Raw genomic sequence first — 71,481 nt, forward strand, 5'->3', positions numbered from 1 at the left:
TATTTTAGATAAATAGACAAAGAACAAAGACATATGAATGTAAATTTGCTTTTCTTATACGACATATTATCAAATTATATATATGATGAGATATGCATTAATATAATATTATAATAAATGATTTTTTTTAATATTTTAATTCTTCCAAACTAGGTGCTATGTTTTTTACTGGATTTGACACAGAATATGATATGATGTTTTATTTATATAAAATTAATTCAGGTTAAAAAAAGTTGATTTATCATAAAGATTGATTTTACTTTTTTTTTGCTTTAGAAATTTACTTACTGAAATTAGTTAATAGAGTCTTTAGAAATTTAAAAAGGATTTGTTATATGTTCTTAGTAAAAAAAAGTTAATATGATTTATTTTGTTATGTAAACATTTACTTAGTACTAAACATATCATCAAACACAATTTAAACATAAGTATCATACAATATAATAATATAATAAAATTTTATGCTAAGAAATAAATGGGAGTGAAGACCAACCTACAGGGAAGAGACTTTCCCTTGTTAACAAAGAGGTATTAGAAGTAATTCATATTTATTAGTTGTACTATTTTCTTAGTCCCTAAGTTTGTTAGAGGGTATTTTAGTATTTTATCCTATTCTAGTAACCCTAGTTTTAGCTTATAAATAGGGTGGCAATCATTGTAACTTTTATCATGTTTTGTAGTCGTCATTCTCTTAATAGAATATTTCCGTTCATCATTCATTCTACCTTTGCACCAACAATTGGTATCTAGAGCTTCGGTTCGGATTCATTGGGAAACACGGGAAACACAAGTGAACGTGAGGTCTTGTGTGTTTGATTTTGATTCTTAGATTCGTGTTGAATCTTGAACAAAATCTGATCAGAATTTTAATTATGTGGGTTGGGAAACACTGTGAGAAATCTGAGTGTACTGTGCAAGGTAGAAAGATGAACGGAAACGGCAACATGAACACCAAACTTCCAGTATTTGATGGTAAAAACTGGAATCGTTGGATGATCCAAATGCGTGTACTGTTTGGTGCTCAAGATGTTCTAGATCTTGTCACTGATGGTTATGTTCCGGTAGCAGCAGATGCGACGGATGAATAGAAAAACGCGCAGAAGGAAGTAAGGAAGAAGGATCAGAAAGCATTGTTCTTCATTCATCAATGTGTTGATGTAAATGTGTTTGAGAAGATTGCAGATTCAACGACAGCAAAGGCTGCGTGGGACACACTGGTTAGATGTTATGGTGGTGACGCATCAGTGAAGAAGGTGAAGCTTCAGTCCTTGAGAAAGCAATATGAGAATCTCAACATGAAGAATAATGAGAAAGTTTCTGAATACATCTCCAGAGTGATTCTGATCACTAATGAGATGAAAGCGTGTGGAGAAACTCTTTCTGAAGAAACAATCATGGAGGAAGGTATTGAGATCCCTTACCTCTCAATTTGATTACATTGTGGTAGCAATAGAACATTCCAAAGATCTGAGCACCATGAGAATTGAAGAGCTGCAGAGCAGTCTAGAAGCGCAAGAGTTGCGTTTGACTGAGAGAACTTCTGAAAGGGAAGTAGAGCAGCAGGCTCTGAAAGCAACTTCTGATAGGAGGTATCAGAAGCAGTCAGAAGCCAGGAGAAGATCTGATGGTGGTCAGAAGTCAGAAAGCTCAACCTCTGATAGACAAAAGAATGCTCAGAAGGGAAAAGAGAAGTATGACAACAAGAAGATCCAATGTTACTGTTGTAAGAAGTTTGGTCACTTTGCTAGAGACTGTTTGTCAAACAAGGAGAGAAAATCAGAAGAAGCAAATATAGCCAGAAGTTCTGATGACGAATCTGTGCTATTGATGGCCTCTGAATCTGATGATATAGATCTGATAGACTGGTGGTATATGGACACTGGTTGTTTAAATCATCTTACTAGAAACAAGAAATAGCTGGTTGACTTTGACTCTGAAAAGAGGACAAAGATCAAATGTGCCGATGACAAATATCTTAATGCAGAAGGTATGGGAAATGTCAGAGTGATTCTGAACAATGGGAAAACAGCATTGATTCAGAACGTGTGGTATGTACCTGGCATCAGAAGCAATCTGATGAGTGTGGGACAATTAATTGAGAAAGTTTTTTCAGTTACCATGAAGGACAATCTTCTGAAGCTGTATGACTGCAATCAGAAGTTGATTATGGAGTCAGAACAGGGAAGGAATAGAACATTCAAGGTGAATGTCAGAACTGCAGACTCAGAATGTCTTAGTGCAACAAGTGCTGAGAAGGAGATTGAGTTGTGGCACAGAAGATTTGGTCATTTGAATTTCAGAAGCTTAAAACATCTAAATTCAAAGAAGTTGGTACATGGAATTCCTGCAATTAAGAAGCCTGAAAAGTCATGCAAAGTTTGCATAGAAGGAAAACAACCACGATTGCCATTTGCGTCAGAAACTGCTCCAAGAGCAAAACATGCCTTGGGAGTTGTACATTCTGATGTGTGTGGTCCATTTCCAGTAGCATCGATTGGAGGGAATAAATACTTTGTGTTATTTGTTAATGAATTCACAAGAATGACATGGGTATCCCTTATTAAGTTTAAACACGAGGTGTTTGATGAATTCAAGAAGTTCAGAATGAAGGCTGAGAATCAGAGTGGTCAGAACTTGAAGATTCTTAGAACTGACAGTGGAGGTGAGTATAACTCCAAAGAGTTCCAGAAGTTCTGTGAGGAGAATGGAATTGAGCATGAGGTTACTGCTCCTTATACCCCTCAACACAATGGTCTTGCTGAAAGAAGAAACCGCACTTTGCTTGATATGGTGAGAAGCATGCTAAAGGAGAAGAAACTTCCTCAGAAGCTCTGGGGAGAAGCTGTTGCCACTGCAACGTATATACTCAACCGATGTCCTACGAAGAAGTTGAAGGAAATAGTTCCAATACAGAAGTGGACTGGAGATAAGCAAAGTGTTAGTCATCTGAAGGTATTTGGTTCTGTTTGCTATAAACATGTTCCAGAAGCCAGAAGACAGAAGCTGGATGATAGAAGCAAAGTGATGATTCTGATAGGGTACCACAGTACAGGTGCATACAAGCTCTATTGTCCAGAAACCAACAAAATTGAATTCAGCAGAGATGTGATTGTGAAGAAATCAGAATTTTGGAATTGGGATAAGTCTCAATCTGATTCTGATGTTAGAACTTCTGAAGAAAGGTCAGAGTTAAGAATTTCTGAAGTTGGAGTAAACTCTGACGTTGATTCTGATTCTGATAATGATTCTGACTCTGGAGAAGACTCAGAAGATGAAGGTGACTCTAATGATCCAGACTCTGATGACCCAGACTCTGATGGTAATCCAGATTCTGGTGGCAATTCAGAATCTGGAAATATGCCAGCCCCTGAAGATGGTCAAAGCTCTGGAGGAAGTCAACCATCTGAAGCTAGAAACTCTGAAGCTCAAGACTCTGAACAAGTTCAGAGACCACAAAGAATCAGAAGCATCCCCAGAAGATATGCAGAATTTGACATGCTGCAAGACACTGAAGTAGACTCTGAAGGAGAAGTTATTCAGTGTGTCATGTTAGTAGACTCTGAACCCATAAGTACAGAAGAGGCTCTTAAGCAGAAGCTCTGGCTGAAGGTCATGAAAGAAGAACTTGATGCTATAGAGAGAAACAAGACTTGGAAGCTGACAGAACTTCCAAAAGACAAGAAAGCCATCAACGTCAGATGGGTTTTCAAGCAGAAGTTAAAGTCAGATGGTTCAATTGGCAAACATAAAGCAAGGTTGGTAGCCAGAGGATTTCTACAGAAACCTGGGCTGGATTACTCTGAAGTGTTTGCACCTGTAGCAAGACATGAAACAATCAGAATGGTGATTGCAATAGCTGCTAACAGGAATTGGCCTCTGATGCATTTAGATGTAAAATCTGCATTTCTGAACGGTCCATTAGAAGAAGAAGTTTACGTGTCACAACCTCCTGGATTTGTGAAAAAGAATCAGGAAGGGATGGTGTACAGATTATACAAAGCTCTATATGGATTGAAACAAGCGCCCAGAGCTTGGAATCAGAAGATTGATTCATTTTTCAAGAAGCAAGGTTTTCAGAAATGTGAGATGGAGTACGGTGTCTATGTTCAGCATACTTCTGAAGGAAATATGACTCTGGTATGTTTATATGTTGATGATATACTGCTGACTGGAAGTTCTGAATAGGAGATAGCCAAGTTCAAGAAAGTTCTGATGAATGAATTCGAAATGACTGATATAGGAAAAATGACATACTTTCTAGGGATGGAGTTCAGATACTCTGAGAAAGGTATTATTTTGCATCAGCTCAAGTATGAATTAGAACTTCTGAAGAGATTTAATCTGAAGAATTGTAAGATTGTTGTCACACCTTCTGATACAAATCAGAAACTGGATTCTGACTCTGATGGAAAGGATGTGGACGCTACAACCTTCAAACAGTTGGTTGGTTCTCTGAGGTATTTGTGCAATACCAGACCTGATATTTGCTATTCAGTTGGGATGGTTAGTAGGTTCATGAGTAAACCTAAGTGGTCCCATTACCAAGCTGCTGTCAGGATTCTGAGGTATATCAAGGGAACTCTGAAGTATGGAGTATTATTTCCTTCTGGAAGAAAGGATGAGTCAGAACTTTTGAGTTATTCAGATTCTGATTGGTGTGGAGACAGAGTTGACAGAAGAAGTACGTCTGGGTACTTATTCAAATTTCTGGGAGGTCCAATTTCTTGATGTTCCAAGAAGCAACATGTTGTGGCGTTGTCAACTTGTGAAGCTGAATACATTGCAGGTGCTGTTACTGCATGCCAAGCTGTGTGGATTCTGAATCTATTGCAGGATCTGAAGATTAAAGTAAACAAACCTCTGAAGCTGATGATTGACAACAAGTCTGCAATCAATCTTGCCAGAAACCCAGTATTGCATGGGAGAAGCAAGCACATTGAGACCAAGTATCATTTTCTGAGACATCAAGTTCAGAGGGGAGTGTTAGAAGTTGTACACTGCAGCACTCAGAAACAGTTGGCAAATGTTCTGACGAAAGCTATCAAGACTGATCAATTTCTCAGATTAAGGGATGAAATTTGTGTTACAAGTTTTGATGGAATATGAATTAAGGGATGGTATTAGAAGTAATTCATATTTATTAGTTGTACTATTTTCTTAGCCCCTAAGTTTGTTAGAGAGTATTTTAGCATTTTATCCTATTCTAATAACCCTAGTTTTAGCTTATAAATAGGGTGGCAATCATTGTAACTTTTATCATGTTTTGTAGCTGTCATTCTCTTAATAGAATATTTTCGTTTATCATTCACTCTACCTTTGCACCAACAAGAGGCACAAATTCTCATTTTTTTTATATCTTCTTCTTCACGCTTCTCGTAATTCCTCTTCTTTGCTCATCCTTTTGAAAAGATCGATGATGATAATAAGGGGGGCTTTAGGGTTTTAGTGTTGTTGTTCTTCAATGTGAAGAGCAACAACTTTTTAGACAAAGTTTTGTAGATTGTGGGTGAGAAAAATATGAGAAAATGGGTTATATTTATAGGTAAAATTATGTTTAAAAAATTAAATGAGATTATCTAGTTTTAGAGTGATTTAATTGAACCTGATTTTCCCTATTTCTTAAAGCTCAAGCCAATGAATCTGGATGAATTAATGGCTTGGTGAATTTAGATAAAAAAATATTTTAAATAAATAAAAATAAACTAATTGTCTAATAATAAAAAAAGATTTTGATTTTTGATTTTTTTTATAAATTTTATTCATAAAATCATGATTTTAATTAATTTTTTTTAAAAAAATATGCTTTAAATTAAAATATGAAGTTAATAAGTAAATGATAAAAAAAATATTATTTTTGTGATTTTATATGATTTAAAAATAAAATAGAAAAGTTAGAAGTAAAGAAAAAAAATAAAAGGGAAAAAGCACTAAAAATAAAAAATTAGATTTGAACTCATGACATTTCCCTTTGTAACTCCTTATAGTCCTTTTGGAATCAACTAGGTCATTCCATAGATTCAAAATAAAATAGCATTAGCGACTATATAATAATAATCTTAATAATAATTCCATGATAATATTAATATTACTAATATTAATACTAATATTATGTTATAATAATCTCATTATGACCCTAATTAGATAATATATCAATTAATGATAATTTGATTAATAAAAAAAAATTTAACCCTAATTAATCTCAATATTAATCTATTCCTAAATAACAATAATATAACTTAATATTAATATCTAAAAAAAATTAAAAAAAATACTAATATTGATATATCCATATTTAACTAATAACATTATTATAATGTATTCTACCCTACCATTAAAACAAATAATCTTCATAATATTTATTACTATTTTTTACTAATGTGTTTTAATAAGACAAAATGTCCTAGTTACTAATGGTAATATTCCTCTATCCAAATTATTATGTTTCAAACAACATTTCTGAATTAAAACAAATCTTTACTAAAAAGTCAAAATGGTCTCATTTTGACTTTTTAGGTCATTGGGGTTGACCAGATGCCTTATAAAGGATCCTAAGCATGTCAATGACCTAGATTCTAAGTCAATAATAAGAAATAAATAATGGTCAAAATTGAGGTATGACAGATAGATATGTTGAAAATGTTATATATTAATAAAAAATTTAAATATTTATGTGAAATTTACAACAAAAAATCTTTATTATGAGTTCGAAAGATAACTTCCAGACGAAACGAATTAGACATTTTTGAAATTTTATTAGAGTTTTGACAAGGGTGTATTGAGCAATCCCTTTTATAAGAATGGAAAAAAATGAGTATGTAAACTTTTAGATTTTTTTTTTTAAAATAACCATGTTTTTCAAAAATAATACTAAAATAATCACTATTTCAAAATATTTATAAATATAATCACTTTTTCAAAAAAAAATTAAGCAATGCGCCATTTTTATTGGCGCATGCAATGAAACTATTGGACATAGGTTCCATTTGCATTAGCGCATGCATGTCCATGTCGCCACTAGGAGTGACACATGCAATGACGCATGTATAGTCCACTCAGCGGAGGCGCTAATGCATGTGGCTACTGATCTTGTGCACTCCTTCTACAAATACATCATCACCCTCCATAATTTGTCACACATCTTTTTACTATATCCTTCCATTTTTATTCATTCTCATTCCATTTTTCTTTAAAATATATTCATATATGTGTCCTTATATTCACAAGATAAATTCCGATTTAATTTTTTTCAGTAGTGCAACCTCCGATGAAGATCCGACTTTGAAATGTAGATATGTTTAAACATCTTAACAGGACCTTGAACCGTTGGTTAGATGGAGAAATTACAGAGGGTGAAAAGATCAAAAGAATTCAATGGCTTGATACCACATTCAACCAAAACGGAGAAGTTCGTTTATGGGTGAATGTTAAAACTGACAGAGACGTTCACATGATGATGTATACTTCTCACAAAATTGTTTTGATGGTTGTAATTGCATAGTTATATTGTTTATTTGTTGTATTTGTTTGCGATGTTATTTTATTATTGTATTTGTTTGCGTTGTTGTTTAATTATTGTTTAAATTATTGTTTAATTGTTGTTTTTAAGTTACTGTATCTGAATCTTATGATATTTATGAAATGAATGTTATTTTCAATATAAAGCAAAAAGGTTACCATTAAAATTAAGTTATTGTGTTTGGTCCAACACTGAGACAATTTGTACGATTATGATGGGGGCTGGCAACATGAACTACATAATCTCACCATTTTGTTCGTCGTAACCATTTCGATTCGAATACAAGTGTTGTTTGGGAGGCCATTTTTTTTTCTTCGTATTATTTCATTGTGCAAGAGTATGTCCCCTTGATATGTAGACCAATAATCCTCCTTTGCTACCACCAAAAAGCTAATTTTGTAAATGTTTATGACTTTGTAAACAGCGGATAGTAAGTTAGAAGGATCTTGTCAAACCTTTGAACATGCCGCTATGACATGGGAGCAGGGCATACGAAAGGCTTGGAACTTTCTGTAGTCGCACCAACCTCTATCTAGTTTCACTCGATAGTGTCCCCTCGGTATGCCTTTATTGTGATCCATTGACTCAGTAACACTATATCAACCTTTAGTATGGTCAAACACTGTGACCACATGTGTGTTAGCTTTGGCAGCTTCCTCTTTAATGAATTTCATTGAAGCATCACTGAGCAACTACCCGAATTGTAACACTAAACTCCATTTGGAACGTCTGATCTCAAACAGTGCCCCTAGCCTAAAATAGATTGCTTGCACTAAAGCGGTTATTGGTAGGTTTCAGATGCCTTTGAAGATAGAGTTCATTGATTCCACGAGATTTATTGTCATGTAGCCCCAGTGTTGACCATTGTCGTATGCCCTAGTCCATTTCTCCAATGGAATATTATTGATCCACCTTACTGCATCTACGTTTGACAATCTGATGTCTTCACGGTAGTGTTTGAAGGAATGTTTTATTAATGCATACCCTGCATTGGCAACCTTCTTCCACAACATTTCGTCTTTGATCTCCCGCATGAAATTTTGAGCGATATGTCTAATGCAGTAGACATATGTCGAAGATGGATCCTGCCAGCCATTATCAATGTTTTTATAGGCACTCATAATTGATGGGTGTCTGTCTGAGGTCAAACATAAGTTAGGCTGAGAAGCAACGTGCAATCAGAGATTTTTTAAGAAAAAACTACATCCCCTAGCAGTCTTCCCTTCAACTAGTGCATAGGCGATTGGAAAATGTTGTTATTACCATCTTGTGTCACTTCCATGAATAGCGTTCCTTTATATTTCCCTTAAAATAATGTACCATCAATTTGTATAATAGGTTTACAGAAAGAAAAACCTTTGTTGCATGGTTGATACGCTCAGAACAGTTGGTGGAATATGCCATTACCACTAACACAAGTTCCGGCTGGGGTATATGCCGACAATGTTTCCAAATTGACAATAGTCCCTGAAGCATAATGCTTAAGTGCCACCAAGTATTTTAGAAGTTCTTTGTATGACTCCTCCCAATTGCCAAACACTTTTTCAACTACCTTAGTTCTAGCTATCCATGCCTTCATGTATGATGAAGTATAATTGTATTATGTAACGATATGTGAGATTATTATATTCACCTTTAACGATGAATTGTCGCTAATGACAGACAAAATTTCACCGCATATTAACTGAGAGCTAAGTTTGTGATGGTCCTGCATTGGGTTCGTGATTAAGCAAGTGTGAACTGAACCCATAAAACCTATCTCCTAAGAATCACTCCTATTTTAGTAAGATGCTGACAACCGGAACATGCAGAGCTCATTACGATAATAGATCTTATACCTCGTTGCATTAGTTCGATCAACCCTATAATCAACTGATAATTCCATGTGATAATTTTTAATGGCTCTGACATAATCTTCTTTAATGCTAAATTTGTCTCCTTCTTTCAATGATCCTTGAATTTGCACAAAAGGATTGTGAAATATATCTGACGAAGGTTCATTTGCACCCAAATTCAAACTTATCATGTGTTGAGATGGACAATGTACATGACTAGTTGGTAATGGCTCTTGCCGGTGGTCGACAGTTTCATCATTCACCATTTCATCAACCAATAACTCGTCTTCTTCTTCTTCCTCGTCAATAACGTTGACTTCAGCTTGTTCGTCATCATCAGTTTCACAAAACACTTGTGACGGATCAACGAATTGAGACAATTGATTTTATTGTGTTAAAATATATAATTCAATATCATTGAACCCATATTGTTCATGACTGAGAAACATATTATGAACATCGTCATCATCTTGAATCTTCAACTAATAAAACTTAATTTGGTTGTTTCCAAAAAACACCGAATTTTTGTAGATGATTTGTCTCACCTGACGACACTACAGTTTCTTTTCTATTCTTTGTTTCAAATGTGAAAAAATTTATCGTCTATTTATTATAAACCGAGTAACTTCTGTGTTACAAAAACTAAAAATGGATAACTCACATTCAAACATTTCACCATCGGTATGGACATTGATCATGTATTATGGTGATGAAGCCATTTTTGTAAGATGCAATATAAGTTTAGTGTATTATGGTAATGGGTATTGATCACGTATTAGCATGCAGTTAAATAAGGATGAGGATGGATTTCCAAAAAGCAAGGTATGCATCATAGGGTATGGCACATGCTCTATTGTTTTACCATATGCGACATTTGCAGTGGCTTCTACAAAGAATCTTGCATGCATGAGTCTATGGTTCAGACTAAAACAAATCTCTTCCATGATTCCCTATATGATTCCATTTTCTCTGTCCAAAGCATGCGCCTTCACCAATGGTGCATGCTCTAAAAAAACAATGCATGCGCCATAATAAGACAACGCATGCGCCCTTACAAGATTTCTTACAGGATTCCCTGCATGTTTCTATGCCCTAAAAGTACAACACATGGGCCCTTCCTAATGGCACATGCCCTAAAAAGACAACACATGCGCCAACCCCAATGACGCGTGCTCCAGAAATCACATGCAAAAAAAGGTATCATGTGAATGCAACATACACTCAACCTACTTTCACATCTATAAATAATGATGTTTATCACCATTTCCATCAAACACAATTAGCCTATCTACATTATCTGCAACACTCAACCTATCTACTTTGTCAGTAATAGATACTCAAACGCATTCAATAAAATGTATCTACTAACCATGGGTGATGAACATCGAGGAACAATCGACAATACTGCAACATTTACACGTTATTATTTAACTTCCCTAACATTATTGTTTATTACTTATTCTTACTTATTTCTTAATTATCTTTTTTTATGACCCAAAGAGATTTCGATGTCGTGTACATGAATATGTACCACACGACCATTTGATAGAACCATATTTACGAGCATGCGGTTTTGGTAATCTACTCAACATAGTCTCATACTCAATTGATTACAAATTTATTCTTGCTTTGGTAGAAAGATGGAGACCTGAGACCTACACATTTCACCTTTTATTCGGTGAATGTACCGTCACACTTGAGGACGTCTACATATTGTTGGGTTTACATATCAATGGTAAGGCCGTAAATGGTAGAGTTAACCAAGATAACTCTATATTCGAGGAATTGTTGGGTGCCCCTTTGTGTGAAGACACAACTACGGGAAAAACTTCGGGTTAACCTAGGGGCCAAGGTATTAATTTAAAATATCTTAAACATTATTATACAAGTATAACATTAAACAAAGAATCGACTGAGTATGAAAAGATAATTAACGTTCGTTGTTATATTATAATTCTATTTGATAATTTTTTATTTCCTAAAAGTACTGGTAATACGGTAAATATTATGTATTTTCCTTTGTTACGAAACATAAATAAAGTAGGCACATATAGTTGGGGTTCATCTGTTTTGTCCCATCTATATAGTTCATTGTGTAAAAATGGAAAAAAAATACTTGTACGTTTTATTCTTGAGCCTATTTGCTACAAGTATGGGGTTGGTCAAAAATACTGTCACTCGCCCCAGTCAACGAGAAGCCATTCACATTCCCCTACGCAACAAAGTAAGTTTATCTTAAATCTTCTAATTTGTTAGACCTTATACTATAATGGATTGTAACTAATATATTTTCAATCTTTTCGATCTAGGTGGTCAGTTCAGGGGATGGACTAAACATGTGTCACAAACACGCTGTAGTAGTCTATCACAATCTTTTAGACCACATTGGATCAGATGATGTATTACTACTAAACAACTCTTCTTTTGATTTTAAAAATTATCAAACTACATATTCTCTAATCATGTCAAATTCTTATACAGTTTATCTAGAGACCGTATTTGGATCTTGACCATCAGGTAAACCACGATGATGTTGCAGTTTAGACATCAAAAACACCAATCATTCGGTTCACTACTGTGGAGATGCACCAGAGTGACTGTGTAAAACTGCAATTCAGTATGCAATAAAAAATTCTAGAACCTCCAGCGTGTTTGGGAGATTGGCATCAACAAAGAGTCGATGACCAATGAGATTATTCTGATTAGAGAGACTTCACTAAAGAGATGTGTCGTCATTAGAGGAATTGACGTCAACACATCTTAAACTAACCAATCATACATAGTGCTAGACCAACTCAATATTATATGGCTTGGTTTAGGTCAGTTACAATGCCATAGTTTGTGTGTGAGTCAAGGTATTTGATTGATCTACGCCAAGGAGCTTCGTCATCATACGTCCAACAACAAATCCCCACCCAACAACCAACCCCACACCCTTACCAAACCCAAGCTTTCTGTAAATCTATTATACAAATTGATGGTACATGGTTGTATGAGAAATATAAAGGAATGCTACTGATGGCAGTGACACAAGATGGAAACATCAACACTTTTCCAATCGCCTCTACACTAGTTGAAGGGGAGACTGTTGGGGGATGAAGTTTTTTCCTAAAAAATCTCCGATTGTACGTTGCTCCTCATCCTAACTTATGTTTGATCTTAGACAGACACCCATCAATTTTGAGTGTCTATAAAAACATTGATAATGGCTGGTAGGATCCTCCATTGACGCATGTCTACTGCATTAGACATATCGCTTAAAATTTCATGCAGAAGATCAAAGACAAAACATTATTGTCGCACCTCGAAAAAATGGGGATACGACTTCAAAGCGAAGCGCGATCGCACGCTCGCAATGATGGACTGAACAGAGTCGCCACCGAACTTTATTTATTCCTAAAAAGGAAAGGGGAAATATCGATAAAACCCAAGACAAAAGAAAAGGATAAGATATGGTCATCGCAACCAATATCAGGGTTCGGGAGTCGATTACGCAAGGGGAAGGTATTAGCACCCCTCACGTCCGTTGTACTCAACGGGAACCATTAGGTCAGTTGTGTGCATTGATGTTAGTTTGAAATGTTAGGCTTTTCAAGTTATTAAGTGGGAAAGAAAGAAATAGAAGAAAGGAAAATGTTTTTGGATTTTTGACGAAGGACTAAACCTAAGTTTTTTATTAGTGGGCCTGACAAGATTTAAAAATCCTGCTCCTACGTATCTCAAAAGAGAAATCAAGGCTTACGTAGTTCTGGGTAGAAAAATGTTTGTTTGTTGGTCGATTTTAGCGAAAGCTATCCTGTATTAATCGACGAAAACATTGTTTTACCCAAAACAGATGAGGAGTGGACGCATACCACACATCGAACGGATTTATAAATCTACATTCGGAAAAGCGTCATTATCTCTACTCAACAATCGTGGCCGAAACATTATTTTGTATCACTTAAGACAAGATACCTTTCATTTATAAAAAAGATTTTTGATTAATCGCACGGCGGCGAGAAAAGAATTTGATTGGTTGGATGTATTTTGAGTGATGGCGAGAACTTGGATGAGCGAGATATACATCTCGAATCCTAGCCTCAGGAGTGCATGGTATACACCATGTTCCATTTCCATCTTTATTAAAAAAGTTAAGATAGGAATTAAGTATTTTTGGAATTTGACTGGGAAAGGGTTTGAAGAAACCGCATTGACAAATTTAGGCGATGACGAGAGTTAAGATTGGCGAGGCATACGTCTCGAATCTTAACCTCAGGAGTGCATGGTATACACCATGTTCCATTTCCACCTTTATTGAGAAAGTGTTAAATAAGAATTAGGTATTTTGAGTTTTGTTGTGAAAATGACTTGACCTAGATCAAGTATTGATGGACGTTTAAGAGAAATTTGAATGAGTGTTTGAAAGAAAACAAAGTGGATAAACTTGGATGATGGCGAGAGCTAGGATTGGCGAGATATACATCTCGAATCCTAGTCTCAGGAGTGCGTGGTATACACCACGTTCCATTTTCATCTTTATTGAAAAGGTCTTAACTATGAATTAATATTTTTTGAGTTTTTATTATGAAAAATGGCTTGACGTTGGATCAAGCATTTGATGAAGTTTTGAAATGGGATGGAATAGGAGGGAGAAATGAGTTGGTTCGTTTATTGAGAAAGTACTCGACGTTGGATCGAGTCATATTTTTTGTATTTTTTGAAATTGTTGATTTTATTCTTATATTAGTATCTAACTAAACAACCAAGCAATAGAGAAATAAAATAGTACAAGATTATTACACATCGGGGGAGTGGGGTACATTTTGTCAAATGGGGATTAAAAAATCATGAAATAATTAAATCGGACCCAAACAACAAATAATGCAATGCATGAGTGTAAGTGCAAGAGAACCGGCTCATTGTAAGAAAGCCCAAGAGTAAGCTATGTGAGGTTGACGGCGATGCTTTAAAAAAGCAATCGACTTACAAGGGTGTGAAAAAGGGCTCGATATTAAATCGAGAAAATATGATTTTTATAAGTTAAAAAATGGTTTCGAATGCATGGTGCAATTAAAAGAAAAAAACAAATCATATTATTAAACAATAAATAAAAAAAGAAATATGAATAATAAAGCATAAATATAAGAGAAAATATTAAAAGAAAGAAAAACTACACCTAAGAGTATCAAACCCACTACACTAAAGATCTAGAAGCCACTCCCCTCCACCAGGCCACTTACTAACTAACTGATATTTTAATGCTAACCTTAATATATAAACTAACATAAACTAAAAAACGAATTAAAATAAAAAACTAAATAAAAAAAACAGTTAGTCTAACCTAATTAAAAACCAGCCGCTTGGCTGTTGGTTTTTTCAAAAAGAGAAATGGATTGGGAATACCAGTGGTAATTAAGTCCTAATTAAGTTCTAATTTAAAGCATGCTTTTTTTTTCTTTTTTTTTTTAAAATAACAATAAATGAATAAAAAGTGATAATGAAATAGTAATGAACAAAAATCTTTCAATCTCCTCTCTCGTGTCCTTCCGTCTCTCACCTTCTCATTTTTTCGTCCCCTTCTCTGAATCGCTCTCTCTCAGAAACCCAATCGTCCTCACGAACTCACCTCTCAAACTCTGTCTCGTCCTCTCAACTCACAATCTCACTTAATCGTTACCAACTAAACTCTCTCAAACTCAGACATTCGTTCGAATTCACATGCTCAACAAAAGAAAATCTCACCTTTGGCGACGACGAATCAGGTGAGCTTAAATCTTCCTCCTCAATACTGTTTTTTTGATTTGGGATTTTAGGGTTTGTGGTCTCTTGTTCGCTGTTTCCCTTTTTTGTTTATGGCCGCCTCCCTCTCAAATTTTCGTCTCCCTCTCTGAATCGCTCTGCTTCCTATTTATCTCACAGATTAGGGTTTCAAAAGTGTAATTGGTGTTCAAAGGAGCATCCTGCAAAATCCTCTTTCATGTGCTCAGCTTGGATCGGCCTATTTTGATGCTAAAACCGAAAACGGTAATGTGGACTCCTGCTTTCTCTTCGCTTTTGTCCTCATGCTAATTTGGGAATTCCTTTTGAATTTTAACAGCTTTAATTAATTACCTGTGTTACTGCAGTGAAAATGGAGCATTGGTTTCGGTTCCGTTCTATTACCGTTTTTCTGTTTCTGTTTTAGGTACCGGTAATAGATCCTCGTTTGCATCAGGTGCCTTGGTTCGAATTTCCTTGGCTTTATCAGCCCAAGGAAGGGTGTTTTTGGGTTTCACCGAATGAAAGGGTACTTGGGCTTATGTTTGCAATCATGACAGTGTTACAAGTCCCTCCTAATGAATCCTTGAGAAGCTGAGTGAGTTTTGAATTTCGGTATGGATTGTGCTTCTTGCCCTCTACAAGAGCATTGATGCAGCTGCTTAGTGCAAGAAGAGACCGGTAAATATTGGTACCCTCAAGAGACCTAAGTGTTCTTTGATCTGTGGCAAAAACTCTCTCTGACCCTGCAAGATCAATCAACGAGAGTTTGCCCACCTTGTGAATAATATTCACTGCAGTATCTCTAACTCGGTATTCAACCACGACCGAAGCAATGCCATCACTTCATCGGTGGAGTAAGCTCTGTATTGCGTAAGACTTGCTGCCTTCATTTCTTCCCTTTTTATTAAGTTGAATCTCCACAAACTTACCAAACTGACTTGAATTATTTTTCCTCACAGTCTTTGCATTGCCATTATGTTTTGCATTTGCACACTTGGAGCATGTTGTATGCAGCGTAGATTCTCCAAGACTTGCATTTTTATAGTGCTAAGATACGATTTACTGTTTAAATTTTCTATGTGCCCATTCAGAATCTTCAATGAGAAGCCTGGTCCAAAATATTTGATATAATCGTTCTCTGGAATCTCATTTGGAAGCTCTGTAGCTAGAAGAACTCCAGTTTCAACTGCACGGGTAAGATGTGATAAATCAATGTTATTCTTACGTGCCCATGCTTACATGGCTTGCAATTTTGAATACCAGAGTTGGATGCTAAGGCTGTTTCGTTTTTTTCCTTGCAGGTTTTGAAATATTGGACGGCCGGCATGCTAGCATTGAGTTGACAACATGTGTTTCAATATGGGGAATGGGATGATGCTAACCGAATTCCATGTGGTTTGATGGAAATCATGTTGTGGTTGGAACTCCTTTGGAATTGGGATTTCTTGAAATTCGACTACCTTGCTATTAATTCATGCCATAAGCAACAGACGAAATCAAAATGAAAGCACCATCATCACTGTTGAAATGAGTTTGTAATCTAGACATATGATGGACAAAGCAAAATTTGTAAACCATAAACTCGTGCAGAATGTCTATATACTCTGTACATCATAAACTTGTACATTATAATAGCACCATAAATTTCAGTCTTCAAACTAGTGCACTGCAGGTTTTGATGTGGGCTTTATTGTTGTTTTAACTTTGCAGGTGCATTGCCTGCAACCCTGGATAGGACCGGGTTTAATGCCAAGAACTGTATTGCTACAGGCTTGACGAGAAACGAGAGCAAAGGCTGGAACAGGTGGAGCTTGGCAGGAGGAAGAGGGCCGCTTCGAGGAAAAAAGCACCGGTCATTCTACATACTCTCCAATAGTTCTCGGTCAAATCCAGAAAATTCCTTTGTAGGTTCATTTGTAGATTTTTCTGCCGAGGGTCTGTTTGATCGTTTGTCTTCTAGTTGGCAGGTCAAATATATGGCGGCAGCAGAGATGGTAATTGGATTCCTGCGAGTGCAGAAGCATTCGTTGATCACAACGTCTCCAATATGAGTAGCCAGTTCCTGAGCAGATTTATTGAGCTGAAGAAGAGTGCAAAATCTTGGCATATGAACTGATATAGAATTGCTGTTAATGGGTCGACTTAGCTGTAAAGCTTCTCCCAATATCTTGATGTATCTTTAGTTTCTCCAGTTTTGTTCCTTTTGCCAAATAAGCTGGATTGTAAAGCCCCTGCTATAATGGAGCCAAACCGTCATAATTACTGCATCATCATATTGAGTTTTTTTGTTAGAAGTACAAGTAATTGACCAGTTTTCCGATGAGGAACTTCCATCATGACTGTAAGCTAGTGTCAAAACCTTTGCATTTAATGTAAGGTCATCTTTGCCAATCTCTTTGCACAATGTATCAGTCAGTGTCTGTGCTGCATCCCACCATGAAAAGAAAATGAACCACGCTGGTACTTGTTTTTTCTTTATGGATAAATAATATAGTAAATGAAAACCTCCATTAAAAGGTTTATGGATTAATTGTGGGTTTAAGGAATTTGGATATTTGATTATAAAAATGGATATGGATTTTTAGGCATAATCCAAAACTAACTTAAATATCAATTTAAATAATAATAACAAATCAGTAAAAACCAAATTAAAATCAAATTAATTTATAATTCATTTAAAATTACTTGGATATCAACTCTAACATTCATTTGGAAATAAAAAATCAATTAAAGTTTTAATCATTAGTAAAAATAAACAATTAAGATTAAATTGACAATTGGAATTAAACTTAATTCGAAATTAAAATCAAATTAAAAATAAAAAAGTCAAGATATTAAAATCCGTTTTATACTGATGAATGTATGCAAAATGCAAAAAATAAAAGAAAAAATGAAAAAATTTCAGGGTCAAAATCGGGGTATGACAATTATAAAAGAAGGTTGTCAATGCATGATATGAATTAACAGAACCTTATTTCAAACACTAGCGCGAAGACATCAGATTGTCAAACGCAAATGCGGTAAGGTGGATCGACAATATTCCATTGGAGAAGTGGACTGAGGCATACGAAAAAGATCAATGATGGGGCCACATGACAACAAATCTTGTGGAATCAATGAACTTTGTCTTCAAAGGCATCTGAAACCTACCAATAACCGCTTTAGTCCAAACAACCTATTTTAGGCTAGGGGGTTGTTTGAGATCAGACGTTCCAAATGGAGTTCAGTGTTACAATTTGGACAGTTGTTCAGTGATGCTTCAGTGAAATTCATTAAAGACGAAACTGCCAAAGTTAACACACATATTGTCACGGTGCTTGACCAGGTTGGTACAATGTTGTTGAGTCGATGGATCACAATGAAGGCATGTCGAAGGAACACTATTGAGTGGAACTAGATAGAGGTTGGTGCAACTGCGGAAAGTTCCAAGCCTTTCGTATGCCCTGCTCCTATGCCATAGCGGCATGTTCAAAGGTTCGACAATATCAATCCAACTTACTATCTGACGTTTACAAAGTCATAAACCTTTGCAATGTTTACAAAATTAGCTTTTCGGTGGTAGCAAAAGAGGATTATTGACATGCATATTAAGGAGACATTCTCTAACACAATGACATAATACGAAGAAAGAAAAATTGTCACCCAAACAGCACCCGTATTCGAACCGAAATGGACACGGCGAACAAAATGGTTAGATTATGTAGTTCATGTCGCCAGCCCGGTCATCATAATCATACAAACTGTCCCAATGTTGGACCAAACACAACAACATAATTTTAATTGTAACTCTTTTGCTTTATATTAAAAATAACATTCATTTCATAAATATCATAAGATTCAGTTACAATAACTTGGAAACAACAATTAAACAATAATTTAAACAACAATTAAACAATAATTAAACAACAACACAAACAACTACAACAATAAAATAACATCACAAACAAATACAACAAATAAACAACATAACTATGTGATTACAACCATCAAACAATTTTGTGAGAAGTATACATCATCATGTGAATGTCTCTGTCAGTTTTAACATTCACCTAGAAACGAACTTCTCCATTTTGGTTGAATGTGGTATCAAGCTATTGAATTCTTCTAATCTTTTCACCCTCTGCAATTTCTCCATCTAACCAGCGGTTCAATGTCCTGTTAAGATGTTCGAACATATCTATATTCCAACATTAGATCTTCACCGGAGGCTGCATTGTTGAAAAAATTAAATTAGCATTTCTCTTGTGAATATATGGGCACATATATGAATATGAAGATATTTTAAAGAAAAATGGGATGAGATAGTAAGAAGATGTGTGGAAAATTATGGAAGGGTGATGGTGTATTTATAAATGGAATGGTAAAGCTGTAGACACATACATTGGCGCGTATATAAAGTGGACTATGCATGCGCCATTGAATGTGGCACCTACACATGCATGTGTCACTCGTAGTGGCGTCATGGTCATGGATGCGCCAGTGCATGTAGCATCAATGAATAATATTTTCGTTGGATGCGTCAATGCACCTGATACCTTTATTATATATTTTTGAAAAAATGGTTATTTTGATAAATATTTTTAAATAATAGTTGTTTTAGAAAAAAAATTAAAAATTATTATTAAAAAAAAATTCACTTGACAAAGGATAAAAGTGTTATTAATCCAAAAATTAAAATAAATGATAAAAGTGCATTTAAATTTTATTTTATTTTTTATGAAAAAAGTTTGCTTTTATTGACGTGTCATCCGGGTATGAAAATCCCTAAATAACAAACAATAAAACTCGGCAGTTCCAATCCATCGCATAGAAAAAGAAGGAGGCGCCGCTGCTTTGCTCTCTCAACTGGCCGGAATACCTGCCGGAGCCGCCCTGCAAAAGAATTGCCTGCAGCAGATCTGTATTCTTCTATTACTATCTTTCCAGCCATTATCATGGTCAATGCAACAAAAGGCGTCTTCATTTCCTGGTTTCTTCCTATCACTCACTCTTTCCTTTCAATTTTAATCACTTTTTTCCTCTATGCCAAATACTCAATTTCAAACCTTGGGCCAGTTTGTTTTAGCTTTAAAAAAATGAATTTTTTCTTTGTATTTTTGAAAATGGATTTTGCAAAAATATTTTTCAAAATATTACAAGTTTTTCTAAATTTATTTTTTTTATATTAAAAGATTGAATTGTTCATTGTATAACATAAATATACATTATTAAAGATCAAAACATAGTTAAAATCACAATTTTTTAAAAAAATTATATCTCAAAAATGATTTTTAGAAAAAGCTATTTGAAATAGCTTCAAAATTAAGTGATTTTTTGAAATTTTGATATCCAAAAAAAAGTTTCCATAAAATGATAAAGTACCTAAAATAAAATTTTAAGAATAACTATGTAAACAAAATTTTCATTTGAAGTTTTTATGAAAAGTTTTTTTGTAAATTTTTTTTACACTAAAATATATAACACTATAAAATCATTTTTAAAAAAAAACCAAAACAAACGGCCCCTTCTTTCCTGAAAGTTGATTTTTTCTTGCAATTTTGTTGCCATTTACAATATTTTAGGGGTTTTCACCTACTTGATCTTTATTAGCATCTAATTTGTAATAATAGGTATTTTTTTTTTTGTTATTGTGCAGTGACATACCTATGGCTCAATATATCATAAATATGAATGCTTCAATGCCTGCATGTGACAAGTTCATAATACATGTCTTGGATAGTACTCACATGTTTGTTCAACCCCATGTCGAGCTAATGATTCGGAGTCAAATCGCAAAGTTTAGAGAAGACAATACATATGTCAAGCCTTCTTGATTCAATTTCAATTTCATCTTAGGAATATATATGTTATTTTAGTTCTTTATCATGTTGGAAAACACTCTTCTATTGATGTTGATGTTGAAATGCCTTTTGAAAAGTTGTATAGACACATGATACAACTATTTTGGTTAAATTCATAAGGAACTGGTGCACTATAAACATGACCAACTTGATAACATCTATGTTCAGCAGCATGAGTGTGTACACTGTGTATATTGACTTTGAAGTTGTGTTTGTTAAGACTTTCTCGAGCATTTCTCGGCAGAGAGAGCTGAAATAGTAGAGGAATGTTAAAACTATTGGAAAGAGGTTATCTAATTAAAATGTGTCTTCTAGTTTTGGCATTTCAGGTATTATGGCTTGATTGTAAACTACTCTTTTACATGATGTTGTGTTTATATAAGATGCTTACAAAAGTGAATCATGTCTGAAAATTGACAGCACCCCTTAACAGCTTGTCAACATGAGGAAGCTCTTGTCTATATAAAGTTCTTTACATGATATTATGCTTTCTCTGTCATTGCAAATTTTAAGCTATTTATTATTATGATGATAATTTTATTATTCTTTCTATGCTGGTGTAGTGCAACCAAAAGTTGGGTAGAATAAAAAAATGATATGTAATATTACCTCATAAAAGGTCTACTGGATCTGATTTCGATCTTCTATTGATATTTGATGTAACTTAGTTTGTTGATTGCATATAGAAAAATTTCACATGCTCTGTATACATTGTGTCTTTCCTGTTTTGATTTTCTACACCAAATAAAGATTATTGGCTTACAATGCCTTATATTTTATTTTTGCTCTTCTACTTATATGGCTGATTCTCCAGCAGGACTGTTTCCCCAGCAAGTTGTTCCTTACCATTTGTCTGTCTTCCTGTGGACCATCAGCATTCCCCGCAGTTTGGTCTGTCTAGTAGCGTCTCCTGTTAAGGGTCCACCATATCCCTAGCAGATAAAAAATTTTTTACAAAAAAAAGAGAATCATGCATCCATGCATCCATGCATATCCATGCATATCATGGCATATCACATCATATCACATCATGTCATGGGGATTCAGGATCAAAATCCGGGTCTTCTTAGTATTTAACCATCTCCCACTATGATCATATGAAGAGTGTCCTGCTTCATATTCTCTAGTTGAAGACGCTTAAATAGGGGCAACTGTCATACCCCGATTTTGACCCTGAAATTTTTTCATTTTTTCTTTTATTTTTTGCATTTTGCATACATTCATCAGTATAAAACGGATTTTAATATCTTGACTTTTTTATTTTTAATTTGATTTTAATTTCGAATTAAGTTTAATTCCAATTGTCAATTTAATCTTAATTGTTTATTTTTACTAATGATTAAAACTCTAATTGATTTTTTATTTCCAAATGAATGTTAGAGTTGATATCCAAGTAATTTTAAATGAATTATAAATTAATTTGATTTTAATTTGGTTTTTACTGATTTGTTATTATTATTTAAATTGATATTTAAGTTAGTTTTGGATTATGCCTAAAAATCCATATCCATTTTTATAATCAAATATCCAAATTCCTTAAACCCACAATTAATCCATAAACCTTTTAATGGAGGTTTTCATTTACTATATTATTTATCCATAAAGAAAAAACAAGTACCAGCGTGGTTCATTTTCTTTTCATGGTGGGATGCAGCACAGACACTGACTGATACATTGTGCAAAGAGATTGGCAAAGATGACCTTACATTAAATGCAAAGGTTTTGACACTAGCTTACAGTCATGATGGAAGTTCCTCATCGGAAAACTGGTCAATTACTTGTACTTCTAACAAAAAAACTCAATATGATGATGCAGTAATTATGACGGTTTGGCTCCATTATAGCAGGGGCTTTACAATCCAGCTTATTTGGCAAAAGGAACAAAACTGGAGAAACTAAAGATACATCAAGATATTGGGAGAAGCTTTACAGCTAAGTCGACCCATTAACAGCAATTCTATATCAGTTCATATGCCAAGATTTTGCACTCTTCTTCAGCTCAATAAATCTGCTCAGGAACTGGCTACTCATATTGGAGACGTTGTGATCAACGAATGCTTCTGCACTCGCAGGAATCCAATTACCATCTCTGCTGCCGCCATATATTTGACCTGCCAACTAGAAGACAAACGATCAAACAGACCCTCGGCAGAAAAATCTACAAATGAACCTACAAAGGAATTTTCTGGATTTGACCGAGAACTATTGGAGAGTATGTAGAATGACCGGTGCTTTTTTCCTCGAAGCGGCCCTCTTCCTCCTGCCAAGCTCCACCTGTTCCAGCCTTTGCTCTCGTTTCTCGTCAAGCCTGTAGCAATACAGTTCTTGGCATTAAACCCGGTCCTATCCAGGGTTGCAGGCAATGCACCTGCAAAGTTAAAACAACAATAAAGCCCACATCAAAACCTGCAGTGCACTAGTTTGAAGACTGAAATTTATGGTGCTATTATAATGTACAAGTTTATGATGTACAGAGTATATAGACATTCTGCACGAGTTTATGGTTTACAAATTTTGCTTTGTCCATCATATGTCTAGATTACAAACTCATTTCAACAGTGATGATGGTGCTTTCATTTTGATTTCGTCTGTTGCTTATGGCATGAATTAATAGCAAGGTAGTCGAATTTCAAGAAATCCCAATTCCAAAGGAGTTCCAACCACAACATGATTTCCATCAAACCACATGGAATTCGGTTAGCATCATCCCATTCCCCATATTGAAACACATGTTGTCAACTCAATGCTAGCATGCCGGCCGTCCAATATTTCAAAACCTGCAAGGAAAAAAACGAAACAGCCTTAGCATCCAACTCTGGTATTCAAAATTGCAAGCCATGTAAGCATGGGCACGTAAGAATAACATTGATTTATCACATCTTACCCGTGCAGTTGAAACTGGAGTTCTTCTAGCTACAGAGCTTCCAAATGAGATTCCAGAGAACGATTATATCAAATATTTTGGACCAGGCTTCTCATTGAAGATTCTGAATGGGCACATAGAAAATTTAAACAGTAAATCGTATCTTAGCACTATAAAAATGCAAGTCTTGGAGAATCTACGCTGCATACAACATGCTCCAAGTGTGCAAATGCAAAACATAATGGCAATGCAAAGACTGTGAGGAAAAATAATTCAAGTCAGTTTGGTAAGTTTGTGGAGATTCAACTTAATAAAAAGGGAAGAAATGAAGGCAGCAAGTCTTACGCAATACAGAGCTTACTCCACCGATGAAGTGATGGCATTGCTTCGGTCGTGGTTGAATACCGAGTTAGAGATACTGCAGTGAATATTATTCATAAGGTGGGCAAACTCTCGTTGATTGATCTTGCAGGGTCAGAGAGAGTTTTTGCCACAGATCAAAGAACACTTAGGTCTCTTGAGGGTACCAATATTTACCGGTCTCTTCTTGCACTAAGCAGCTGCATCAATGCTCTTGTAGAGGGCAAGAAGCACAATCCATACCGAAATTCAAGGTAGTCGAATTTCAAGAAATCCCAATTCCAAAGGAGTTCCAACCACAACATGATTTCCATCAAACCACATGGAATTCGGTTAGCATCATCCCATTCCCCATATTGAAACACATGTTGTCAACTCAATGCTAGCATGCCGACCGTCCAATATTTCAAAACCTGCAAGGAAAAAAACGAAACAGCCTTAGCATCCAACTTTGGTATTCAAAATTGCAAGCCATGTAAGCATGGGCACGTAAGAATAACATTGATTTATCACATCTTACCCGTGCAGTTGAAACTGGAGTTCTTCTAGCTACAGAGCTTCCAAATGAGATTCCAGAGAACGATTATATCAAATATTTTGGACCAGGCTTCTCATTGAAGATTCTGAATGGGCACATAGAAAATTTAAACAGTAAATCGTATCTTAGCACTATAAAAATGCAAGTCTTGGAGAATCTACGCTGCATACAACATGCTCCAAGTGTGCAAATGCAAAACATAATGGCAATGCAAAGACTGTGAGGAAAAATAATTCAAGTCAGTTTGGTAAGTTTGTGGAGATTCAACTTAATAAAAAGGGAAGAAATGAAGGCAGCAAGTCTTACGCAATACAGAGCTTACTCCACCGATGAAGTGATGGCATTGCTTCGGTCGTGGTTGAATACCGAGTTAGAGATACTGCAGTGAATATTATTCACAAGGTGGGCAAACTCTCGTTGATTGATCTTGCAGGGTCAGAGAGAGTTTTTGCCACAGATCAAAGAACACTTAGGTCTCTTGAGGGTACCAATATTTACCGGTCTCTTCTTGCACTAAGCAGCTGCATCAATGCTCTTGTAGAGGGCAAGAAGCACAATCCATACCGAAATTCAAAACTCACTCAGCTTCTCAAGGATTCATTAGGAGGGACTTGTAACACTGTCATGATTGCAAACATAAGCCCAAGTACCCTTTCATTCGGTGAAACCCAAAAACACCCTTCCATGCATGGTGCAATTAAAAGAAAAAAACAAATCATATTATTAAACAATAAATAAAAAAAGAAATATGAATAATAAAGCATAAATATAAGAGAAAATATTAAAAGAAAGAAAAACTACACCTAGGAGTATTGAACCCACTACACTAAAAATCTAGAAGCCACTTTCCTCCACCAGGCCACTTACTAACTAACTGATATTTTAATGCTAACCTTAATATATAAACTAACATAAATTAAAAAACGAATTAAAATAAAAAACTAAATAAAAAAAAACAGTTAGTCTAACCTAATTAAAAACCAACCGCTTGGCTGTTGGTTTTTTCAAAAAGAGAAATGGATTGGGAATACCAGTGATAATTAAGTCCTAATTAAGTTCTAATTTAAAACATGCTTTTTTTTTGTTTTCTTTTTATTTTAAAATAACAATAAATGAATAAAAAGTGATAATGAAATAGTAATGAACAAAAATCTTTCAATCTCCTCTCTCGTGTCCTTCCGTCTCTCACCTTCTCATTTTTTCGTCCCCTTCTCTGAATCGCTCTCTCTCAGAAACCCAATCGCCCTCACGAACTCACCTCTCAAACTCTGTCTCGTCCTCTCAACTCACAATCTCACTTAATCGTTACCAACTAAACTCTCTCAAACTCAGACATTCGTTCGAATTCACATGCTTAACAAAAGAAAATCTCACCTTTGGCGACGACGAATCAGGTGAGCTTAAATCTTCCTCCTCAATACTGTTTTTTTGATTTGGGATTTTAGGGTTTGTGGTCTCTTGTTCGCTGTTTCCCTTTTTTGTTTATGGCCGCCTCCCTCTCAAATTTTCGTCTCCCTCTCTGAATCGCTCTGCTTCCTATTTATCTCACAGATTAGGGTTTCAAAAGTGTAATTGGTGTTCAAAGGAGCATCCTGCAAAATCCTCTTTCATGTGCTCAGCTTGGATCGGCCTATTTTGATGCTAAAACCGAAAACGGTAATGCGGACTCCTGCTTTCTCTTCGCTTTTGTCCTCATGCTAATTTGGGAATTCCTTTTGAATTTTAACAGCTTTAATTAATTATCTGTGTTACTGCAGTGAAAATGGAGCATTGGTTTCGGTTCCGTTCTATTACCGTTTTTCTGTTTCTGTTTTAGGTACCGGTAATAGATCCTCGTTTGCCGGAGCCGCCCTGCAAAAGAATTGCCTGCAGCAGATCTGTATTCTTCTATTACTATCTTTCCAGCCATTATCATGGTCAATGCAACAAAAGGCGTCTTCATTTCCTGGTTTCTTCCTATCACTCACTCTTTCCTTTCAATTTTAATCACCTTTTTCCTCTATGCCAAATACTCAATTTCAAACCTTGGGCCAGTTTGTTTTAGCTTTAAAAAAATGAATTTTTTCTTTGTATTTTTGAAAATGGATTTTGCAAAAATATTTTTCAAAATATTACAAGTTTTTCTAAATTTATTTTTTTTATATTAAAAGATTGAATTGTTCATTGTATAACATAAATATACATTAGATCAAAACATAGTTAAAATCACAATTTTTAAAAAAAATTATATCTCAAAAATGATTTTTAGAAAAAGCTATTTGAAATAGCTTCAAAATTAAGTGATTTTTTGAAATTTTGATATCCAAAAAAAAGTTTCCATAAAATGATAAAGTACCTAAAATAAAATTTTAAGAATAACTATGTAAACAAAATTTTCATTTGAAGTTTTTATGAAAAGTTTTTTTGTAAATTTTTTTTACACTAAAATATATAACACTATAAAAATCATTTTTAAAAAAAACCAAAACAAACGGCCCCTTCTTTCCTGAAAGTTGATTTTTTCTTGCAATTTTGTTGCCATTTACAATATTTTAGGGGTTTTCACCTACTTGATCTTTATTAGCATCTAATTTGTAATAATAGGTATTTTTTTTTGTTGTTATTGTGCAGTGACATACCTATGGCTCAATATATCATAAATATGAATGCTTCAATGCCTGCATGTGACAAGTTCATAATACATGTCTTGGATAGTACTCACATGTTTGTTCAACCCCATGTCGAGCTAATGATTCGGAGTCAAATCGCAAAGTTTAGAGAAGACAATACATATGTCAAGCCTTCTTGATTCAATTTCAATTTCATCTTAGGAATATATATGTTATTTTAGTTCTTTATCATGTTGGAAAACACTCTTCTATTGATGTTGATGTTGAAATGCCTTTTGAAAAGTTGTATAGACACATGATACAACTATTTTGGTTAAATTCATAAGGAACTGGTGCACTATAAACATGACCAACTTGATAACATCTATGTTCAGCAGCATGAGTGTGTACACTGTGTATATTGACTTTGAAGTTGTGTTTGTTAAGACTTTCTCGAGCATTTCTCGGCAGAGAGAGCTGAAATAGTAGAGGAATGTTAAAACTATTGGAAAGAGGTTATCTAATTAAAATGTGTCTTCTAGTTTTGGCATTTCAGGTATTATGGCTTGATTGTAAACTACTCTTTTACATGATGTTGTGTTTATATAAGATGCTTACAAAAGTGAATCATGTCTGAAAATTGACAGCACCCCTTAACAGCTTGTCAACATGAGGAAGCTCTTGTCTATATAAAGTTCTTTACATGATATTATGCTTTCTCTGTCATTGCAAATTTTAAGCTATTTATTATTATGATGATAATTTTATTATTCTTTCTATGCTGGTGTAGTGCAACCAAAAGTTGGGTAGAATAAAAAATGATATGTAATATTACCTCATAAAAGGTCTACTGGATCTGATTTCGATCTTCTATTGATATTTGATGTAACTTAGTTTGTTGATTGCATATAGAAAAATTTCACATGCTCTGTATACATTGTGTCTTTCCTGTTTTGATTTTCTACACCAAATAAAGATTATTGGCTTACAATGCCTTATATTTTATTTTTGCTCTTCTACTTAAAATCCCAAAAGATTACGAAGCTGTCATTGGTATTGAAACTCATGTTCAGCTTTCTACACTCACCAAAGCCTTTTGTAGCTGTCCTTACAGTTATGGATCGTTTCCGAACAGTAGCATTTGTCCGGTTTGTATGGGTTTGCCTGGTGCTTTGCCTGTTTTGAACTCTAAGGTTATTGAGTTTGCTGTTAAACTGGGACTTGCTCTTAATTGCAACTTGGCTTTTAACTCCAAGTTTGATAGGAAACAGTATTTTTATCCTGATCTTCCAAAAGGGTATCAGATTTCTCAGTTTGATGTTCCGATTGCTGCTGCGGGTTTTCTTGATGTTGATATTCCTTTGGAGTTTGGTGGGGGACATAAGAGGTTTGGCATTACAAGGGTTCATATGGAAGAGGATGCAGGGAAGCTAATGCATGCTGAAAATGGAAATTTGTCTCAGGTACTGATTTATTGGTTTTGATATTTAATTAACTTCGGTTATTTCTTGCCATTTGTTTATCCTATCTATTTTACATTTAGATTGTGGTAAATGTGAGTGGGTGACCCACTGCATTTGTTCGTTGATACATTTATATTTATTTAAAGTATTTTGAAAAATCTTAAGTTTGATCAGTTTCATATACTTTTCCTGCATTGTGCATGTTTTGTAACATTAAATGCTTTGTTTCGCTCATTTTCCCGAATGATTACAACCAAAGGCTTGATAACTTTTATATCTATGATGATGATACAAGTATGTTAAGTTTGATGGTATTTTTTCACAGGTTGATCTAAATAGGGCAGGGGTACCTTTGCTAGAGATAGTTTCTGAGCCTGACATGAGAAATGGTATTGAAGCATCAGAATATGCAGCAGAATTACAGAGGTTGGTTAGGTATTTGGGAGTGAGCAATGGCAATATGCAAGAAGGTTCTCTTCGTTGTGATGTAAATGTATCAGTACGACCCATTGGGCAGTCAAAATTTGGGACAAAGGTATAAAAATGATTATAATCTTTTCATGCTGCACTCCATTTCATTATTAGGTAGCTTGTTGGTCTTGCCGTTCAAATTGCTTGGAAACTTTATTGATTCTGGCCTATGAAGCTTCGACATGCCATTCACATGGTGTGTTGCCGTGTCGGACAATGTTGTCCTTACTCTAATTATTCATTATCATTTTAGAAACTCGGAATAATCTGTTAGAGGTTATTTCACAATTGGTTCTGTTCTTTCCAAAGCCTGAGTCACATAAACAAGATAAAGTAGTTATTAGCTTTTTCGAACCGTATTGGTGTTTTGGGAGCAGTGGAAGTATTTGTAAGCAATTAGGTGAAGCGTGAGAAGTTTTGGGTGTTAATTACCTTGAAATGACATTTTCTCTATAAACCAATACATTTTACATTTGTGAAGGAAAGGAAATTTATTATCTGAGCCGATTAATTTGGTTTCGGTTTCCAAGAAAATATGTTATTGGACAAAGTTGTGAGCTTTTATCAACAATGAAAGATTAAAATGAAGAGTATTTCTTGCAAATTGATTTTTTGGAGTAAGAAAGTTGACTTGTCTATAGAAATAATGTACCACAAAAATGATTTTAATCGAGCTTTATGTTGCAATATAATATTACAAGTACATTATATTACCTATTTAGGTGCTAATATGATCAATTGTTGTTCTGGCAGGTTGAAGTAAAAAATTTAAACTCATTTGCGTCAATGAGCAGGGCTATTGATTTTGAAATTTCAAGGCAGGTATTACTTCATAGTCAAGGTCAAGAAGATCAAATAGTGCAGGAAACTCGACTCTGGGAAGAAGGTTCTCAGGTTAGTACTATATTGTGATATTGTTGTTGTTTACAATCTATTCTAGGAGTTGTAGCAGTTACAACTACAAGATAGCTTTCTTTTCCCTCATACTCTTTTTCTTAAAGAATAATAACTTTTGTTATTCTGTTTAGAGAACAATTACAATGAGAAAAAAGGAAGGCCTCGCTGATTATCGATATTTTCCAGAACCAGACCTTCCATCAGTAATCCTTTCCCAAGAATACGTGGATGCTATTCAAAATTGTTTACCGGAGCTTCCTGAAGAAAAACGTAGAAGATATGAAAAGATGGGATTAGGCATGCAAGATGTTCTTTTCCTAGCTAATGATAAAAATGTGAGTTACCTGCTGTTTTTCTGGCGTTACTAGATTCTTTACCAGTTGATGCACATTACTGAAAATATATGTTCTGATAGGACTAGAATTTAGATAAAGAAACTCAGGTATTATTTGGAATTTAGAATGAAATAGTCATTGAATCGAGCTAACATGCAAAATTGATAAACTCGTATTTATGTGTTCCTGTGTTTAATTGGTTCTCCGGTTTTGCATTTTTGGATTTTTTGTGTTTCTGCATTTCTCATATGCTGCCTTTGCTTGGTTCTGCTAGCAAGAGAAGCCTTATCCATTACAGTCATAGCATAAAATGTCCCAGTTCCTTTAAGCTCAATAATATACACACTTCCAATGTCATCATACTCAACAAGCTCTACAAACCTGAAATGACTAAGATAAGATTAGAATTATACCCCTTAGAAACCATGTGTTGATTGCATCCCACCCCACAGAACTAGAGTATGTGACTTAATTGGTGCACTTGTGCTCTCAAGACAATCACTAGTGGAACTGGTACCACTCTTTGTAGATGATTGATACTTATGCCATTAGGATGAGATTGTTAGCCGTGTTCTTATTTTCCAACTTTTTGGCTGTTGTTGCTATGGAAATGCAAAACAATGGACATTTGTAAAAAGCATGAATGATTGTTTGTTGCAATAGTAGCAGAGTATGGCTGCAATTTTTGTTGTGATATTTTAGTTTGTGTTTCTTTTATTCGTATGAAGACTCTTTATATTTTTTTGGAGCAGAATAACAGGACAAAGTGAAATAATTTCAGCTTTGTTGTTTAAAATTGCTTGAAATAAATTTTATGCAAATCAGGTTATGATTGCTTTATGGAGGCTGAATTCTACTGTTCACTATGATGATTTTGATGTTCAATTGCTGCCTTTAGAGAAGAATTAAATAATGTAACTTTGGAGTAGAAATAAAAGTAAAAAAAATATGAGTTTGGTTCTTAACTCCAAAATCAGTTCAAATGTAGCAACAGTTCGGTTCACATACAAAAAACAGGTCGGTTCACATAAAAAAAAACAGTTTGGTTCGTAAAGGATATGTTTGGTTTTGAACCAGTTTGACATGAAAATTCAGAACCCGGTGCACTGAACCTTAGAATTAGTTCAGTCCGGTTTGGGACAAATCATGAATGGTTTGTTTTGGTTTTACCGAACTGTTTTTGCCGTTTGGTTCGGCTTTCCTTTCTGAACGAACCGCGAATAGTCCTACCTGCCACTATTTATTCCTTTTCCTTTTCTATTCTATAGTCTACTCTTAAGTAGCTCACCCCTATCTATCTCTCCTAGCAATTTAGATACTGACAAGTGTTATATAGCTTTCGTTCTAAACTTGTAATCTTGCTTGAGATGGTGAATCATTTGTTGGAGTGTTTTTGTAAATGTAGGCAAAAGGTGCAAGACACTTAAACTTCGTGTATTTGCAGCACCAAAGAATTTTGATTGTTTAAATGCACAATGGTCAGAGATGCAACAAACTAACTAATGTGTTGAAAAATAAAAATGCTACACAGCTTAATGAAAGAGAATTCAATAAAGTCCAAAAGCTAATAATGACATGATTTGTGTTGTCTCAATGGATGTGTTAGATTGCAGAATTTTTTGATGCTACTCTTGCAAAGGGTGCTGATGCAAAGCTGGTTGCCAACTGGATAATGAGTGACATTGCCGCCTTCATGAAAAATGAAAAGCTGACCATAAATAACATAAAGCTTACACCTGAAGAGTTGTCCGAGTTGATAGGTTCCATTAAAGGTGGAATCATCAGTGGCAAGATTGGGAAGGAGGTATAGTTCACTTTTGCACTAATTATTACTGCATACTTATTTATATTGTTGTATGTCTAATCATATTCATATCTTTTAGCTTTTCTCATTTGTTTTTCCAGAGACTTAAATTCTGTGTGCATATTAATTGTGTGTTTATGGACCAAGGGGCTTAATTTATAAAATATGTTGACCAACAGTGATGTTTAATTATTGGGCTAATACTTTGTTCCTGTTAGAATCATGCACTGTTTTTGGAGGTTTAATGGATTGTGTAAATATAGTATTCAGGAAAATTGTTTCTTTGCATATATTACATTCATTAAACATATATTTTCCTTTCCATTCCTTTTCTGTTTCATCTAATGTATATATACCTTGTTTGTTTGTTAGTTAGACTTTACTAATGTCTTTCATGATGAGGTTTTGATTGACACGGTAATATACAATGGTTAGGCTCATGTGTTGTGCCTGCTTCATTCATTTGTCTGCATGGATTAGAAAAGAAGGAAAAACAATCAGATATCTGTTATTCTGGACTTTTTTGCATTCTGTATTTTTACAATTTGTTCATGTGTTTGCAGATACTATTTGAGCTGTTAGCCAAGGGTGGAAGTGTCAAGGAACTCATAGAAAAAAAGGATTTGGTTCAGGTTAGTCCCCACTCACGACTCACGCGTATTCCCCTGTAGTTTTGTCTGCCATGCCACGCATCAAGGCCTATAATCTGCATAAAAGCGCAAACTACTATCTTTTTTCTTAACCAAAAGTAAAGGGCTATCTCCACTCTTCTAAACACAGCTACATTGGATTATTATTTGGAAATGACAGATAGCAGATCCTGTTGAAATTGAAAAAATGGTGGACAAAGTGATTGCAGAGAATCCGAAACAGGTAGAGCAATATCGAGGAGGCAAAACTAAACTTCAAGGTTTTTTCGCAGGCCAGGTATGAACTTGTAGATCTGGAATAATTTAATGTTTTACTTTCCCCCTTTTATTATCATAGTTTGATTTACCTTTGTCCAAATGCAGGTGATGAAGGTATCTAAAGGCAAGGCAAATCCAGGTCTACTTAACAAGATTCTTTTGGTGAAATTGAATTCAAAAAGCTGATGTTAATAGATTGCTATATGCGTGTCTTCAATGAAGTGTTAGTGCTACTTAGTTAATCACTTGCATAACATGTGAGTGTTGATCAGTGATAAAATGTCACCTTGCACTAGACAAATTGGAAATGAAATATAAAATTGATTTCCATAGGGCTGCAGTAATTGCATTTCAACTGTTGATATTTCTCTGCTTTGTCCTAATTTTTTTTCTTTCTGTAGAGGATTAAAAGGTGAATTAGGCTCCCGTAGCATATGTGGCTTATTGCCCCCGATTAATTTATTGATTGAATATACGTTGATCCATCATTTTCTTGGATTATGCAATGAGAATAATTTGGTGTTCTCTATTGCCTAAACAATGATAAGAGAGCATATCTATTTGGATATAGGTATAGCCTATGTAGCACTGATATCTTTGAAAAAATGCGTGTTTATTTTTTAAAATTATTAGATGAATGTCGTCGTATTCGATGTGTCCGTGTGTAGCGGTGTATTTGTCACTTTATGATTTATTGATTAAACCAAAAGCAAAACTTACAAAGAATCGAGTTGCCACCGCACTTTTATTTATCCGAAGGAATGACTAAAAAGCGAACAAAAGCCTAAGAAGTTTTACACATAGAAAACTAATGAAAAGATCAGAGAATCTGGGTAAGGGGTAAATTACGCAATGAGAAGGTGTTAGGCACCCAAAACGTCCTAGGTACTCCTAGGGAGCCCTTTTCACACTTGTTGTACGAAATGTTATTTGTTTATGAAATATTTATTGTGCAAACATGATTGAAGGGATGGGAAAAAGAATATACAAATTTATTATTTTTGTGTTTGGATGGATAACCATTGCCTACGTACCTTTATAGGATCAAAACCTCGTAGTTCGGCTAAAAGATTTCCAAAATATGAGTGGGTTCATTTTAAACAAAAGCCCTAAGGTCTTTCGTTATCCACGGGAGAAAACTCAATCTTATACAAACAACAAGTCCACCATGTGAGAAAAGCTTCAACTTGCTAGTGAGGGGTTAACCCTATAATAAGCAAGGAAGTCTTACAATTCAATCACTAAGGACAAAAGGTGAGATTAACATCAACCAACTAGGATAAATCAAACTTATGGCTAATGTATGAAAACTTATCAAAGATGGACAAAGCCACAAAACAATTGAATGAGTTGGATTAACCAATTAGAATTTATTCATAAAAGATGGTCAAAGTATGATTAGAATTCAATTCAAAAGAAGTATTGTGAAAATGAAGTTTGAAAAATCAAAGGCCTAAGGCCTAGGTTTCTAATTTGAAAAGACATGAAAATGTTTGCACAATAGTTTTCAAATTTGGATTAACATGCAAGTGGAGGTTTAAGAAACAAAAGGATGGAGGGTGAGGGAGTGTAAAACTTCTCAGATGTTCACCTCTTGAGACCATATGTAGATGATCCAAGTGATTCCTTTGGAATAGGCAATGATGCAAATAAGCAAATGAGCAAAGCAAATGGATACCGGATGCCAATCAATGGACTTACACCAATCTCACTGAAGCACAAATAATGGATGCCGGATGCCAATCAACTGGACTTATACCAATCTCCTAAAACAAAACAATGATACCAGATGCCAATCACTGGACTTATACTAGTCTCACAAAGGAAAACAAGAAAACCGGATACCGGATGCCAATCACTGGACTTACACCAATCTCCTACCATATCACAGGAAACAAATGCCAATAACTGGACTTACAATTGACTCCTCAATGGTCATAGGAAACAACTGCCAATAAATGGACTTACAGTTGACTCCTCAAAACAAGATGATCACACAGATATGAACAATGATTATGAAGTGATGTACCATTAATGATGATAAATGCACAAAGGCACACATAAGCAAATATGCACAGATGAATCAAGCAATCAGACAAACAAGTCAATTAGCACACACTATATACAAGCAATTAGGCTCAAGCAAGGTTAGACTTTAAAGTCAACTGGAATGGGGTATGTTGTGCTCTTAACCTTAACATTGAGAGTTAAGGTGAAGCAAATGAAATGGAGATGAGGGGTGTGCCTCATAGCTCTTATCCCTGACCTGGGAGAGCTTTAAACAATAGAATGTGTGAGAGTTCAGAAAGTTGGAACTCTTCTCCACAAGTGATTTGACTCTATAAGATCTTGGGTTAATATCCACAATGCATCAACATGTTATGTGAGCAAAAGGATGACACACTGAATAGCAGGAGATGGATTACACATCTCTTTTATCTGTCAATTGCCTTATCAAAGGACTTTTCCTGCTTAGCACAAAAATAAACACACAAGAACATGGCCTCTTAAGGAGGGCTTCAGACAGGTGCCTGCCCAAGTAACAGGACAGGTCTTCCAGACTACATGAAGAAGAGAGGTTATACCTAAGTGGTTAAGCAACCAAGCAAAAGCAAGTTCAAATTGAACTTAAGCAACTTATGTACCTGTTGAAACATCAAACAAATCAGTATACAACTCAGACAATCAAACAACAATCAATATCAACAGTCAAACCCAATAAGCAAAGGCATAAGCCACAAGTCAAACTCAAATGAGTTATCAACCCTACAAAACACACAATGTTAGTAGTCAAAAGAAAACATCAAATGCTCAAGTGATGGAGCATCATGAACCATTTAACTTGGATGTTCAACCTGAAATCAAAGCTCAAACATGAGAGGCAAACCACTAGGTCAAAGCCTAGGGTCAAAGATGGAGAAAAAATTTAAAACAGAAGCTGAAAATTAACATGAATCAACTTCAAACACATCTTGAAACAATTCAAAAGGTCTCACATCAATATCATATACCAAATCCATTTCATGATCAATTGAAGTTCAAGGCAATTTTAAAGCTCAAATGTGACCAACCAGAATGAAAACTCTCAATTAAATCAGAAATCAAGCAAATAATTCCAAGAAAATTCATGCTCATTCACAACATCCATAATATGCATCACACAAAAAATCAGAGCATTTGGAGATCAATAGGCAAGGCAAACACATCACATAAGATGAACCAACAAAGGTGTGACACAAATTGTCACACCTACATTCACATGATCATAAAACAGAAACTACAAATGGCAAAAATACCAAATCAACACTAAAATGTCAAGCAAAGTGTCTAGTTTCAACATGTAAAATTTCAGATTCATTGGATAAAAACTCAGCATTTCACAAATGAAGAAGCAAGGCAAGGTACAAGTAGCATACATGTTCACAAATCCTAGGGCAAATTATTTTCCAGCCATGCACAATTTATGGAAAAATGATGAAAAAATAATAGACACAAAATGGGTCATGATGCAAAAAACCACATATTTTTTGGAGCAATTTTCAATTTAATATGATTTTCTAAAGATTGAAATGAAATTGAAATAAAAATTGAAATAAAAATTGAAACAAGAAATGGATTAATTGAATTTATTTATTTAATTTGAAATATGGCTGTTGGCGCCAAGACCATACGCTGCGTTTCACTTAAAATGGCTCTGGCCAATTAGAGCGATGCATGCAACCAATAGCGCGCTAACCCTAACAAACAATAGGAAACGCTAAGTCGTGGCCAAAACTGGATTGAAACCATGGCCAAATATCCTGAACTTCTTCTTCTCCAGCTCGCGCGCATGAACAGTGGAATCAACATGAACATCAAGAACATTTTCTCCAGTTTTTAAAATCAATCATATCAACATGTAGCCTAAACATCCTAGATCACGAATCAAGCATTGGCTAAGCATATAACATCATACATCAAGTGAATCGAGCAAATCAAGTTTCATCATCAAGACTTTAAACAATCGAATCTCAGTCAATAATGCATGGATTTCAGTGATTCAAAGCTCAGAACAACCACAACAACGAGATCTACAACATTAGCATAAGCAATTTGAGAAAAGAGAGAAACGATTTCGTGACCTCTTGAAGTGCAGCTTTGAAATTCAATGAAATCAGGCCTTGCAATGCTCAAATGATCTTCTATGCAGCTTGTACAAGTGTTTGGAAGGAAGGTGGAGGCTCAATTGCACACGATTCAACAGAATTTTGATTTCACCATTGATGAGTTCAAGCTTCAAGCTGCTTCAAACTGCACGAATTGCTATGGATCTTCCTTCAAACTTGCTCCATGATGCTTCCAAATGATGAATCAAGTAATGGATTGTGCTTTGGTTTGAAGAAAATGAGAGAAAATTTTGAGAGAAAAAGTGTGAAAAATTTTGAGATCTGAAAATTGTGTGTGTTCTCTGCTGAAAACAGTTAGGGTTTGTGTTATATACTCCCTCCTAATCATGCTCTTAATCATGCTTAAGCAAATGCTAATGGTAATTAGTGAAATGAGGTGTTTATGCAAAATGACAATTTCACCCTATGCATGAAAATGCATGGTGAATAGTGCACGAAATCACTTTAATTTCACTTAAAAAAACATTTTGGAGCTATTGGCAATGTTAGAATGTTCAAATAATTGGCCAATTTTAAACTTTAAAAATTCCCTCCAAAAATCAAGTGAAATGGCAAATGATTATGTGATGACAATTGATGAAATGCAATGCATGATTTGGAAACTATAGGTCAAAATGAGAATTTAGCAAAAAGAACCACTTGATTTGGAGCTTTGGTTGAGAAGTTATGCACATTTGAATCTTCAAGCATCCTTTGTCAAGTTTTGATCATATCTTCTTACCCACACATGATAAATTGATGATCTTGGACTTTTTGGAAATGGGAAAGAAAGATCTACAACTTTCATGTTCAACAAAGTTTCATTTGAAGCATTTTTGGTCATGTAATTTGAAGTTGAAGTTAGGTTAAAACCTTTCCATTTTTGGCAAATTCAAATTATAGGTCACTTTCTATTTTTGGAAAGTTTTGACCTGACTTTATTTTCTTCAATGTTGATGTTTGAAATGTCAAATGAGACTTGTTTGAACATGAATGAAGTATTTCTAATCACTTCCCACCTTCAAATCCACTGTTGACTTGGCAGTTGACTTTCTAGGTCTTCAGATGACCTGACAATGTTCAGATGAATTTCAAGCCTCCACCACTTGGGATTTTGATTCAAAATGACATCATAGCTCATATGAAGTCTTGATAATGACTGTGGGGTCCAAATTCTCAAGAATGGCTACCATCTATTGCTCAATGACTGCCTTTGACTGCTTTGACCTGTGATTGCTTCATCTGCAAGACAAAGGTTAGATGACATATTTTTGTACTTTTGGTTAGTAGTAACAAGAAAAGCAATTTTATACAAATGCAACACATGCTTGGTGATCAAGAAATCACTCTCAACAAGATAACCCACTCACAGGGAAGGAGGCAAGGTGTATAATGATCCTTGAGGCAATGCAATGATATGATATGATGCCATGAGGGATCTTAGGCACAAAATTGGGGTCTTACAGATGCCCCTATTTAAGGTCATTCTAGCCGGAGAAGTGAAGTTTAGAAATCTTCATCTCGACGTGGTAGAATGGGCTTAAATAACAGTAATGAGACAAATTTTGGTCCCTAAGAGACCTCATGATGCAGATGTATGCATGCAAAAGAAACAACCCTGTGGGGGATAGTGATCCACAAAGAAGAAAAGACGATCCATCGGAGTAATACACTCACCAGGAACAGAGACTCTAACAGGACTCTCATGGGGATAAGAAAAAGAAAAAGAGTGCGTGAGCAGGACACGACTCTGAATTTAGGGGAAAACTGACACAACATGAACAAGACACGACTGGACCGGAGACCTCACTGGGGAGTAAAGGACTCACACTAGGGAAAGAAGAATTCCAAAGGAAAACACATCCATTGGAAAGACTCAAGCTGATTCAAACTATCCACAAAGGATACTTCGGATAAAAATCCGGACTCGGACCAGGGAAAAGATTCACAAAGAACCTCCCTGCCGGGAAAAATTGCATATATTGGGGAAAACGCCAATACAGCAAGAGGGTAAGAATCACCACAAGAAACTCCACTAGAGAAACTCTAACAAAGGGACTCTCCTGGGAAAGCAACAAAGAAATGAGGCGTTACCGGTATAAGGGTAACAACTCAGGTATAATGAATATCTAAGACCGGTATAAGGGTGAGAGATATCAATCAACCAAACATCTGAGAAAGACCTGAAAACGGTACATTAACTCAGGAAAATCTGACTCTACAGGGGACCAAGGTCATAATAGGGAGCAAAAAGGAGGGAACACCAGGGATACCGGTTACTGGGTATATAATAGGTGACCGACCAAAAACGTGAATTGGTATATATGCCAAAACACTCATCATCCGAAAGGAGGGCTTGAAAAAGCAAATCGACTTACAGGATGGACATTCGACTCCACAACGGGAAAACGAATCTTGCTCAAATGGGAACAACCCAAAGAGTGCATGAGATATAATATCCATTACCGTCAGAACATGGATAGTATACTCGCATGAGATATATTATCTATTACCGTCAGAACGTAGACAATATACTCGCATGGAAGGAAACACCAGGGATACCGGTTACTGGGTATATAATAGGTGACCTACCGAAGACGTGAATTGGTATATATGCCAAGACACTCATCATCCAAAACACAAACTTGTTCAAGGATGGATATTCGATTCTACAAAGAATACGAATCTTACTCTACTGGGGAAAATCAACAAAGGACTCCAACCAAAGAGTGAATGAGATATATTATTCATTACCGTCAGAACGTGAATAATATACTCGAAAAGGAAGAGACACCAGAGATACCGGTTACAGGGTATATAATAGGTGGCCAACCAAAAAGAGAGACAATCGTTACCAACAACAACAGGGTAAACGAAAGATAACTCACAGGGGATAAATTGCAAGCATCCAGCAATCATCCAAGAAACAAACAAAATATTCGATTCCGCAAAAGGAAATAACGAATCTTACTCGACTGAGGAAACACAACAGGCTTCGACTGAAGAGTGCATGAGATATATTATCCATTACCGTCAGAACGTGGATAACATACTCGCATGGAAGATTATCCACAACCGGTTACTGGGTTAATAAAGGATAAATCAACCGAAAAGAAAGGCATCGGGATACCAAAACTAGGTATATAATGATGACCAATCAAAGGGAGCAACAATCATTACCAAGCAAACGGGTAAATGAAAGAAGACTCGCTGGGGATGAATTGCATAAACAGCAATTATCCACAAGGACTTACTGGGGACACAATTGCTAGCAAACGGCAATTACCCAGAAGCAAGGAGGGAATATCAACATCGAATATTGAATGAAGATAACCACAAAGAGTAACCACCATCGTTTAGGATGAACAACAAGGTTAACTCTGCAAAGAGGAGAAATTAGGGTTTACAACTACCGAATACGGGGTAGAAAACCAAAGACTCAACTGGGGATAGAATTGCTAGCATCCGGCAATTATCCACAAGAAAGCACAGACTCCGTTGGGGATAAAACCACAACAGCACAAAATCCACCATCAACCAGCACGAACCACAAAGGTTACCTCTGCTAGGGGAAAAGAGATAGGACTTACAACTACCGAATACGGGGTAGTAGCCAACAACTCTGATGAGGATAAAAAGAAGGGTTTACATCTACCGAATACGGGGTAGAAAACCACAACTCCGCGTGGGGAATGAAGGAAATCACAAATCCGCACGGGAAATAGAAATAGGGTTTATAACAAACCACCAACTGCTGAGGAGCAGAAAAACTAGGATTTACGACCACCGACTACTGGGTAGAAAACCAACCAACTCTTGCTGAGGAATAAAAGGTATATAACCACAAATTCCGCCAAGAGGAAAAGGAACATAGGACTTACAACTACCGGTATAAGGGTAGAGGCCCAAAAGATTCCGCTGGGGATAAAAAGAATTATTGCCGGTTACTGGGCAATTCGTTCATTTATTCCACAGGGAAGCACAAGAAACAGTTGACAAATAGCCAATTCGGGATCAATCCGAACAGACAGACTGAATCAAGACTCATCCTAATGAAGATATAACTCAATAGGAGGATCCATCCCAATATATGTGTTGGGAGGACACGGAAAAAACCGTCATCCACGAGGATATATCTCAGTGGGGAATTGCAGAATGAAAGACAGACACTTTCTGCTTATGGGGCTGACTCTATATTGAGAGATTAAACACCCGACATTTGCCTGGGGAGGATCTATAAAGAGATCTATATCACCCATTAGCAAGAGACAACAAACAAAAGGTATATGGCAAAACGCAACATGAATATCTGAATGTTTATAAGTATGCATGAATATGCGTGATTTATGTTTGATGAATGCTGACAAAACAGACATATCTAACACAAACAGGATCCAGGAATCAAACGCCCGGTACTACAATTCCAGGGGAATAACCAAACTGGAAAGCCAATCTGCTGGAGATCTTCAAGCTACAAAGCAAAGATCTGCTGGGAGGCAAAAGAGGTCAGAGATCACAAAATCTCTGAGTGATGGATCAACAATCAACCCAACTGGGGTACAGAAAGTCACAACAGGCATAAACAACCACAAAGACAAATCCGTTGGGGAGAAGGAGAAATCCCAAGATATCTGCAGGGGAATTCTCAGCATCAACTGGGAAACAAAAGTTCACTGCTCAGGCGAAAACCGCCACGAAAGCAACTCCAAATAACTCCGCTGGGGAACAACCCACAAAGGGAGAACAAATCATCCATGTAGAATCTAACTGCACAAGCAACTCTACTGGGTATATTGTCAGCCATTCCATTGGGGAACACATCCACTGAGGAAGGATAGATCGCACAAGTAGATTCTGCAACAAGCCACTCTACTAGGGATCAAAAGCATCAAGGAGATCAACCAAATCTATGGATGATAGATCACCAACCACCCCACTGGGGAAAACAGCTCTGGCGGGGATCCTGACTATGTTGGGGATACCAACTCTGGCGGGGACTCCGGGGAAATCACACAGATATAATCCACCATACCACAAATCTACTGGCGTCTCCACTGGGGAATCCACTAGGGAATCCACTGGGAATAAGGAGGAGAGCTGGGGATCAACCACCCAATGCTTAACCTTCCAAGAATAAACCCACAACTGCCGAGGAGGAAAATAAACACTGCTCTGCTGAAGGGATAAGAGGTAAAAATCTCAACAAGCACTCCGATGGGGAGATATAGCATCAAATGCAGTATATCATATCAACAACCCTGGCGACAGTGCTGAGGAGAGAAGCAACAACTCCGCTGGCGACTGCACTGGGGAGAGTGATGGGGTACCGGGGTCTCAAACCACCTACTACCGAATCTTCCAAAGGAAAGCACCCATGCTGGGGAGAAAAAATGTTGGAGAAGAAAACGAAGTCTTCAACAAGCACTCTGCTTGGGGAACAAAATCTTAACAGAGGCTCTGCTTGGGGGACAACCCCAACAACAAATCTGGAGAAAGAGAATACAACCATGCCAGGAATATGAACAAATGTCTTACCTGTTGGAAATCACGCCACCCTTGGGAGAGCACTGAGAAATTCTTGAGTATCCTTTCATCATAGTGAATGTTCACTTTGTTTAAAACAACAAATTGAAAATTTTATTTGTTTAAAACAATGACATTTTATCAATTAAAACATGCAAAACATTTGTTGAATCGAAACAAATAAGAGTGCAAATAATTGGATAAAAGCTCAAATTGATTTGATGGAATGGTAGCCTGCAAAGGGCAAGACTTCATAGATCTGTACAAATTTGAAATCAGTGATATATATTGGAAGAGGGCTACATTGAACATAATGATCCTTTCTCTACCAATTTGAATCTCGATGTATTCGAAGCTTCAGTTGACGACGAATCGAGAATCTCTGACGAAAAGACGGTTGTGGAACAGAAAGTCTTATCAGGATGCAGTTACTTGCCAAATCCCTAATTTTTGCCTAGATTTCCCCAGGGTGAGGTACTCAATCTAGCGGGATACAAATATTCTTTTTTTTATGTCTCTAACTTTTGCCTGGATCGCCCTTGCGGGTTCTCCACCGAGACGCTCATTTTTGCCTAAGCCGCCCTTTCGGGTTTTCAACTTAGCGAGCTATTCTGTTTTTCTTACTCTTTTTTCTTTTTAGGCAAAGTATTTCTTGACTGCATATGAATTCACAGGACGAGTGAAATCCTCCCCATCCATTGTTGTAAGCATCAAAGCACCGCCTGAAAAGGCTCTCTTAACAACATATGGACCTTCATAGTTTGGAGTCCACTTGCCCCTGGAATCGGGCGCGAGAGACAAGACTTTCTTGAGCACGAGGTCACCTTCTCGGAACACACGAGGCTTGACCTTCTTATCGAATGCTTTCTTCATTCTCTGCTGATATAACTGACCATGGCACATGGCAGTCAATCGCTTCTCTTCAATCAAATTCAGTTGGTCATAACGACTCTGAATCCATTCAGCATCAGTCGACTTAGCTTCCATCAAGACTCTCATTGATGGGATCTCCACCTCCACTGGGAGCACAACCTCCATGCCGTAAACAAGAGAGAAAGGGGTTGCCCCTGTCGAAGTGCGTACAGATGTACGATAACCATGCAAAGCAAATGGCAACATCTCATGCCAATCTTTATGCGTAACTGTCATCTTCTGGATAATCTTCTTGATATTCTTATTAGCAGCTTCAACAGCCCCATTCATCTTAGGTCTGTAAGGAGAGGAATTATGGTGTGCAATCTTGAACTCAGCGCATAACTCATCCATCATCTTGTTATTCAGATTAGATCCATTATCAGTAATGATCTTATCTGGCACACCATAACGGCAAATCAGTAATGATCTTATCTGAGTGTTGGTGACCTTATGTCAATCAGTCTTTCTAGCTTGAGCTTAAAACTCTTGCATTCCTTGATGGAGTGCCCCATTGTCCCAGTATGGTATTCGCACATGACCTTCGGATGATCTTCTTCAAAGATTAAACTCTTTTTGTTAATCAATCCTCGCACCAAGGCTTTCAGCGCTAAGCAAGAATCCAAGTCATGTCCCAATGCTCCTTTATGGAATTCACATGTTGCATTTGGATTGTACCATGGCAGGTACGGTGACACAGGTGTGAGAGCTCGAGGGGTCACCAAAGCATTTTGGATCAGTTGCGGATAGAGCTTGCTATATGGCACCGGAATCGAGTCATTGTGATCCTTGTTCCTCTTGTTCTGATTCTAATTTTTGTTTTGAACCTGAATTTGGTGACTTTGAGGAGCAATAGCCAGAGGATGTTGATGATGACGCCTTGAGGGAGGTCCATATACTGGTAAATGAGGAGTTCCCACATAACATTTCCCTTGACTTGGGGTAACACCAGATGGATGTGGCGTAGTAGCTCTCTTTGTTGCAGCAGTGTATATTGGGTGACCCTCTTTTCCCAACAAGACTTGCAGGGTTTCCAAGACCCATCTCATTTGGATCTTCAAAAGATTAAGTTCCTCATTCAGTGCTTCTTGGCTTTTCCTTAGCTCGTCCATCATCTCCTGAGACATGGTTCTTTGTTCTAAACGCGTGTTAGGAATCACTTTGCTGATCACGGACAAAGGATGGATGAGTTTTTTTGGTATTTTGTCTGGAAAATGACATGCGTTATGATGAGATGCAAATGCAATGGATGAATGCAATGCAAGCCATGCATATTTGTGTTTTTTCTTCAATACACGGGTTCAAAAGTCCGAGGTACTGATAAATTTGATTGCTTTTCCAAAACGGGGTTCTCACCGGGTATGATCTAGGGCTTTATTACAAAGGATCCCCAGAGTCATTGATTCACAAGACTGTTTGACGCTTACGGGAAATACTTCCCGGTCGTCAACTCCATCAAGGGAATCTATTCTGGGTGAGGTTCTCGTACCGACCCTTACGAAGTATTCACCTCGGGAGTCCGTACTACGCAACCATCGACTGGGTTCTAGACAGGATACTCAGAGTCATGGATTCAAAAGACTGTTTGACGCTTACGGAAAATACTTTCCGGTCATCAACTCCATCTGGAGAATCTATTCTGAGCGAGGTTCTCGTATCGATCCTTACGAGGTATCCACCTCAGGAATCCATACTACGCAACCATCATTTCTAGTTGGCCAAAGGTTTAATGTTCTAAAAGGTCCTTAGAGTCATGGACCCCTTTGAAACATCGACGCTTACGAGGTATACACCTCGGGCGACAATATTTGCAAAAGGATCTACTCTAAGTGAGGTTCTCGTACCGACCCTTACGAAGTATTCACCTCGGGAGTCCGTACTACTCAACCATCGTCCTACCTTATGTGTTTTTTTTCACTCTAGACTCGGGTGTAGAGTCTTTCCCACATGGTTTGCAATCAAAAACCCAAATACCAACACATTGGAACCAATATACAACAAATATATCAATATAATAATAAAGATAATAGAAAGCAATAAATAAGGAAAAGCCACACAATTAAACAAACAAAGGCACACAGACGTCCTAACTAGGCTTGACTCGCTTAGGATTGGGTGTTGTCCCCAGCAGAGTCGCCATCTGTCGCACCTCGAAAAAATGGGGATACGACTTCAAAGCGAAGCGCGATCGCACGCTCGCAATGATGGACTGAACAGAGTCGCCACCGAACTTTATTTATTCCTAAAAAGGAAAGGGGAAATATCGATAAAACCCAAGACAAAAGAAAAGGATAAGATATGGTCATCGCAACCAATATCAGGGTTCGGGAGTCGATTACGCAAGGGGAAGGTATTAGCACCCCTCACGTCCGTTGTACTCAACGGGAACCATTAGGTCAGTTGTGTGCATTGATGTTAGTTTGAAATGTTAGGCTTTTCAAGTTATTAAGTGGGAAAGAAAGAAATAGAAGAAAGGAAAATGTTTTTGGATTTTTGACGAAGGACTAAACCTAAGTTTTTTATTAGTGGGCCTGACAAGATTTAAAAATCCTGCTCCTACGTATCTCAAAAGAGAAATCAAGGCTTACGTAGTTCTGGGTAGAAAAATGTTTGTTTGTTGGTCGATTTTAGCGAAAGCTATCCTGTATTAATCGACGAAAACATTGTTTTACCCAAAACAGATGAGGAGTGGACGCATACCACACATCGAACGGATTTATAAATCTACATTCGGAAAAGCGTCATTATCTCTACTCAACAATCGTGGCCGAAACATTATTTTGTATCACTTAAGACAAGATACCTTTCATTTATAAAAAAAGATTTTTGATTAATCGCACGGCGGCGAGAAAAGAATTTGATTGGTTGGATGTATTTTGAGTGATGACGAGAACTTGGATGAGCGAGATATACATCTCGAATCCTAGCCTTAGGAGTGCATGGTATACACCATGTTCCATTTCCATCTTTATTAAAAAAGTTAAGATAGGAATTAAGTATTTTTGGAATTTGACTGGGAAAGGGTTTGAAGAAACCGCATTGACAAATTTAGGCGATGACGAGAGTTAAGATTGGCGAGGCATACGTCTCGAATCTTAACCTCAGGAGTGCAAGAGAACCGGCTCATTGTAAGAAAGCCCAAGAGTAAGCTATGTGAGGTTGACGGCGATGCTTTAAAAAAGCAATCGACTTACAAGGGTGTGAAAAAGGGCTCGATATTAAATCGAGAAAATATGATTTTTATAAGTTAAAAAATGGTTTCGAATGCATGGTGCAATTAAAAGAAAAAAACAAATCATATTATTAAACAATAAATAAAAAAAGAAATATGAATAATAAAGCATAAATATAAGAGAAAATATTAAAAGAAAGAAAAACAACACCTAGGAGTATCGAACCCACTACACTAAAAATCTAGAAGCCACTTCCCTCCACCAGGCCACTTACTAACTAACTGATATTTTAATGCTAACCTTAATATATAAACTAACATAAACTAAAAAACGAATTAAAATAAAAAACTAAATAAAAAAAAACAGTTAGTCTAACCTAATTAAAAACCAGCCGCTTGGCTGTTGGTTTTTTCAAAAAGAGAAATGGATTGGGAATACCAGTGGTAATTAAGTCCTAATTAAGTTCTAATTTAAAGCATGCTTTTTTTTTTGTTTTCTTTTTATTTTAAAATAACAATAAATGAATAAAAAGTGATAATGAAATAGTAATGAACAAAAATCTTTCAATCTCCTCTCTCGTGTCCTTCCGTCTCTCACCTTCTCATTTTTTCGTCCCCTTCTCTGAATCGCTCTCTCTCAGAAACCCAATCGCCCTCACGAACTCACCTCTCAAACTCTGTCTCGTCCTCTCAACTCACAATCTCACTTAATCGTTACCAACTAAACTCTCTCAAACTCAGACATTCGTTCGAATTCACATGCTCAACAAAAGAAAATCTCACCTTTGGCGACGACGAATCAGGTGAGCTTAAATCTTCCTCCTCAATACTGTTTTTTTGATTTGGGATTTTAGGGTTTGTGGTCTCTTGTTCGCTGTTTCCCTTTTTTGTTTATGGCCGCCTCCCTCTCAAATTTTCGTCTCCCTCTCTGAATCGCTCTGCTTCCTATTTATCTCACAGATTAGGGTTTCAAAAGTGTAATTGGTGTTCAAAGGAGCATCCTGCAAAATCCTCTTTCATGTGCTCAGCTTGGATCGGCCTATTTTGATGCTAAAACCGAAAACGGTAATGCGGACTCCTGCTTTCTCTTCGCTTTTGTCCTCATGCTAATTTGGGAATTCCTTTTGAATTTTAACAGCTTTAATTAATTACCTGTGTTACTGCAGTGAAAATGGAGCATTGGTTTCGGTTCCGTTCTATTACCGTTTTTCTGTTTCTGTTTTAGGTACCGGTAATAGATCCTCGTTTGCCGGAGCCGCCCTGCAAAAGAATTGCCTGCAGCAGATCTGTATTCTTCTATTACTATCTTTTCAGCCATTATCATGGTCAATGCAACAAAAGGCGTCTTCATTTCCTGGTTTCTTCCTATCACTCACTCTTTCCTTTCAATTTTAATCACCTTTTTCCTCTATGCCAAATACTCAATTTCAAACCTTGGGCCAGTTTGTTTTAGCTTTAAAAAATGAATTTTTTCTTTGTATTTTTGAAAATGGATTTTGCAAAAATATTTTTCAAAATATTACAAGTTTTTCTAAATTTATTTTTTTTATATTAAAAGATTGAATTGTTCATTGTATAACATAAATATACATTAGATCAAAACATAGTTAAAATCACAATTTTTAAAAAAAATTATATCTCAAAAATGATTTTTAGAAAAAGCTATTTGAAATAGCTTCAAAATTAAGTGATTTTTTGAAATTTTGATATCCAAAAAAAATTTCCATAAAATGATAAAGTACCTAAAATAAAATTTTAAGAATAACTATGTAAACAAAATTTTCATTTGAAGTTTTTATGAAAAGTTTTTTTGTAAATTTTTTTTACACTAAAATATATAACACTATAAAAATCATTTTTAAAAAAAACCAAAACAAACGGCCCCTTCTTTCCTGAAAGTTGATTTTTTCTTGCAATTTTGTTGCCATTTACAATATTTTAGGGGTTTTCACCTACTTGATCTTTATTAGCATCTAATTTGTAATAATAGGTATTTTTTTTTGTTGTTATTGTGCAGTGACATACCTATGGCTCAATATATCATAAATATGAATGCTTCAATGCCTGCATGTGACAAGTTCATAATACATGTCTTGGATAGTACTCACATGTTTGTTCAACCCCATGTCGAGCTAATGATTCGGAGTCAAATCGCAAAGTTTAGAGAAGACAATACATATGTCAAGCCTTCTTGATTCAATTTCAATTTCATCTTAGGAATATATATGTTATTTTAGTTCTTTATCATGTTGGAAAACACTCTTCTATTGATGTTGATGTTGAAATGCCTTTTGAAAAGTTGTATAGACACATGATACAACTATTTTGGTTAAATTCATAAGGAACTGGTGCACTATAAACATGACCAACTTGATAGCATCTATGTTCAGCAGCATGAGTGTGTACACTGTGTATATTGACTTTGAAGTTGTGTTTGTTAAGACTTTCTCGAGCATTTCTCGGCAGAGAGAGCTGAAATAGTAGAGGAATGTTAAAACTATTGGAAAGAGGTTATCTAATTAAAATGTGTCTTCTAGTTTTGGCATTTCAGGTATTATGGCTTGATTGTAAACTACTCTTTTACATGATGTTGTGTTTATATAAGATGCTTACAAAAGTGAATCATGTCTGAAAATTGACAGCACCCCTTAACAGCTTGTCAACATGAGGAAGCTCTTGTCTATATAAAGTTCTTTACATGATATTATGCTTTCTCTGTCATTGCAAATTTTAAGCTATTTATTATTATGATGATAATTTTATTATTCTTTCTATGCTGGTGTAGTGCAACCAAAAGTTGGGTAGAATAAAAAAATGATATGTAATATTACCTCATAAAAGGTCTACTGGATCTGATTTCGATCTTCTATTGATATTTGATGTAACTTAGTTTGTTGATTGCATATAGAAAAATTTCACATGCTCTGTATACATTGTGTCTTTCCTGTTTTGATTTTCTACACCAAATAAAGATTATTGGCTTACAATGCCTTATATTTTATTTTTGCTCTTCTACTTAAAATCCCAAAAGATTACGAAGCTGTCATTGGTATTGAAACTCATGTTCAGCTTTCTACACTCACCAAAGCCTTTTGTAGCTGTCCTTACAGTTATGGATCGTTTCCGAACAGTAGCATTTGTCCGGTTTGTATGGGTTTGCCTGGTGCTTTGCCTGTTTTGAACTCTAAGGTTATTGAGTTTGCTGTTAAACTGGGACTTGCTCTTAATTGCAACTTGGCTTTTAACTCCAAGTTTGATAGGAAACAGTATTTTTATCCTGATCTTCCAAAAGGGTATCAGATTTCTCAGTTTGATGTTCCGATTGCTGCTGCGGGTTTTCTTGATGTTGATATTCCTTTGGAGTTTGGTGGGGGACATAAGAGGTTTGGCATTACAAGGGTTCATATGGAAGAGGATGCAGGGAAGCTAATGCATGCTGAAAATGGAAATTTCTCTCAGGTACTGATTTATTGGTTTTGATATTTAATTAACTTCGGTTATTTCTTGCCATTTGTTTATCCTATCTATTTTACATTTAGATTGTGGTAAATGTGAGTGGGTGACCCACTGCATTTGTTCGTTGATACATTTATATTTATTTAAAGTATTTTGAAAAATCTTAAGTTTGATCAGTTTCATATACTTTTCCTGCATTGTGCATGTTTTGTAACATTAAATGCTTTGTTTCGCTCATTTTCCCGAATGATTACAACCAAAGGCTTGATAACTTTTATATCTATGATGATGATACAAGTATGTTAAGTTTGATGGTATTTTTTCACAGGTTGATCTAAATAGGGCAGGGGTACCTTTGCTAGAGATAGTTTCTGAGCCTGACATGAGAAATGGTATTGAAGCATCAGAATATGCAGCAGAATTACAGAGGTTGGTTAGGTATTTGGGAGTGAGCAATGGCAATATGCAAGAAGGTTCTCTTCGTTGTGATGTAAATGTATCAGTACGACCCATTGGGCAGTCAAAATTTGGGACAAAGGTATAAAAATGATTATAATCTTTTCATGCTGCACTCCATTTCATTATTAGGTAGCTTGTTGGTCTTGCCGTTCAAATTGCTTGGAAACTTTATTGATTCTGGCCTATGAAGCTTCGACATGCCATTCACATGGTGTGTTGCCGTGTCGGACAATGTTGTCCTTACTCTAATTATTCATTATCATTTTAGAAACTCGGAATAACCTGTTAGAGGTTATTTCACAATTGGTTCTGTTCTTTCCAAAGCCTGAGTCACATAAACAAGATAAAGTAGTTATTAGCTTTTTCGAACCGTATTGGTGTTTTGGGAGCAGTGGAAGTATTTGTAAGCAATTAGGTGAAGCGTGAGAAGTTTTGGGTGTTAATTACCTTGAAATGACATTTTCTCTATAAACCAATACATTTTACATTTGTGAAGGAAAGGAAATTTATTATCTGAGCCGATTAATTTGGTTTCGGTTTCCAAGAAAATATGTTATTGGACAAAGTTGTGAGCTTTTATCAACAATGAAAGATTAAAATGAAGAGTATTTCTTGCAAATTGATTTTTTGGAGTAAGAAAGTTGACTTGTCTATAGAAATAATGTACCACAAAAATGATTTTAATCGAGCTTTATGTTGCAATATAATATTACAAGTACATTATATTACCTATTTAGGTGCTAATATGATCAATTGTTGTTCTGGCAGGTTGAAGTAAAAAATTTAAACTCATTTGCGTCAATGAGCAGGGCTATTGATTTTGAAATTTCAAGGCAGGTATTACTTCATAGTCAAGGTCAAGAAGATCAAATAGTGCAGGAAACTCGACTCTGGGAAGAAGGTTCTCAGGTTAGTACTATATTGTGATATTGTTGTTGTTTACAATCTATTCTAGGAGTTGTAGCAGTTACAACTACAAGATAGCTTTCTTTTCCCTCATACTCTTTTTCTTAAAGAATAATAACTTTTGTTATTCTGTTTAGAGAACAATTACAATGAGAAAAAAGGAAGGCCTCGCTGATTATCGATATTTTCCAGAACCAGACCTTCCATCAGTAATCCTTTCCCAAGAATACGTGGATGCTATTCAAAATTGTTTACCGGAGCTTCCTGAAGAAAAACGTAGAAGATATGAAAAGATGGGATTAGGCATGCAAGATGTTCTTTTCCTAGCTAATGATAAAAATGTGAGTTACCTGCTGTTTTTCTGGCGTTACTAGATTCTTTACCAGTTGATGCACATTACTGAAAATATATGTTCTGATAGGACTAGAATTTAGATAAAGAAACTCAGGTATTATTTGGAATTTAGAATGAAATAGTCATTGAATCGAGCTAACATGCAAAATTGATAAACTCGTATTTATGTGTTCCTGTGTTTAATTGGTTCTCCGGTTTTGCATTTTTGGATTTTTTGTGTTTCTGCATTTCTCATATGCTGCCTTTGCTTGGTTCTGCTAGCAAGAGAAGCCTTATCCATTACAGTCATAGCATAAAATGTCCCAGTTCCTTTAAGCTCAATAATATACACACTTCCAATGTCATCATACTCAACAAGCTCTACAAACCTGAAATGACTAAGATAAGATTAGAATTATACCCCTTAGAAACCATGTGTTGATTGCATCCCACCCCACAGAACTAGAGTATGTGACTTAATTGGTGCACTTGTGCTCTCAAGACAATCACTAGTGGAACTGGTACCACTCTTTGTAGATGATTGATACTTATGCCATTAGGATGAGATTGTTAGCCGTGTTCTTATTTTCCAACTTTTTGGCTGTTGTTGCTATGGAAATGCAAAACAATGGACATTTGTAAAAAGCATGAATGATTGTTTGTTGCAATAGTAGCAGAGTATGGCTGCAATTTTTGTTGTGATATTTTAGTTTGTGTTTCTTTTATTCGTATGAAGACTCTTTATATTTTTTTGGAGCAGAATAACAGGACAAAGTGAAATAATTTCAGCTTTGTTGTTTAAAATTGCTTGAAATAAATTTTATGCAAATCAGGTTATGATTGCTTTATGGAGGCTGAATTCTACTGTTCACTATGATGATTTTGATGTTCAATTGCTGCCTTTAGAGAAGAATTAAATAATGTAACTTTGGAGTAGAAATAAAAGTAAAAAAAATATGAGTTTGGTTCTTAACTCCAAAATCAGTTCAAATGTAGCAACAGTTCGGTTCACATACAAAAAACAGGTCGGTTCACATAAAAAAAAACAGTTTGGTTCGTAAAGGATATGTTTGGTTTTGAACCAGTTTGACATGAAAATTCAGAACCCGGTGCACTGAACCTTAGAATTAGTTCAGTCCGGTTTGGGACAAATCATGAATGGTTTGTTTTGGTTTTACCGAACTGTTTTTGCCGTTTGGTTCGGCTTTCCTTTCTGAACGAACCGCGAATAGTCCTACCTGCCACTATTTATTCCTTTTCCTTTTCTATTCTATAGTCTACTCTTAAGTAGCTCACCCCTATCTATCTCTCCTAGCAATTTAGATACTGACAAGTGTTATATAGCTTTCGTTCTAAACTTGTAATCTTGCTTGAGATGGTGAATCATTTGTTGGAGTGTTTTTGTAAATGTAGGCAAAAGGTGCAAGACACTTAAACTTCGTGTATTTGCAGCACCAAAGAATTTTGATTGTTTAAATGCACAATGGTCAGAGATGCAACAAACTAACTAATGTGTTGAAAAATAAAAATGCTACACAGCTTAATGAAAGAGAATTCAATAAAGTCCAAAAGCTAATAATGACATGATTTGTGTTGTCTCAATGGATGTGTTAGATTGCAGAATTTTTTGATGCTACTCTTGCAAAGGGTGCTGATGCAAAGCTGGTTGCCAACTGGATAATGAGTGACATTGCCGCCTTCATGAAAAATGAAAAGCTGACCATAAATAACATAAAGCTTACACCTGAAGAGTTGTCCGAGTTGATAGGTTCCATTAAAGGTGGAATCATCAGTGGCAAGATTGGGAAGGAGGTATAGTTCACTTTTGCACTAATTATTACTGCATACTTATTTATATTGTTGTATGTCTAATCATATTCATATCTTTTAGCTTTTCTCATTTGTTTTTCCAGAGACTTAAATTCTGTGTGCATATTAATTGTGTGTTTATGGACCAAGGGGCTTAATTTATAAAATATGTTGACCAACAGTGATGTTTAATTATTGGGCTAATACTTTGTTCCTGTTAGAATCATGCACTGTTTTTGGAGGTTTATTGGATTGTGTAAATATAGTATTCAGGAAAATTGTTTCTTTGCATATATTACATTCATTAAACATATATTTTCCTTTCCATTCCTTTTCTGTTTCATCTAATGTATATATACCTTGTTTGTTTGTTAGTTAGACTTTACTAATGTCTTTCATGATGAGGTTTTGATTGACACGGTAATATACAATGGTTAGGCTCATGTGTTGTGCCTGCTTCATTCATTTGTCTGCATGGATTAGAAAAGAAGGAAAAACAATCAGATATCTGTTATTCTGGACTTTTTTGCATTCTGTATTTTTACAATTTGTTCATGTGTTTGCAGATACTATTTGAGCTGTTAGCCAAGGGTGGAAGTGTCAAGGAACTCATAGAAAAAAAGGATTTGGTTCAGGTTAGTCCCCACTCACGACTCACGCGTATTCCCCTGTAGTTTTGTCTGCCATGCCACGCATCAAGGCCTATAATCTGCATAAAAGCGCAAACTACTATCTTTTTTCTTAACCAAAAGTAAAGGGCTATCTCCACTCTTCTAAACACAGCTACATTGGATTATTATTTGGAAATGACAGATAGCAGATCCTGTTGAAATTGAAAAAATGGTGGACAAAGTGATTGCAGAGAATCCGAAACAGGTAGAGCAATATCGAGGAGGCAAAACTAAACTTCAAGGTTTTTTCGCAGGCCAGGTATGAACTTGTAGATCTGGAATAATTTAATGTTTTACTTTCCCCCTTTTATTATCATAGTTTGATTTACCTTTGTCCAAATGCAGGTGATGAAGGTATCTAAAGGCAAGGCAAATCCAGGTCTACTTAACAAGATTCTTTTGGTGAAATTGAATTCAAAAAGCTGATGTTAATAGATTGCTATATGCGTGTCTTCAATGAAGTGTTAGTGCTACTTAGTTAATCACTTGCATAACATGTGAGTGTTGATCAGTGATAAAATGTCACCTTGCACTAGACAAATTGGAAATGAAATATAAAATTGATTTCCATAGGGCTGCAGTAATTGCATTTCAACTGTTGATATTTCTCTGCTTTGTCCTAATTTTTTTTCTTTCTGTAGAGGATTAAAAGGTGAATTAGGCTCCCGTAGCATATGTGGCTTATTGCCCCCGATTAATTTATTGATTGAATATACGTTGATCCATCATTTTCTTGGATTATGCAATGAGAATAATTTGGTGTTCTCTATTGCCTAAACAATGATAAGAGAGCATATCTATTTGGATATAGGTATAGCCTATGTAGCACTGATATCTTTGAAAAAATGCGTGTTTATTTTTTAAAATTATTAGATGAATGTCGTCGTATTCGATGTGTCCGTGTGTAGCGGTGTATTTGTCACTTTATGATTTATTGATTAAACCAAAAGCAAAACTTACAAAGAATCGAGTTGCCACCGCACTTTTATTTATCCGAAGGAATGACTAAAAAGCGAACAAAAGCCTAAGAAGTTTTACACATAGAAAACTAATGAAAAGATCAGAGAATCTGGGTAAGGGGTAAATTACGCAATGAGAAGGTGTTAGGCACCCAAAACGTCCTAGGTACTCCTAGGGAGCCCTTTTCACACTTGTTGTACGAAATGTTATTTGTTTATGAAATATTTATTGTGCAAACATGATTGAAGGGATGGGAAAAAGAATATACAAATTTATTATTTTTGTGTTTGGATGGATAACCATTGCCTACGTACCTTTATAGGATCAAAACCTCGTAGTTCGGCTAAAAGATTTCCAAAATATGAGTGGGTTCATTTTAAACAACAAGTTCATCATGTGAGAAAAGCTTCAACTTGCTAGTGAGGGGTTAACCCTATAATAAACAAGGAAGTCTTACAATTCAATCACTAAGGACAAAAGGTGAGATTAACATCAACCAACTAGGATAAATCAAACTTATGGCTAATGTATGAAAACTTATCAAAGATGGACAAAGCCACAAAACAATTGAATGAGTTGGATTAACCAATTAGAATTTATTCATAAAAGATGGTCAAAGTATGATTAGAATTCAATTCAAAAGAAGTATTGTGAAAATGAAGTTTGAAAAATCAAAGGCCTAAGGCCTAAGTTTCTAATTTGAAAAGACATGAAAATGTTTGCACAATAGTTTTCAAATTTGGATTAACATGCAAGTGGAGGTTTAAGAAACAAAAGGATGGAGGGTGAGGGAGTGTAAAACTTCTCAGATGTTCACCTCTTGAGACCATATGTAGATGATCCAAGTGATTCCTTTGGAATAGGCAATGATGCAAATAAGCAAATGAGCAAAGCAAATGGATACCGGATGCCAATCAATGGACTTACACCAATCTCACTGAAGCACAAATAATGGATGCCGGATGCCAATCAACTGGACTTATACCAATCTCCTAAAACAAAACAATGATACCAGATGCCAATCACTGGACTTATACTAGTCTCACAAAGGAAAACAAGAAAACCGGATACCGGATGCCAATCACTGGACTTACACCAATCTCCTACCATATCACAGGAAACAAATGCCAATAACTGGACTTACAATTGACTCCTCAATGGTCATAGGAAACAACTGCCAATAAATGGACTTACAGTTGACTCCTCAAAACAAGATGATCACACAGATATGAACAATGATTATGAAGTGATGTACCATTAATGATGATAAATGCACAAAGGCACACATAAGCAAATATGCACAGATGAATCAAGCAATCAGACAAACAAGTCAATTAGCACACACTATATACAAGCAATTAGGCTCAAGCAAGGTTAGACTTTAAAGTCAACTGGAATGGGGTATGTTGTGCTCTTAACCTTAACATTGAGAGTTAAGGTGAAGCAAATGAAATGGAGATGAAGGGTGTGCCTCATAGCTCTTATCCCTGACCTGGGAGAGCTTTAAACAATAGAATGTGTGGGAGTTCAGAAAGTTGGAACTCTTCTCCACAAGTGATTTGACTCTATAAGATCTTGGGTTAATATCCACAATGCATCAACATGTTATGTGAGCAAAAGGATGACACACTGAATAGCAGGAGATGGATTACACATCTCTTTTATCTGCCAATTGCCTTATCAAAGGACTTTTCCTGCTTAGCACAAAAATAAACACACAAGAACATGGCCTCTTAAGGAGGGCTTCAGACAGGTGCCTGCCCAAGTAACAGGACAGGTCTTCCAGACTACATGAAGAAGAGAGGTTATACCTAAGTGGTTAAGCAACCAAGCAAAAGCAAGTTCAAATTGAACTTAAGCAACTTATGTACCTGTTGAAACATCAAACAAATCAGTATACAACTCAGACAATCAAACAACAATCAATATCAACAGTCAAACCCAATAAGCAAAGGCATAAGCCACAAGTCAAACTCAAATGAGTTATCAACCCTACAAAACACACAATGTTAGTAGTCAAAAGAAAACATCAAATGCTCAAGTGATGGAGCATCATGAACCATTTAACTTGGATGTTCAACCTGAAATCAAAGCTCAAACATGAGAGGCAAACCACTAGGTCAAAGCCTAGGGTCAAAGATGGAGAAAAAATTTAAAACAGAAGCTGAAAATTAACATGAATCAACTTCAAACACATCTTGAAACAATTCAAAAGGTCTCACATCAATATCATATACCAAATCCATTTCATGATCAATTGAAGTTCAAGGCAATTTTAAAGCTCAAATGTGACCAACCAGAATGAAAACTCTCAATTAAATCAGAAATCAAGCAAATAATTCCAAGAAAATTCATGCTCATTCACAACATCCATAATATGCATCACACAAAAAATCAGAGCATTTGGAGATCAATAGGCAAGGCAAACACATAACATAAGATGAACCAACAAAGGTGTGACACAAATTGTCACACCTACATTCACATGATCATAAAACAGAAACTACAAATGGCAAAAATACCAAATCAACACTAAAATGTCAAGCAAAGTGTCTAGTTTCAACATGTAAAATTTCAGATTCATTGGATAAAAACTCAGCATTTCACAAATGAAGAAGCAAGGCAAGGTACAAGTAGCATACATGTTCACAAACCCTAGGGCAAATTATTTTCCAGCCATGCACAATTTATGGAAAAATGATGAAAAAATAATAGACACAAAATGGGTCATGATGCAAAAAACCACATATTTTTTGGAGCAATTTTCAATTTAATATGATTTTCTAAAGATTGAAATGAAATTGAAATAAAAATTGAAACAAGAAATGGATTAATTGAATTTATTTATTTAATTTGAAATATGGCTGTTGGCGCCAAGACCATACGCTGCGTTTCACTTAAATTGGCTCTGGCCAATTAGAGCGCTGCATGAGCGCTGCATGCAACCAATAGCGCGCTAACCCTAACAAACAATAGGAAACGCTAAGTCGTGGCCAAAACTGGATTGAAACCATGGCCAAATATCCTGAACTTCTTCTTCTCCAGCTCGCGCGCATGAACAGTGGAATCAACATGAACATCAAGAACATTTTCTCCAGTTTTTAAAATCAATCATATCAACATGTAGCCTAAACATCCTAGATCACGAATCAAGCATTGGCTAAGCATATAACATCATACATCAAGTGAATCGAGCAAATCAAGTTTCATCATCAAGACTTTAAACAATCGAATCTCAGTCAATAATGCATGGATTTCAGTGATTCAAAGCTCAGAACAACCACAACAACGAGATCTACAACATTAGCATAAGCAATTTGAGAAAAGAGAGAAACGATTTCGTGACCTCTTGAAGTGCAGCTTTGAAATTCAATGAAATCAGGCCTTGCAATGCTCAAATGATCTTCTATGCAGCTTGTACAAGTGTTTGGAAGGAAGGTGGAGGCTCAATTGCACACGATTCAACAGAATTTTGATTTCACCATTGATGAGTTCAAGCTTCAAGCTGCTTCAAACTGCACGAATTGCTATGGATCTTCCTTCAAACTTGCTCCATGATGCTTCCAAATGATGAATCAAGTAATGGATTGTGCTTTGGTTTGAAGAAAATGAGAGAAAATTTTGAGAGAAAAAGTGTGAAAAATTTTGAGATCTGAAAATTGTGTGTGTTCTCTGCTGAAAACAGTTAGGGTTTGTGTTACACACTCCCTCCTAATCATGCTCTTAATCATGCTTAAGCAAATGCTAATGGTAATTAGTGAAATGAGGTGTTTATGCAAAATGACAATTTCACCCTATGCATGAAAATGCATGGTGAACAGTGCACGAAATCACTTTAATTTCACTTAAAAAAACATTTTGGAGCTATTGGCAATGTTAGAATGTTCAAATAATTGGCCAATTTTAAACTTTAAAAATTCCCTCCAAAAATCAAGTGAAATGGCAAATGATTATGTGATGACAATTGATGAAATGCAATGCATGATTTGGAAACTATAGGTCAAAATGAGAATTTAGCAAAAAGAACCACTTGATTTGGAGCTTTGGTTGAGAAGTTATGCACATTTGAATCTTCAAGCATCCTTTGTCAAGTTTTGATCATATCTCCTTACCCACACATGATAAATTGATGATCTTGGACTTTTTGGAAATAGGAAAGAAAGATCTACAACTTTCATGTTCAACAAAGTTTCATTTGAAGCATTTTTGGTCATGTAATTTGAAGTTGAAGTTAGGTTAAAACCTTTCCATTTTTGGCAAATTCAAATTATAGGTCACTTTCTATTTTTGGAAAGTTTTGACCTGACTTTATTTTCTTCAATGTTGATGTTTGAAATGTCAAATGAGACTTGTTTGAACATGAATGAAGTATTTCTAATCACTTCCCACCTTCAAATCCACTGTTGACTTGGCAGTTGACTTTCTAGGTCTTCAGATGACCTGACAATGTTCAGATGAATTTCAAGCCTCCACCACTTGGGATTTTGATTCAAAATGACATCATAGCTCATATGAAGTCTTGATAATGACTGTGGGGTCCAAATTCTCAAGAATGGCTACCATCTATTGCTCAATGACTGCCTTTGACTGCTTTGACCTGTGATTGCTTCATCTGCAAGACAAAGGTTAGATGACATATTTTTGTACTTTTGGTTAGTAGTAACAAGAAAAGCAATTTTATACAAATGCAACACATGCTTGGTGATCAAGAAATCACTCTCAACAAGATAACCCACTCACAGGGAAGGAGGCAAGGTGTATAATGATCCTTGAGGCAATGCAATGATATGATATGATGCCATGAGGGATCTTAGGCACAAAATTGGGGTCTTACAGATGCCCCTATTTAAGGTCATTCTAGCCGGAGAAGTGAAGTTTAGAAATCTTCATCTCGACGTGGTAGAATGGGCTTAAATAACAGTAATGAGACAAATTTTGGTCCCTAAGAGACCTCATGATGCAGATGTATGCATGCAAAAGAAACAACCCTGTGGGGGATAGTGATCCACAAAGAAGAAAAGACGATCCATCGGAGTAATACACTCACCAGGAACAGAGACTCTAACAGGACTCTCATGGGGATAAGAAAAAGAAAAAGAGTGCGTGAGCAGGACACGACTCTGAATTTAGGGGAAAACTGACACAACATGAACAAGACACGACTGGACCGGAGACCTCACTGGGGAGTAAAGGACTCACACTAGGGAAAGAAGAATTCCAAAGGAAAACACATCCATTGGAAAGACTCAAGCTGATTCAAACTATCCACAAAGGATACTTCGGATAAAAATCCGGACTCGGACCAGGGAAAAGATTCACAAAGAACCTCCCTGCCGGGAAAAATTGCATATATTGGGGAAAACGCCAATACAGCAAGAGGGTAAGAATCACCACAAGAAACTCCACTAGAGAAACTCTAACAAAGAGACTCTCCTGGGAAAGCAACAAAGAAATGAGGTGTTACCGGTATAAGGGTAACAACTCAGGTATAATGAATATCTAAGACCGGTATAAGGGTGAGAGATATCAATCAACCAAACATCTGAGAAAGACCTGAAAACGGTACATTAACTCAGGAAAATCTGACTCCACAGGGGACCAAGGTCATAATAGGGAGCAAAAAGGAGGGAACACCAGGGATACCGGTTACTGGGTATATAATAGGTGACCGACCAAAAACGTGAATTGGTATATATGCCAAAACACTCATCATCCGAAAGGAGGGCTTGAAAAAGCAAATCGACTTACAGGATGGACATTCGACTCCACAACGGGAAAACGAATCTTGCTCAAATGGGAACAACCCAAAGAGTGCATGAGATATAATATCCATTACCGTTTGAACATGGATAGTATACTCGCATGAGATATATTATCTATTACCGTCAGAACGTAGACAATATACTCGCATGGAAGGAAACACCAGGGATACCGGTTACTGGGTATATAATAGGTGACCTACCGAAGACGTGAATTGGTATATATGCCAAGACACTCATCATCCAAAACACAAACTTGTTCAAGGATGGATATTCGATTCTACAAAGAATACGAATCTTACTCTACTGGGGAAAATCAACAAAGGACTCCAACCAAAGAGTGAATGAGATATATTATTCATTACCGTCAGAACGTGAATAATATACTCGAAAAGGAAGAGACACCAGAGATACCGGTTACAGGGTATATAATAGGTGGCCAACCAAAAAGAGAGACAATCGTTACCAACAACAACAGGGTAAACGAAAGATAACTCACAGGGGATAAATTGCAAGCATCCAGCAATCATCCAAGAAACAAACAAAATATTCGATTCCGCAAAAGGAAATAACGAATCTTACTCGACTGAGGAAACACAACAGGCTTCGACTGAAGAGTGCATGAGATATATTATCCATTACCGTCAGAACGTGGATAACATACTCGCATGGAAGATTATCCACAACCGGTTACTGGGTTAATAAAGGATAAATCAACCGAAAAGAAAGGCATCGGGATACCAAAACTAGGTATATAATGATGACCAATCAAAGGGAGCAACAATCATTACCAAGCAAACGGGTAAATGAAAGAAGACTCGCTGGGGATGAATTGCATAAACAGCAATTATCCACAAGGACTTACTGGGGACACAATTGCTAGCAAACGGCAATTACCCAGAAGCAAGGAGGGAATATCAACATCGAATATTGAATGAAGATAACCACAAAGAGTAACCACCATCGTTTAGGATGAACAACAAGGTTAACTCTGCAAAGAGGAGAAATTAGGGTTTACAACTACCGAATACGGGGTAGAAAACCAAAGACTCAACTGGGGATAGAATTGCTAGCATCCGGCAATTATCCACAAGAAAGCACAGACTCCGTTGGGGATAAAACCACAACAGCACAAAATCCACCATCAACCAGCACGAACCACAAAGGTTACCTCTGCTAGGGGAAAAGAGATAGGACTTACAACTACCGAATACGGGGTAGTAGCCAACAACTCTGATGAGGATAAAAAGAAGGGTTTACATCTACCGAATACGGGGTAGAAAACCACAACTCCGCGTGGGGAATGAAGGAAATCACAAATCCGCACGGGAAATAGAAATAGGGTTTATAACAAACCACCAACTGCTGAGGAGCAGAAAAACTAGGATTTACGACCACCGACTACTGGGTAGAAAACCAACCAACTCTTGCTGAGGAATAAAAGGTATATAACCACAAATTCCGCCAAGAGGAAAAGGAACATAGGACTTACAACTATCGGTATAAGGGTAGAGGCCCAAAAGATTCCGCTGGGGATAAAAAGAATTATTGCCGGTTACTGGGCAATTCGTTCATTTATTCCACAGGGAAGCACAAGAAACAGTTGACAAATAGCCAATTCGGGATCAATCCGAACAGACAGACTGAATCAAGACTCATCCTAATGAAGATATAACTCAATAGGAGGATCCATCCCAATATATGTGTTGGGAGGACACGGAAAAAACCGTCATCCACGAGGATATATCTCAGTGGGGAATTGCAGAATGAAAGACAGACACTTTCTGCTTATGGGGCTGACTCTATATTGAGAGATTAAACACCCGACATTTGCCTGGGGAGGATCTATAAAGAGATCTATATCACCCATTAGCAAGAGACAACAAACAAAAGGTATATGGCAAAACGCAACATGAATATCTGAATGTTTATAAGTATGCATGAATATGCGTGATTTATGTTTGATGAATGCTGACAAAACAGACATATCTAACACAAACAGGATCCAGGAATCAAACGCCCGGTACTACAATTCCAGGGGAATAACCAAACTGGAAAGCCAATCTGCTGGAGATCTTCAAGCTACAAAGCAAAGATCTGCTGGGAGGCAAAAGAGGTCAGAGATCACAAAATCTCTGAGTGATGGATCAACAATCAACCCAACTGGGGTACAGAAAGTCACAACAGGCATAAACAACCACAAAGACAAATCCGTTGGGGAGAAGGAGAAATCCCAAGATATCTGCAGGGGAATTCTCAGCATCAACTGGGAAACAAAAGTTCACTGCTCAGGCGAAAACCGCCACGAAAGCAACTCCAAATAACTCCGCTGGGGAACAACCCACAAAGGGAGAACAAATCATCCATGTAGAATCTAACTGCACAAGCAACTCTACTGGGTATATTGTCAGCCATTCCATTGGGGAAAACATCCACTGAGGAAGGATAGATCGCACAAGTAGATTCTGCAACAAGCCACTCTACTAGGGATCAAAAGCATCAGGGAGATCAACCAAATCTATGGATGATAGATCACCAACCACCCCACTGGGGAAAACAGCTCTGGCGGGGATCCTGACTATGTTGGGGATACCAACTCTGGCGGGGACTCCGGGGAAATCACAGATATAATCCACCATACCACAAATCTACTGGCGTCTCCATTGGGGAATCCACTAGGGAATCCACTGGGAATAAGGAGGAGAGCTGGGGATCAACCACCCAATGCTTAACCTTCCAAGAATAAACCCACAACTGCCGAGGAGGAAAATAAACACTGCTCTGCTGAAGGGATAAGAGGTAAAAATCTCAACAAGCACTCCGATGGGGAGATATAGCATCAAATGCAGTATATCATATCAACAACCCTGGCGACAGTGCTGAGGAGAGAAGCAACAACTCCGCTGGCGACTGCACTGGGGAGAGTGATGGGGTACCGGGGTCTCAAACCACCTACTACCGAATCTTCCAAAGGAAAGCACCCATGCTGGGGAGAAAAAATGTTGGAGAAGAAAACGAAGTCTTCAACAAGCACTCTGCTTGGGGAACAAAATCTTAACAGAGGCTCTGCTTGGGGGACAACCCCAACAACAAATCTGGAGAAAGAGAATACAACCATGCCAGGAATATGAACAAATGTCTTACCTGTTGGAAATCACGCCACCCTTGGGAGAGCACTGAGAAATTCTTGAGTATCCTTTCATCATAGTGAATGTTCACTTTGTTTAAAACAACAAATTGAAAAATTTATTTGTTTAAAACAATGACATTTTATCAATTAAAACATGCAAAACATTTGTTGAATCGAAACAAATAAGAGTGCAAATAATTGGATAAAAGCTCAAATTGATTTGATGGAATGGTAGCCTGCAAAGGGCAAGACTCCATAGATCTGTACAAATTTGAAATCAGTGATATATATTGGAAGAGGGCTACATTGAACATAATGATCCTTTCTCTACCAATTTGAATCTCGATGTATTCGAAGCTTCAGTTGACGACGAATCGAGAATCTCTGACGAAAAGACGGTTGTGGAACATAAAGTCTTATCAGGATGCAGTTACTTGCCAAATCCCTAATTTTTGCCTAGATTTCCCCAGGGTGAGGTACTCAATCTAGCGGGATACAAATATTCTTTTTTTTATGTCTCTAACTTTTGCCTGGATCGCCCTTGCGGGTTCTCCACCGAGACGCTCATTTTTGCCTAAGCCGCCCTTTCGGGTTTTCAACTTAGCGAGCTATTCTGTTTTTCTTACTCTTTTTTCTTTTTAGGCAAAGTATTTCTTGACTGCATATGAATTCACAGGACGAGTGAAATCCTCCCCATCCATTGTTGTAAGCATCAAAGCACCGCCTGAAAAGGCTCTCTTAACAACATATGGACCTTCATAGTTTGGAGTCCACTTGCCCCTGGAATCGGGCGCGAGAGACAAGACTTTCTTGAGCACGAGGTCACCTTCTCGGAACACACGAGGCTTGACCTTCTTATCGAATGCTTTCTTCATTCTCTGCTGATATAACTGACCATGGCACATGGCAGTCAATCGCTTCTCTTCAATCAAATTCAGTTGGTCATAACGACTCTGAATCCATTCAGCATCAGTCAACTTAGCTTCCATCAAGACTCTCATTGATGGGATCTCCACCTCCACTGGGAGCACAACCTCCATGCCGTAAACAAGAGAGAAAGGGGTTGCCCCTGTCGAAGTGCGTACAGATGTACGATAACCATGCAAAGCAAATGGCAACATCTCATGCCAATCTTTATGCGTAACTGTCATCTTCTGGATAATCTTCTTGATATTCTTATTAGCAGCTTCAACAGCCCCATTCATCTTAGGTCTGTAAGGAGAGGAATTATGGTGTGCAATCTTGAACTCAGCGCATAACTCATCCATCATCTTGTTATTCAGATTAGATCCATTATCAGTAATGATCTTATCTGGCACACCATAACGGCAAATCAGTAATGATCTTATCTGAGTGTTGGTGACCTTATGTCAATCAGTCTTTCTAGCTTGAGCTTAAAACTCTTGCATTCCTTGATGGAGTGCCCCATTGTCCCAGTATGGTATTCGCACATGACCTTCGGATGATCTTCTTCAAAGATTAAACTCTTTTTGTTAATCAATCCTCGCACCAAGGCTTTCAGCGCTAAGCAAGAATCCAAGTCATGTCCCAATGCTCCTTTATGGAATTCACATGTTGCATTTGGATTGTACCATGGCAGGTACGGTGACACAGGTGTGAGAGCTCGAGGGGTCACCAAAGCATTTTGGATCAGTTGCGGATAGAGCTTGCTATATGGCACCGGAATCGAGTCATTGTGATCCTTGTTCCTCTTGTTCTGATTCTAATTTTTGTTTTGAACCTGAATTTGGTGACTTTGAGGAGCAATAGCCAGAGGATGTTGATGATGACGCCTTGAGGGAGGTCCATATACTGGTAAATGAGGAGTTCCCACATAACATTTCCCTTGACTTGGGGTAACACCAGATGGATGTGGCGTAGTAGCTCTCTTTGTTGCAGCAGTGTATATTGGGTGACCCTCTTTTCCCAACAAGACTTGCAGGGTTTCCAAGACCCATCTCATTTGGATCTTCAAAAGATTAAGTTCCTCATTCAGTGCTTCTTGGCTTTTCCTTAGCTCGTCCATCATCTCCTGAGACATGGTTCTTTGTTCTAAACGCGTGTTAGGAATCACTTTGCTGATCACGGACAAAGGATGGATGAGTTTTTTTGGTATTTTGTCTGGAAAATGACATGCGTTATGATGAGATGCAAATGCAATGGATGAATGCAATGCAAGCCATGCATATTTGTGTTTTTTCTTCAATACACGGGTTCAAAAGTCCGAGGTACTGATAAATTTGATTGCTTTTCCAAAACGGGGTTCTCACCGGGTATGATCTAGGGCTTTATTACAAAGGATCCCCAGAGTCATTGATTCACAAGACTGTTTGACGCTTACGGGAAATACTTCCCGGTCGTCAACTCCATCAAGGGAATCTATTCTGGGTGAGGTTCTCGTACCGACCCTTACGAAGTATTCACCTCGGGAGTCCGTACTACGCAACCATCGACTGGGTTCTAGACAGGATACTCAGAGTCATGGATTCAAAAGACTGTTTGACGCTTACGGAAAATACTTTCCGGTCATCAACTCCATCTGGAGAATCTATTCTGAGCGAGGTTCTCGTATCGATCCTTACGAGGTATCCACCTCAGGAATCCATACTACGCAACCATCATTTCTAGTTGGCCAAAGGTTTAATGTTCTAAAAGGTCCTTAGAGTCATGGACCCCTTTGAAACATCGACGCTTACGAGGTATACACCTCGGGCGACAATATTTGCAAAAGGATCTACTCTAAGTGAGGTTCTCGTACCGACCCTTACGAAGTATTCACCTCGGGAGTCCGTACTACTCAACCATCGTCCTACCTTATGTGTTTTTTTTCACTCTAGACTCGGGTGTAGAGTCTTTCCCACATGGTTTGCAATCAAAAACCCAAATACCAACACATTGGAACCAATATACAACAAATATATCAATATAATAATAAAGATAATAGAAAGCAATAAATAAGGAAAAGCCACACAATTAAACAAACAAAGGCACACAGACGTCCTAACTAGGCTTGACTCGCTTAGGATTGGGTGTTGTCCCCAGCAGAGTCGCCATCTGTCGCACCTCGAAAAAATGGGGATACGACTTCAAAGCGAAGCGCGATCGCACGCTCGCAATGATGGACTGAACAGAGTCGCCACCGAACTTTATTTATTCCTAAAAAGGAAAGGGGAAATATCGATAAAACCCAAGACAAAAGAAAAGGATAAGATATGGTCATCGCAACCAATATCAGGGTTCGGGAGTCGATTACGCAAGGGGAAGGTATTAGCACCCCTCACGTCCGTTGTACTCAACGGGAACCATTAGGTCAGTTGTGTGCATTGATGTTAGTTTGAAATGTTAGGCTTTTCAAGTTATTAAGTGGGAAAGAAAGAAATAGAAGAAAGGAAAATGTTTTTGGATTTTTGACGAAGGACTAAACCTAAGTTTTTTATTAGTGGGCCTGACAAGATTTAAAAATCCTGCTCCTACGTATCTCAAAAGAGAAATCAAGGCTTACGTAGTTCTGGGTAGAAAAATGTTTGTTTGTTGGTCGATTTTAGCGAAAGCTATCCTGTATTAATCGACGAAAACATTGTTTTACCCAAAACAGATGAGGAGTGGACGCATACCACACATCGAACGGATTTATAAATCTACATTCGGAAAAGCGTCATTATCTCTACTCAACAATCGTGGCCGAAACATTATTTTGTATCACTTAAGACAAGATACCTTTCATTTATAAAAAAAGATTTTTGATTAATCGCACGGCGGCGAGAAAAGAATTTGATTGGTTGGATGTATTTTGAGTGATGGCGAGAACTTGGATGAGCGAGATATACATCTCGAATCCTAGCCTTAGGAGTGCATGGTATACACCATGTTCCATTTCCATCTTTATTAAAAAAGTTAAGATAGGAATTAAGTATTTTTGGAATTTGACTGGGAAAGGGTTTGAAGAAACCGCATTGACAAATTTAGGCGATGACGAGAGTTAAGATTGGCGAGGCATACGTCTCGAATCTTAACCTCAGGAGTGCATGGTATACACCATGTTCCATTTCCACCTTTATTGAGAAAGTGTTAAATAAGAATTAGGTATTTTGAGTTTTGTTGTGAAAATGACTTGACCTAGATCAAGTATTGATGGACGTTTAAGAGAAATTTGAATGAGTGTTTGAAAGAAAACAAAGTGGATAAACTTGGATGATGGCGAGAGCTAGGATTGGCGAGATATACATCTCGAATCCTAGTCTCAGGAGTGCGTGGTATACACCACGTTCCATTTCCATCTTTATTGAAAAGGTCTTAACTATGAATTAATATTTTTTGAGTTTTTATTATGAAAAATGGCTTGACGTTGGATCAAGCATTTGATGAAGTTTTGAAATGGGATGGAATAGGAGGGAGAAATGAGTTGGTTCGTTTATTGAGAAAGTACTCGACGTTGGATCGAGTCATATTTTTTGTATTTTTTGAAATTGTTGATTTTATTCTTATATTAGTATCTAACTAAACAACCAAGCAATAGAGAAATAAAATAGTACAAGATTATTACACATCGGGGGAGTGGGGTACATTTTGTCAAATGGGGATTAAAAAATCATGAAATAATTAAATCGGACCCAAACAACAAATAATGCAATGCATGAGTGTAAGTGCAAGAGAACCGGCTCATTGTAAGAAAGCCCAAGAGTAAGCTATGTGAGGTTGACGGCGATGCTTTAAAAAAGCAATCGACTTACAAGGGTGTGAAAAAGGGCTCGATATTAAATCGAGAAAATATGATTTTTATAAGTTAAAAAATGGTTTCGAATGCATGGTGCAATTAAAAGAAAAAAACAAATCATATTATTAAACAATAAATAAAAAAAGAAATATGAATAATAAAGCATAAATATAAGAGAAAATATTAAAAGAAAGAAAAACTACACCTAGGAGTATCGAACCCACTACACTAAAGATCTAGAAGCCACTTCCCTCCACCAGGCCACTTACTAACTAACTGATATTTTAATGCTAACCTTAATATATAAACTAACATAAACTAAAAAACGAATTAAAATAAAAAACTAAATAAAAAAAAACAGTTAGTCTAACCTAATTAAAAACCAGCCGCTTGGCTGTTGGTTTTTTCAAAAAGAGAAATGGATTGGGAATACCAGTGGTAATTAAGTCCTAATTAAGTTCTAATTTAAAGCATGCTTTTTTTTTGTTTTCTTTTTATTTTAAAATAACAATAAATGAATAAAAAGTGATAATGAAATAGTAATGAACAAAAATCTTTCAATCTCCTCTCTCGTGTCCTTCCGTCTCTCACCTTCTCATTTTTTCGTCCCCTTCTCTGAATCGCTCTCTCTCAGAAACCCAATCGCCCTCACGAACTCACCTCTCAAACTCTGTCTCGTCCTCTCAACTCACAATCTCACTTAATCGTTACCAACTAAACTCTCTCAAACTCAGACATTCGTTCGAATTCACATGCTCAACAAAAGAAAATCTCACCTTTGGCGACGACGAATCAGGTGAGCTTAAATCTTCCTCCTCAATACTGTTTTTTTGATTTGGGATTTTAGGGTTTGTGGTCTCTTGTTCGCTGTTTCCCTTTTTTGTTTATGGCCGCCTCCCTCTCAAATTTTCGTCTCCCTCTCTGAATCGCTCTGCTTCCTATTTATCTCACAGATTAGGGTTTCAAAAGTGTAATTGGTGTTCAAAGGAGCATCCTGCAAAATCCTCTTTCATGTGCTCAGCTTGGATCGGCCTATTTTGATGCTAAAACCGAAAACGGTAATGTGGACTCCTGCTTTCTCTTCGCTTTTGTCCTCATGCTAATTTGGGAATTCCTTTTGAATTTTAACAGCTTTAATTAATTACCTGTGTTACTGCAGTGAAAATGGAGCATTGGTTTCGGTTCCGTTCTATTACCGTTTTTCTGTTTCTGTTTTAGGTACCGGTAATAGATCCTCGTTTGCATCAGGTGCCTTGGTTCGAATTTCCTTGGCTTTATCAGCCCAAGGAAGGGTGTTTTTGGGTTTCACCGAATGAAAGGGTACTTGGGCTTATGTTTGCAATCATGACAGTGTTACAAGTCCCTCCTAATGAATCCTTGAGAAGCTGAGTGAGTTTTGAATTTCGGTATGGATTGTGCTTCTTGCCCTCTACAAGAGCATTGATGCAGCTGCTTAGTGCAAGAAGAGACCGGTAAATATTGGTACCCTCAAGAGACCTAAGTGTTCTTTGATCTGTGGCAAAAACTCTCTCTGACCCTGCAAGATCAATCAACGAGAGTTTGCCCACCTTGTGAATAATATTCACTGCAGTATCTCTAACTCGGTATTCAACCACGACCGAAGCAATGCCATCACTTCATCGGTGGAGTAAGCTCTGTATTGCGTAAGACTTGCTGCCTTCATTTCTTCCCTTTTTATTAAGTTGAATCTCCACAAACTTACCAAACTGACTTGAATTATTTTTCCTCACAGTCTTTGCATTGCCATTATGTTTTGCATTTGCACACTTGGAGCATGTTGTATGCAGCGTAGATTCTCCAAGACTTGCATTTTTATAGTGCTAAGATACGATTTACTGTTTAAATTTTCTATGTGCCCATTCAGAATCTTCAATGAGAAGCCTGGTCCAAAATATTTGATATAATCGTTCTCTGGAATCTCATTTGGAAGCTCTGTAGCTAGAAGAACTCCAGTTTCAACTGCACGGGTAAGATGTGATAAATCAATGTTATTCTTACGTGCCCATGCTTACATGGCTTGCAATTTTGAATACCAAAGTTGGATGCTAAGGCTGTTTCGTTTTTTTCCTTGCAGGTTTTGAAATATTGGACGGCCGGCATGCTAGCATTGAGTTGACAACATGTGTTTCAATATGGGGAATGGGATGATGCTAACCGAATTCCATGTGGTTTGATGGAAATCATGTTGTGGTTGGAACTCCTTTGGAATTGGGATTTCTTGAAATTCGACTACCTTGCTATTAGTTCATGCCATAAGCAACAGACGAAATCAAAATGAAAGCACCATCATCACTGTTGAAATGAGTTTGTAATCTAGACATATGATGGACAAAGCAAAATTTGTAAACCAT

The 71,481-nt window shown here is 36.6% G+C and overlaps 5 protein-coding genes and 2 long non-coding RNA genes across 23 annotated transcripts in view; 6 read left to right on the forward strand and 1 right to left on the reverse strand.

Moving 5' to 3' along the window:
* The first annotated feature begins 14,930 nt into the window (after positions 1 to 14,930).
* LOC127119022 (general transcription and DNA repair factor IIH subunit TFB5-like) lies at positions 14,931 to 49,288 on the forward strand. Of its 11 annotated transcripts, none has more exons than XM_051049244.1 (4): positions 14,931 to 15,095; positions 47,873 to 47,977; positions 48,079 to 48,269; positions 48,930 to 49,288. In XM_051049244.1, the coding sequence occupies exons 3-4, from the start codon at positions 48,235 to 48,237 to the stop codon at positions 49,105 to 49,107; spliced, it is 213 nt and encodes a 70-aa protein (XP_050905201.1). In that variant the 5' UTR covers positions 14,931 to 15,095; positions 47,873 to 47,977; positions 48,079 to 48,234; the 3' UTR covers positions 49,108 to 49,288. The 11 variants fall into 11 exon arrangements, with proteins under 11 accessions (XP_050905201.1, XP_050905199.1, XP_050905192.1 ...); XM_051049242.1 differs by having other exon boundaries at positions 48,138 to 48,269; XM_051049235.1 differs by lacking the exon at positions 47,873 to 47,977 and adding an exon at positions 15,253 to 15,357 and having other exon boundaries at positions 14,986 to 15,095; positions 48,138 to 48,269.
* Positions 14,984 to 27,832, forward strand: LOC127119021 (general transcription and DNA repair factor IIH subunit TFB5-like). 5 transcript variants are annotated; one of them, XM_051049229.1, is made up of 4 exons: positions 14,984 to 15,095; positions 15,253 to 15,357; positions 26,511 to 26,642; positions 27,305 to 27,832. In XM_051049229.1, exons 3-4 carry the CDS (start codon positions 26,608 to 26,610, stop codon positions 27,480 to 27,482), a joined length of 213 nt encoding a protein of 70 aa, XP_050905186.1. In that variant the 5' UTR covers positions 14,984 to 15,095; positions 15,253 to 15,357; positions 26,511 to 26,607; the 3' UTR covers positions 27,483 to 27,832. The 5 variants fall into 5 exon arrangements, with proteins under 5 accessions (XP_050905186.1, XP_050905187.1, XP_050905189.1 ...); XM_051049230.1 differs by lacking the exon at positions 15,253 to 15,357 and adding an exon at positions 26,246 to 26,350; XM_051049228.1 differs by lacking the exons at positions 14,984 to 15,095; positions 15,253 to 15,357 and adding exons at positions 25,998 to 26,088; positions 26,246 to 26,350.
* Positions 19,909 to 21,256, forward strand: LOC127119025 (general transcription and DNA repair factor IIH subunit TFB5-like). Its single transcript, XM_051049247.1, has 2 exons — positions 19,909 to 20,062; positions 20,729 to 21,256. The coding sequence occupies exons 1-2, from the start codon at positions 20,028 to 20,030 to the stop codon at positions 20,904 to 20,906; spliced, it is 213 nt and encodes a 70-aa protein (XP_050905204.1). The 5' UTR covers positions 19,909 to 20,027; the 3' UTR covers positions 20,907 to 21,256.
* On the reverse strand, positions 22,621 to 25,407 carry LOC127119028 (uncharacterized). Of its 2 annotated transcripts, XR_007802559.1 has the most exons (4): positions 24,677 to 25,407; positions 24,142 to 24,569; positions 23,818 to 24,052; positions 22,621 to 23,710 (listed from the first exon to the last, which is right to left on the reverse strand). It is a non-coding gene; the product is annotated as an uncharacterized LOC127119028 (long non-coding RNA). The 2 variants fall into 2 exon arrangements; XR_007802558.1 differs by having other exon boundaries at positions 23,818 to 24,569; positions 24,677 to 25,406.
* On the forward strand, positions 27,649 to 33,500 carry LOC127122743 (glutamyl-tRNA(Gln) amidotransferase subunit B, chloroplastic/mitochondrial). The gene is made up of 9 exons (XM_051053032.1): positions 27,649 to 27,719; positions 28,259 to 28,745; positions 29,071 to 29,280; positions 29,970 to 30,110; positions 30,245 to 30,448; positions 32,055 to 32,252; positions 32,816 to 32,884; positions 33,063 to 33,179; positions 33,266 to 33,500. Exons 1-9 carry the CDS (start codon positions 27,649 to 27,651, stop codon positions 33,344 to 33,346), a joined length of 1,578 nt encoding a protein of 525 aa, XP_050908989.1. The 3' UTR covers positions 33,347 to 33,500.
* On the forward strand, positions 49,274 to 55,118 carry LOC127122745 (glutamyl-tRNA(Gln) amidotransferase subunit B, chloroplastic/mitochondrial). The gene is made up of 9 exons (XM_051053033.1): positions 49,274 to 49,344; positions 49,885 to 50,371; positions 50,697 to 50,906; positions 51,596 to 51,736; positions 51,871 to 52,074; positions 53,681 to 53,878; positions 54,442 to 54,510; positions 54,689 to 54,805; positions 54,892 to 55,118. The coding sequence occupies exons 1-9, from the start codon at positions 49,274 to 49,276 to the stop codon at positions 54,970 to 54,972; spliced, it is 1,578 nt and encodes a 525-aa protein (XP_050908990.1). The 3' UTR covers positions 54,973 to 55,118.
* Positions 55,119 to 69,610: 14,492 nt separating this feature from the next.
* The window catches only part of LOC127119026 (uncharacterized), a 2,684-nt gene continuing 813 nt past the window's right edge, over positions 69,611 to 71,481 (forward strand). The window contains exons 1-4 of one of the 2 annotated variants that reach the window (XR_007802556.1): positions 69,611 to 69,905; positions 70,063 to 70,167; positions 70,269 to 71,097; positions 71,205 to 71,481. The exon at positions 71,205 to 71,481 is cut by the window's right edge and continues 813 nt beyond it. This is a non-coding gene — a long non-coding RNA (uncharacterized LOC127119026). The remainder of the gene's footprint in view (positions 69,906 to 70,062; positions 70,168 to 70,268; positions 71,098 to 71,204) is intronic. The other variant, XR_007802557.1, reaches the window with a different exon arrangement.

The sequence above is a fragment of the Lathyrus oleraceus genome, chromosome 2 (genome assembly GCF_024323335.1).
Source record: "Lathyrus oleraceus cultivar Zhongwan6 chromosome 2, CAAS_Psat_ZW6_1.0, whole genome shotgun sequence".
NCBI lineage: Eukaryota > Viridiplantae > Streptophyta > Magnoliopsida > Fabales > Fabaceae > Lathyrus > Lathyrus oleraceus.

What these genes read in the sequence shown, in the direction of transcription:
- LOC127119025 (XM_051049247.1), top strand. Translation starts at nt 20,028, where the DNA reads ATGGTCAATGCAACAAAAGGCGTCTTCATTTCCTG. An exon ending in AAAGGCGTCTTCATTTCCTG is followed by an intron (nt 20,063 to 20,728) that starts GTTTCTTCCTAT and finishes GTTATTGTGCAG; the next exon opens with TGACATACCTATGGCTCAAT.
- LOC127122745 (XM_051053033.1), top strand. Translation starts at nt 49,274, where the DNA reads ATGACCAACTTGATAGCATCTATGTTCAGCAGCATGAGTGTGTACACT. An exon ending in AGTCAAAATTTGGGACAAAG is followed by an intron (nt 50,907 to 51,595) that starts GTATAAAAATGA and finishes TTGTTCTGGCAG; the next exon opens with GTTGAAGTAAAAAATTTAAA. An exon ending in TCCTAGCTAATGATAAAAAT is followed by an intron (nt 52,075 to 53,680) that starts GTGAGTTACCTG and finishes TGGATGTGTTAG; the next exon opens with ATTGCAGAATTTTTTGATGC.
- LOC127119021 (XM_051049229.1), top strand. Translation starts at nt 26,608, where the DNA reads ATGGTCAATGCAACAAAAGGCGTCTTCATTTCCTG. An exon ending in AAAGGCGTCTTCATTTCCTG is followed by an intron (nt 26,643 to 27,304) that starts GTTTCTTCCTAT and finishes GTTATTGTGCAG; the next exon opens with TGACATACCTATGGCTCAAT.
- LOC127122743 (XM_051053032.1), top strand. Translation starts at nt 27,649, where the DNA reads ATGACCAACTTGATAACATCTATGTTCAGCAGCATGAGTGTGTACACT. An exon ending in AGTCAAAATTTGGGACAAAG is followed by an intron (nt 29,281 to 29,969) that starts GTATAAAAATGA and finishes TTGTTCTGGCAG; the next exon opens with GTTGAAGTAAAAAATTTAAA. An exon ending in TCTGGGAAGAAGGTTCTCAG is followed by an intron (nt 30,111 to 30,244) that starts GTTAGTACTATA and finishes TATTCTGTTTAG; the next exon opens with AGAACAATTACAATGAGAAA.
- LOC127119022 (XM_051049244.1), top strand. Translation starts at nt 48,235, where the DNA reads ATGGTCAATGCAACAAAAGGCGTCTTCATTTCCTG. An exon ending in AAAGGCGTCTTCATTTCCTG is followed by an intron (nt 48,270 to 48,929) that starts GTTTCTTCCTAT and finishes GTTATTGTGCAG; the next exon opens with TGACATACCTATGGCTCAAT.